Source organism: Lactuca serriola, chromosome 3, assembly GCF_051521515.1.
Source record: "Lactuca serriola cultivar US96UC23 chromosome 3, Lser_US96UC23_V15, whole genome shotgun sequence".
In the NCBI taxonomy this organism is placed as follows: domain Eukaryota; kingdom Viridiplantae; phylum Streptophyta; class Magnoliopsida; order Asterales; family Asteraceae; genus Lactuca; species Lactuca serriola.
In genome coordinates, this window is record NC_136410.1 from 57823056 (window position 1) to 57895144 (window position 72089).

Genomic DNA, 72089 nt, shown 5'->3' on the forward strand with positions numbered 1-72089 from the left:
GAAACATGTTCCAGTACACTTAAAATTGAACTCATACAGATTGTCTGTAGATCTCGCTGCTCAATTTAGGTGGACAACAATATCCCTGGTCGTCGTTAGCTGAATGGTCCTTAAGATATAGTATTTAGGAACTTAGGATCAGATATAATATCTAGGAAATTAAGTTCACCTTGTCTTGTAACAAATAGTATATCCTAAATTTTTTAAAATTCTTTGTGTTTAAGTGGACAACAATACCGGCGATCGACCAGACAAAGACGTGAAGATAGAATGTACCGACAAGCGGATAAAGGCTGTCTAAAAACTTTGATCCCAAATCAATCTTAAAGATTAGATATCATTTTTATTTTTGTTAAATTTGTCATAGTTTCTTCTAATTTAAATATTAGGGGAGAACTAAAAATTAAAAATAATAAAAAAAAATCAAAAATCAAAGAAAAATCAGAAAAATTAAAAATCCAAAAATAGTGTTATTTCTGTTTTATTTCTTGTTCAGAAAAATCAAAAATCCAAAAATATTTTTGTTTCTGTTTTAATTTGTGTGCTAAGTTTTCTTTTAGTTTTGTTTTGTCTTGAAAAGTGATTTCAGGTATAGATAAGACTCATGGAGTTTGTGTTGAAGATTTCTGAGCCAAAGCCTCGTCCGTGAGCATCGAAGAATTCGCATTTGAAGGAGCAAGAAATGAAGATTATTCTTTTGACATTCAATCTTTCAACCCCAGAAGCAAGGTGAAGCTGAAATTGAAGAATATGTGACGGATTGCATTGAACCCTCCTCAATCAGTCTGCTGCTATCTTAAACCTGTTGAAGTGATCCAGAAGATTTGTTCTCTCTGAAGATTCTCAAGCTGAAAGCGCTATTTATCAAGAATCAGTACGTCAAGCCTCCTCACCCAACGTGCGTTCAATGTCAAATTCTGAAGAAATTCCCAACTGCTCAAGATGAAGTCATTTATTGAAGATTCATCAAGTTCATCCTGAAGCTGTGAAGTCATCGAAGATTAAAGCTGAAGCCAAAGCTCCAATTGAAGATTAACAAGAAAAGTCAGCTACTTTTTAGGGGGAGCTTGTTGGGTCAATTAAGAAAAGAAAGCTATAAACCAAGGGGTAGATTGTTGGGTCAAAATATGGTTTATACTTTGCTTTTCTGGGAAATTATATTTTTCTGTAATATTTCTGGAGTTTACGGCCCATGTTTACGGTTGAGTTTACGGTCGTAAACACCTTACGGCCGTAAACCCATTTACGGCCCATGTTCTCCGGCCGATATCCAACATGTATATATATAGGTGTTAGGGTGAGGAGTAGAGATTGATGAACACGAAGGAGTTTACGGCTAGAGAGGAGAGAAACGGGAGCTTTTATGTGTTGTGAATCTTTTGTATCTGGAACTTTAATTCTAATCAATTCATACAGAGATTCATATTATTCTTCTTCTCCTTGTCTTCTATTTGATCTGACATCATCCGTTTGATTGGGATTCCACACCATCAAACGGATCTGATTGATACACAGGCAGATTAGGGACTTACACTTGCCAACTTCTTCTTTTCCTCTTCTAAGCTTACACCACCCAAAATGAGCTTCTTGAAGTCAAAATCACCCAAAGATGAAGAAGTGAGGTGTTTTAGGGTTTCTCTGCGGTTGGGTTGGCTGATAAGGAGGCTAGGGTTTGAACCATAATGTTCTTTATATAGTGGTTAGCCCCAAAATTAGGTTTTAGGGTCTCTGGGAGTACGATGGGCATACTCCTCCTACACCCGCGATTATTTAAACTTCTATGCTAGGCTTACTCGCCCAGTGCCAACTTTTAATGCTTGGTCCTTTTGTGCCACTTCCTTCCAACCCAAAGGCCAAAAAGTGACATAATTCAAATCTGAGGGATGAATATGAAGCTACTTGAAAAATGGGATGTTACACCTCTCCCCCACTTAAATTTGATTTCATCCTCGAAATCATTCCTTACCATCCCCGACAACCTAACATCCCGAGGGCATCTCATACCCATGACATCTGACGATTTCTACAGGAGACTAAATCTAATGGAAATCTTTTCGTTCTAGAGAAGACGAATCCATAAACCCATGCCACACACAACTTTACTCTGCCTAAACCCGTATTCTGGAAACCTGAATTCGGTTTGGCTCCCTGACAGAGCACTCATACTAACCATCGCTAGTTCTCTTCCCAACACTACTAACAGTTGATTCAACCCTGGAATCCTGAGGTTCCTACCCGAAAATAGAACCATGGATCATTTGCTGCTGCACCCTTGAGCCTACGAGTTACCGTCGGCCCACACCGGGTATCTTGGCCTACTACATAGAGCAGGACCGCCTCTGTCCGATCAAGCACAACATGCCACCTAATATACCATCCGAATAAGATGTCCACATAATACTGACGATAATCTTCGATGGCGCTTCTCGTCACCCACCACATCCATAGAATACAGACCCGCAAGAGATTACCACCAACAACATACCTACCACTACTGGCCAACCAGACAAATCCTGATGATCCAAAATATTGGAAACCCAACTTTCCCTTTTCCTGAAGCAAACCCCTTTTGTGCTGGCAGGATAATGTGCCCTTCAACTCCCAAGGTATCATACAAAATCAATCCACTAATAAACACGAACACTCATGCCTGGTCCAATCAGCCTCGGGCTGGAATATCAGGCATGCCTACGACAGGTATAGTCATCCCTAGGATGGAATACCCTCGTATCCCACACAAGTTTGGCCCAATCAACCCTAAGGTTGAAATACTAAACATATCAGGTCCAATCAATCATAGGGTCCGGTCATCCTCGGGATGGAATACCCTAGATTGGAATACCTCTATGAACATAACTCGGTCTACTCACAACTTGAGATCCAAGGATATATCCTTGCGTCTCATCCATCATCCTCTGATTCATCACAACCGAGTGTAACTCCCCCAAATCTCAACAATACATCCAATCCGAACGCGCTCCTACAAGAGACATAACCAACATAATCTCTATGCGCACAACCTATTAATGGAATACCCTTACATGGTCCTCAACGTAGGTCTGGATTGCCTCTGAGCCCACAACATGAGTCTGATATCCCCTCTCCGGCCCTCAACTTATAATTGGGATGCTCCCGATAACCTATCAACACTGTTGTCATCGTTTTAGTTGTTCAGCACTTCCATCCTGGAGGTTCCCACCTCCTCCATTGCCCAAGAAGGCCTAATAAATGTCCTTCATAACACCAACAAGTGTCACAGTGTTGAAACATCACCCTATACTATCCACTTGTAGAACAAGTTACTATCCCATAACACAAATCATGTATCTCCATAGACGACCAGGAGAAGGATCTAACCCGGTTTCCAGAACCTGAATGATAGGACATTCCAAAGCCAAACCTACCTAAAGCTGATGAATACCCATTCGGATGTACTCCCAGTCTCCAACTGGAGTATTACCCGATCCAAGAAGATTAGTCCTTTGAGACACTTCGATCTAATGATATCACTAAGATCCTCAGTAGTACATCCGATCTCTAATAACAACTTCTGATCCAACCAAAATACATCGGAGTCTTCAACCTACTCCATCAGCATGTTCAATACTTGGGGACAGATCTTCTGATTGCTATAGCATACCAGCATACTCAATACCTGAAATAGGTCTACAAACAAATATAGAGTCTTCAACATGACTGGACCGCCTCACCAGGCCTTCAGTCTATTCGGACCGCTCTAAACAGTTGAGCATCTCCTTGGACCACCCCTCCCGGTGATCTTTCCCATGCAGACTGTTCTCACCCATTTGGGGTTCAAAACTCTTGATCCAATCCGTGGATTCCAACCCCGGCCCAACCCTAGGTCTCATGTTGATCGTTCACCCTCTCAGAAATCCGTAGTCTATTCCCTGACCCGCGTATCTAACAAATACGCTACATAACCCGCACACCCGTGTTGAATGTGCTGTCGAGCCCTGGCAGCTAACAAAACCTTCAATCAATCAATCCAAAAACCCTCAGATTCGAGCACACCGTTGACCGAATACTTGAACTAAACTCAAATCATGACCAAAACTCCAACCTAATTCTCCAAATTTTGTTATCAACTACCGAGAAGACGTGATACACATGCTGGGAAGTTGTAACGACCCAAAAATCATGACTAAAAAATTCGTTTGAAAAGTGTTACTTAAAACACATTTTTCAATCCATAACATAATTCATAACATAAAATCAGAGTATTAATTCAAAACATATTCTTAATATCAGAGTAAAACATCCCATGCTGACTAAACAATGGTGTATGCCATGCGATCACCCCGAGCTCTTCCTTCCGCTACCGAAAGTACCTGAAACCGAAAATGAAAACTGTAAGCACGAAGCTTAGTGAGTTACCCAACCTACCACATACCATACATAATCACATACTGCAAGCATTGGGCCATGACCACTACTTTGGGCTTTTCCTGCTACATCGGGCCCCCCGATCCTAGGCCCCGCCTGTCTCTGGGCCTCGGCCGCTAAATGCATGCAAACATATAACCATAACACCTAACACATAAATTGAACATACCTTACTGCATAACTGCCCTAAGGCCTCACCTGTCTTGGACATTGCCCATGTCCTGCTACTAGTGAGTCATCGAACCCCGTCCACATTCCTACTGATAATGAGATACAGGCCCTCGCCCACACTCATTACTTCCTAACTCGGGCCTCGCCCACATTCACCTCCCTACCAGGCACATATAGGTATCACACAGACAACGGGTATAATCTAACATGCAACTTTCCTCAGGCTTACCCCGACATCGGATCTTGCTCCAGAATACCTAACACATAAATCTTCCTCAGGCACCCTCCTGACATCGGACCTCGGTCCGGAATAACATACTAGCATACAGTGCCTAGGGTTAACCCCTGGGTCTTCCTACTCATCACTACATGGGCTGGCATTGTGGCTGTAGACTCATTCACACAAAGGGACAACTCACCTCGCACTGCTGAACTCTGCTGATACTCCTCTGGCTGCTGACTGGCAACTCCTGAACTGCTGACCCTTCGACTTCCCGACTACCAAAACAAACATCACTTAGTCCAATACAATAACCCTTTGGGGGGGGGGGGGTAAAATGACCATTCTACCCCTAAACCAACTTGGTCCATATCAAAGGCCCAAGATTAAGGCTCAACACTATGTAGGCTTCCCAAGCCCACTAGTGGCCCATTAATGGCCCAATTTGCTAAATTGGGCCCAATCCCTTAATGGGCCTTACCCTAAGCCCAATTATATATTCCTTGACCCATATTAACTGACTCCTAATGGCCCACTATGGACCAAAGGCCCAAAATCCAAAACACAGCCCACACTGAGGCCCAATACGCACAAAGCCCAACTCTGTTGAGTACGTTGGGCGTACTCCAATGTACGCTAAGCGTACTGGCCTGCTAGTGAGTATGTTGGGTGTACCTGGACGTACGCTCAGCATAACCCCCTGTTAAGCCCTTTTCTCACTACGTGCTTAATACTCCGATCTAGAAGCTACAATCTCAGATCCAAGTCCTTTTCCATGTCTTAATCCATAAAGTCACTGACTTGGTGACTTTTCATGCCCCAAACTAGACCAAACTCAAAAATGACTTTCTACTTCCATGGAAATGGTCTTAACTCATGCATGAACTCATTAAGACCTCAAAGATGGCAACTTTACTGCTTAAGGGACCCTTTTAGCTCTGAGGGTGGCAACCTTAAGCTCAGAAACAGGATTTCCACACAAAGATCCATCCTTTGGACTAAAAGAGTCCATAAACCCAACCTAAAGAGATCTAAAATATTAATCATCAAGCTCATGCCTTTATACCTTAAAAAGGTCTGAAGTGAAGCAACAATCCCAGATCTGAACCTTCTCCCTTGCACCAACACCTTCCCTTGACCTTTGCTTCTTTGAAGAGTGGATCCAAACCACCAAAATGCTCTCACAAAGCCTTCCAAGCTCCAAGAACACTCAAAAAGGATTAGGGTTTCGTGGGGGCTATATGAACATTAGAGGGAGGCTGATAACCAGGGTGTTATGTTCTTTTATATAGTGGCTCAACCCTAAAAATTAGGGTTTTGAGACTCTGAGCGTCCCCTGGGTGTACGCCTCTCCGCACCCACAATCCTTCACCCCTCTACGTTGTGCATACTCATGCTGGCCACCCTCCTTGCCACTTTTTCCATTAAGGGACCATTTCTACCAATAGCTTCAAAGTGTCATAGCTCCTTCGTTCCAAGTCCATTTCCGACGAACTTTATATCTACGAAAAGGCTGCGAGAAGCCCTACGCTTCTAGCAACACACCCAACTCGAAACTTTCTTGAATAAAACTCAAAACCCATAAATGACCAAAATGCCCCTAACCTTGACTTCTGGATCCATAAATGAATGCGTTTCCGAACAGGGTGTTACAGGAGTTTTACCGAACTCCCAACTCACACAATCCTGAAACCAAACAACCAATTGGGTTGTCTTCCTTCATGACAACGATGCGAGACATATCCCATTTTCAACACCGCTCCTGCTTTTGTAGCCCGGGATGATTCTCCCTCACATAGATTCGACTAAGTCTTCACATTACATGGAAATTGGAGAATTCCCAACCCTTCTCACTTCCCAACGATCGATCCGATGACAACCAACTCTTTTCCAACTGACCACACACTTCTAATAACCAGATGAACACTTCCTAAATCCCAGTGAAACCGACAGTCACTAATGCTTGAATGACCCCACACACATGTCCTGAAGACCAAAAGATAAATGCTCCAACTAATAGCTTTGTGACGAATCACTTCCTTTGGCGCTTTCATTCGTCAATCACTTACGGTTGCTAAACCGATTCCTGACAATGATGGATAATCCTTCTGTGGGACCGCATCCGCAGACCTCCCACATAATACCCCTTTTCCCAAAGGTGCTCCAAACAAGTTTCCCGCTCTCGGGCTCTAGAATCATTCAATTCAGGGTTCGCACCCTGACGCACTTACCCGCTCAAACGTCCACAACTGAAGCAACCTCTTCCCTAACCCAGACTACAAACTACTTCTCAAGACCTAGTCTACAATCCCAAAAGTGCAATACGTCGCACAATCAATCCTTACCGCCCGATACAAGAGATCCAAGGCAAACCGATCCTCACAAAATACTTATGCCACATCGACCCACATGCGCTCACTGGAGCTGAAATGATGTTGCCCATCCCTGCAACCAAATGACCCCGAGCTGGAATACAACCTGATCCTGGGGTCACAAGCCTGCTCACTCCTTCGAGCTCGAAAAAACTAAAAGGGCACAATCGTTGCCCTATAAAACGACAGTCCAATCCATCAATTAACCATTCCACTTCCAACTACAAAACCCAGTTGAACATAATCATCACCCCTTTGCGGAGTCCCCGTGACTCACATTACGGCCTCGAGCAAACCCCCGAGCCTCAAATCTAGAAACTCATGTGCCAGCCACTCCCGCTCAACCTGCGGAATGCAACGAGTAGAGAACATGTCCCTGATCTCAAGTAACTACAGTCCTCTACTCATCAGAATTGTCCCAACAATGAGTCCCGATACTGGAAAGCTCAACCAGCTCCTCCCCCTGCCATCGTTACAACTGCTGCGGAAGCCGACTCCGCAAGGTTGAATAGCGTTCGACAAAATACTTAACCATGACGGTCTTAAATGACCCAATCATCTCCGGAATCTGTCCCCGAATTAATGTCGATCACCTACTCCTGGATGATCCCCCTGATATGATCCTCTGACAATACTAGCCTATCCTGGCTGCCAACTCTCGATCTTGATCTGGATCCGGTCTCAAAACGTCTCGAATTATCCATACCGTAATTATGGGACCAACTTCCAACTAAACCCCAAGGGTTGTGACTTCCTTGCTACGCATATAGGTCCTGTGCTTTCAGTAGTATGGGCCCATACTACCTTCCACACCTACCCATATTTGTCTCAAGTATCATCACAACACCCTAACAATATACATAATCATAGCGAGCGCTCAATCGTCACTCCTAGGGGAATGCTAATATATCTCATAACAGGCCTCCCGGCCTCACACAACCTACCCATCCATGAAACTTTCACCAACCCTGCAGCACTAAAATATGCTAGCCATACATAACGCTGGACCCTATAGACTTTCGAATATCTGATCCTACCCTAAGCCCCTAATCAACAAGAACAGAACATAAGGCCAAATCAAACATTCTCAGGCTATAAGATCTTAGTTATGTACAACCGTGATACATACATAAGTAACTACAGTAATGATGTCAATCTCATATAAGGAAAACCCTAGGTTAGTAGACATCATGTAGTCATGCAATTCCTGAAGATCCCTAGCCTAGTACTAACATGTTGTTCTAACATATCACATATTCAAATAACTGCATGGTATTTTAGGGTCAACTTACTGGCTCCGGCTGATCGTACACTTCGCAACCTCTTTTCTTATTTTGAAAACCATTCAAAATCATTTTGAAAACATTTTCCTTAGTTTGAGACTGGATTCACACGAGTGTTCCTCCAATTCACTCAAACCAAGGCTCTGATACCAACTTGTAACATCCATAAAATTCGAGAAAAAATAAAACTTTTTAAATAATATAAACCATTCAGTTATTACATTTTTTTTCAAAATAGTTTAAACATTAGAGTTCCCAGAATCATAATCATCAATAGAGGAAGTGTACAGTCATGCCTTCGCCTTCCCGCGGTCATCCGCTAAACCTGAAACAATAAACTGAAACTGTAAGCCTGAATTGTAACACCCCAATTTTTCAAAAATTTCAAACTTTAATATGCTATGGTTTTAAAAACATTCGGGTGTTAACCCACATTAACCAAAAAGAAACCGGTCCCATAAAAACATTTACAAATTAAAAATAGTGGGTGTAACCATTAAGCATCATTACAACCATAACAAGCAAATAAGAATTACATCAATACAATTAATAAGGAACTTAACAAGTTCCACTCCATTCTCTATCACTTGACTTCTAACTTCCATCTATCATTCTCTCTCCTTAAGTGTAACCTGAGATACATGGCATTAAAAAGAGGTACATAAGACAATAATGTCTCGTGAGCTACGTGGGTTTGAGACCCAAAACATTTATCACATTTTCATCAGAAATATTTCATATTTGCAAAACATAGTTTTAGACCATAAAACATTTTCAAGCATTTTCAAGGAAAACTCATTTCATACATGTCATAAATTTCAATTTATATCTTATTATTTCATTTCCTTTCATTTCATTTCAAGAGCCATATTTCCATATTTCATTTTCTTTTATCATTAAGGGCTAATTCCGGTATTAAACCGTTGCCATTTTTATACTTAGGGTCTGCCTCCAATAAAGGAACCAGTCCCAAGTCTAGACCAAGGTGGAATGAACAAATCAATCCACCAAGGCATCATTTCCAAGGCCAAGGTGGAAAGAGCAAATCAATCCACCAAGGCATCATTTCCAAGGCCAAAGTGGAAAGAGCAAATCAATCCACCAAGGTATCATAATAGGACATCTATCTCACGAAAGGGAGGCGCCACCCCGATAGATTCCTCCAGTGCCTCTTATGAGGTATCATGGCCCGGGCAGTTTTCATTTCATTACTTTCCAATTCCTTTCATTACTTTCCATTTCTTTTCATTACTTTACATTTCTTTTCATTACTTCCATGCTTTACACATTTCATACATTAGTATCATAAAATCATTTCAAAAGTAAAGCATCTATATTTCAAAACATTTCAATCATATTTTCAAAACATTCAATCTTCTAAAACGTTCTTTTCTTTCAAAAACATTCTTGCCTTTCAGCACACTTTCAAAATACACTTTTCAAAAACATTTGACGCTTTTGTTCCAAAACATTTCAGATATCAAAGCATTTCATTTAATTATCATAAAATCATTTTTCCATGTACCCCAAAGTGGGAAAAATGCCAACACATACTCACCTCAATCACACATAGGTCAGCTAGTGCTCTGCTAGTTCCTTTTTCCCTATACCGATCCTCTTCAAACACTACCTACACCATATATGGACACAATTCATTAAAATGACCAAAATACCCCTCAAAAGTTCAAATACTAAATTTTATTGCTTCATATCATTCCTCATCCAAAAATATGAATGTAGGCGAAAACCATGCGTAAATCCGAGTTCGTATGCAAAAGTTATGAAGAAAACAAGATAGTCTCCAAGTCAAGGATTTACACGGGCCGTGTAAATTAAAGCATGAATTTACACGGGTCGTGTTTTCATGTCTGGGCACACCCAAAACTCAATTTTTCTCAAAATAACACCCTGCTTTGCATAGTTCTTGAAGACCCTTTCCCATTCACTTTGTACCATTTATTTAGGTTCTCACACATGTTTAGGAGGTGTTTTATCATCTTAAAACACTCCACTTAATCCAATAGGTGTTCATTGAAACCTTTAGATCATGATGATCCTTAAGTGTTTAAAAGAAGGGTAAACTAGTCCATTTTTCACTTCAACATTCCAAAGCTCATAAGGCTTATTGAACACTCGAATAAGTTGGGAATAAATGTTGTCAAGCATATAAAACCTTAATTAATCTCATTGTAAGTACAAAAACTAACCATGAAAATCCTCAATTCTATTCCATGTTTCCCAAATTGCCCTTTAGGCTAAAACAATCACTAGAACCACTTATAGGAAGAGAGATCCTTCATGTTTATGTTCCAATTCCATCTCTAAAGTGTCAATTCATGTTCATGAATATCATTCACTTCTTATATGAGATTCATTATGAAATTATCAATAGGTTTCCCAAAATGCCCTTATGGCTAGTTATTCCATAAATTTAACTATAGACCACTCAATCCTTCATGTTCTTGCATTCAAATCATGTTGTTAGTATCAAATCATGATTATGAGTATCATATACTCATCAAATTCTCATATTCAAGGGATTCTATTGCTTCATCATAATTTCCCAAAATCATCTAAATTCCTTGTTTATGCAACATTCACCCATGATAGATGTGTTTGAGCATTCCAACATGATTTATTGCTTCTAAACATCATCTAGGTCATTGAATCCGTTCCAATCTAACATATAAACATGAAATCCCCAATTTGAATTTCTAGGGTTCATGAGGGTTTGCACCCAAATCCTCAAATCCATCAATAGGATGATTGGATTGAGATTGGGATCATCAAAACAACTTAAGGGATGTTAGAAAACCAAACCATAACCATCAAATGGGATAAAAGTCGTACATAACACCTAATCCATAGATGAAACTCGAATTCTACACTCAGAGAGAAATAAAATATACCTTAAATCACTTGATTTCTTCACAACTTGCACCAAATGGACCAAGAAAGATTGAGATCGACCCTTAGGGTTTCTATTGAGCTTGAATCGCTATCCAACCTCCTCTCTTTTCCTCTCATCGTTCTTATTTGGCTGAAATGAAGAGGAATCATTCTTATTTTCGAATTTGTCATATTTGGTCCTTCTACTTTACATCTTTTGCCAAATTTACCATTTGTCCATTCATTTTCACATCTGATTAAAAGGTTGACATAATGAGTCCTGAAGCATCCAATTCTTAACATTCCTCATCCATGTAACCTTGGTGAGTCAATTGTTGGTCAAACATACTTTTCCAAATTGACACTTTCGGTCCCTTAACTTTGAAACGTTAACATCTCAGCCTTTAACTTTACAAGCTTCATATCGACTAATGATATGATTATCCCTTGATTATTTTTTTAAATAATTCACCTATTATTTAATTATCCATATTAATTTAAGAACCTGGTCTTAAATTTTAGGATGTTACACGAAAGCTTAGTGAGTTACCCCAAAATACCCATACCCACAACAATACACATATAACCATAAACAACATACTATAGGTCCAGTCAACCATCGAGTTAGAATACCCCAGGCCCACAACCATTAGGTTGGAATGCCCACATATATGAGTCCAATCATCCTCGGGATAGAATACTCACGGCCCACAACCAACAGGTTGGAATGCCCAGGTCTATTGGCTTTCACACAAAGAAGATAAGCCTCAACCGCCAAACAACATGTGCACCTATATCAGATAATAGTCTATAGATAGACAAACCGATCTAGCAGGTCATAACAGCATAACAACATCCTATCTACCAGGATACTGATCTAGCGGATCATAGCAACATAACATCCTGTCTACTTAGATACTAATCTAATGGATCATAACAACATATATCATCCTATCTATTAGGATACCAATCTAACATATCATAACATCATGTAGCAGCCTATCTACAAGGATACTGATCTAACAGATCATACTAGCATATCACATAATACCATCCTCTAACCAAGATACCGAACTAACTAGGTCACTACGCATAAACATAACCTCATTCTAACTACCAGGATGCAAACCAATAAACATATCATGCCATAACCGGATACAATCCAATAAGGGTCGACTTTGGTGCCTTAGACCCTATTGATATAGTGAGGATAACTCACCTCACACTGCCGGTCTGAACCGACGAATCGAACTCCTGAATCGCTGCCTCACCAAAATCTCGAACAGCTGATCTCTCAACTCCCAAATCTATCAATACCAAAATATCACTTAGTTCAACACAATAATCCTCCTTAGGGTAAAATGACCATTTTACCCCTAGACCAACTTGGTCTATATCTAAGGCTCAAAATCATAATATAAAAAGCCTAACACTGGATGGTCTTCCCAAACCCACTAGTAGCCCACTAATGGCCCAATTTGCTATATTGGGCCCAATCCCCTTAATGGGCCTTATCCTAAGCTCAAACATATCCTTGAACCATAACAAATGTCTCCTGATGGCCTATCAAAGCCCAAATACCCAAGCATGGCCCAAATCGTGGCCCAATAACACAAAGTCCATACTGACAGATTACGCGGGGCGTACATATATGTACGCTAAGCATACAGGCTAGAAGGTATGTACGTTGGGCGTACCTGCATGTACGCTCAACGTAAATCCCCTAATAAGTCCTTTTCCCATCAAGGGCTTAATACTCCACTTCAGAAGCTGTAATCACAGATCCTGATCCTTTTCCACATCTTAATCCATAAAGTCACTGACTTGGTGACTTTACTTGACCCAAACAAGCCCAAACTCCAAAAATGATGTATTATTTCTATGAAGAGGGCTAGATCTCATGCATGAACCCATTAAGACATTCAAGATGGAGACTTTACTGCTTATGGGACCCTTTTAGCTCTGAGGGTGGGAACCCTAAGCTCAAAAATGAGATTTCATCATAAAGGTCCATTCTTGGGACCAAAATGACTCCAAAACCAAACTACACTAGATCTAAGTATTCTTAGGTAAAGTTATGAACTTTATACCTCCAAAGGTTTCCAAATGATGATGCTATTCCAGATCTATGAGCTCCAACTTCCCAAGTTCTTCCTTGCCAAGTTCTTCTTTTCCTCTTCTAAGCTTACACCACCCAAAGTGAGCTTCTTGAAGTCAAAATCACCCAAAGATGAAGAAGTGAGGTGTTTTAGGGTTTCTTTGAGGTTGGTTTGGCTGATAAGGAGGCTAGGGTTTGAGCCATAATGTTTTTTATATAGTGGTTAGCCCCAAAATTAGGGTTTAGGGTCTCTTGGAGTACATTGGGCGTACTTCTAGTACGCTAGGCATACTCCTCCTACACCCGCGATCATTTCAACTTCTACGCTGGGCTTACCACAGCCTACGCTGGGCATACTCGCCCAGTGCAAACTTTTCATGCTTGTTCCTTTCTTGCCACTTCTTTCCAACCCAAAGGCCAAAAAGTGACATAATTCAAATCTGAGGGATGAATATGAAGCTACTTGAAAAATGGGATGTTACATGATCCAACCATTTTACGTTCAAGAACACATAACTTCCTTATTCTCAATTATGTACCTTCATAAGTATGATCTTCTCTTCGAGATTTCAGCTTACTCTGATTAGCTTTCACTCTTCATTTCGATTTCCTTGGTTTGTGTCTCTTCTTCATTTTGATTTCCATGGATGTAAAAGTCGATGACGCAACAAAAAATCCTAACATGGATGTTTTTTAGTTTCTTCTTCATTTTTGTATTTCCTTGGTATGAATCTTATTCTTTAATTCAAGTCACTAACTAACATTGAAAATCAAAATCTGCATTAAATTGGCTCTTGTTCGTGGAAGGGGGAAACAGTTAACCTACTTTGAAGATGAATAGAAGTGCATATTTCACTTGTTTTTTATTTTGTTCGTTGACAATCTTGCTTGGAAACCATCTGGAATCGCTTTTCACAAACCTTGATTTGCTTTTGTTCAAGATGCCATTGTTCTTATTTCGTTACCATCAATTGAAGAAAGGAGTGAGAGACACACACAACAGCAAGGGAAGTGGTAGTGAAGATGACAGATCGATAGAAAGTGATGACACTAGAGGTTGATAGGTTGATGGTAAGGCCTTCGACGGTGGTTATTAGCGAAAAATGGTTGTAAATTAAGGCTTTCCGGGGGCAATCCCGTGATGGTTAACGTACTAGTGAGGGAGTGAGGGAGCAATGGAAGATACTTTGGCTCTTGCATTTCTGGAATGGGAGGAAAAAACCAACGTCTTAATTGATGAAGGGGATGTGGTATCTTACTTGATGAGGTGGACTTATGATTTAATGACATGGCTTTTTAGCCTGTGTTGACTATCCTTCTAAGTTATGTTGACTAGACTCTTAGTAGGTAGTAAGTCAAGGATTTCAAAAATAGTGACCTTTTAAAACACTACTAGAAAACTAAGTAATTAACTACAGCAAAATTGGTAGGAAATCTGTAGGAAAAAGGTGTTACCTACAGATTTCCTACAAAAAACGGGTTGTAGGGAAAACCCTCGTGGGTAACTTTTTCCTACAAATTAGCTACAAACCTTCCTACGCATTTCCTACGGAGTATTCTGTTACAAATTTTACTACGGAATACCTACGAAACACGTTAACTACGGAGTACCTACAGATTATCTACGGGCTATTTACCTACGAAACACCTACAAAATACATACGAATTATTTTTCTACAGAATACCTACAAACTGGTTTTCCTACAAAATACCTACCAACTACTTTTCCTACAGATTACCTACCAACATCTTTTCCTACGGAATACCTACCAACTGCTTTTGCTACAGATTAACTACAGTCTTTATTGGATTTTATTTCCTACAGAATACCTACAAAATATGTATTTCCCACAAATTTTCTATGATTTTTTTACCACTTTTTATTGTTATATTAAATTTATAATTTCTACATAATATTTATTTCCTACAACTTAGTCAAAAATCTATTGCTATATTAAATTTATAAGTTAAAAAATATCCAAATTTTATGCTAAAAAAACCAAATAAATAATTAAAATAATAGTCAAATACCATTACATTCATTACCATTAAAATAGTCATTAGCATACCATTTATACATTCAAATACTTAAAATACCATTACAATACAATGACAAAAGCTAAGAACCGGTCAATAACATAACATTTATTTAGTGTTCTAAAACAAAAACTAAGAAATACTTTGTCGATAACCGGACGAATTGATTTGTTTCATAAAGGCCGCCAATTGTCGTTGCACTTGCAATCACATTTCATTTCACATTTGTTACATTTGCGAATCCATTTGACTTTGCTTTTCATCAATGGCTTGTTGCATGTTTGACACTTTTTGTCGCAACTCATTAACCTAAAAATAGCAAGACAAACACATAAAGTTAGTAAATGTAATTCAACTTTAAACCATGATAGCAATGTACTTTACTTTTAATATGCATAATAATAACATACTATATTTTTATCCATTATACCATTATACTTTACATCCTAGTGAATCTCTTTGCATACATTCATTCTCTAGTGAATCTCTTTGCATACATTCATTCTTTATTTGATGTCGTTTCGATCTATATGCAACATTTAACCTATCATTCTAATTAATTAAACCTTCACTACAAATAAAATTACCTTTAGTGGCATATTACTTATTGTGCCATTGTATTGTGCTTTTAGTGGCACTTATTTTTTTTTTGTTCCTCTACATCTTGAAAATTTTGTTGCTGCTTCAAATTTTTCTGTGGCGCTCATCTTAAATCGTTTTAAGTTTTAACTTGTCGAAATTCAACATATTCTCCCATAAAACAGATTGTCATTTTGTGTAAATATGTTCTCTATGGTTTATAATATTATCTAAAATTTCAAAACATGAAATCCAAATGGGAAAGCTATAGTGTAAATATGTCCTTTGGCTGTCTAAAATAACATCAAATGTAGAGGAAATAAAATCTAATACAATAAAAGAAAGAAAGCACATAAAGTTGCTCTGTTAGAAGAGCTACATAAAACCAAAGGATGAACAGTTTAGCATATACACAATATGCAACCAAAATTTAAGATATATACAACCACAAACAATTTATTTAACTTAGAATGTACCAAAAGCAAGATTTAGAGATAATGCCATACGTAAACTACAGTTCTGAAAAATTGGAGTCTTGTACAAGTGTGAGCAAACTGAAATCGAAATACATACCTGAAGGTGTCGACGATGAGGGTGTAGGACAGCGACGGTGGTGGTGGTTCGGGACAACGCTGGTGGTGGTGTGCGACAGCGACGGTTGGAGGGCAAACTTGCAACTGATGGTAATGGGATATCGGAGACAGAGCTCGGTACAATATCTAACCGTGGTAGATGAGATATGAAGAAATCGGAGATGACGGCGGCCACAAGGCTTTCCAACAAGGCGGAGGTTTAATTGTTGGCGGTGGCGGATGTCGGAGACGGTGACTGTGGTAGTGGGATATCGGAGACGGATATCAGAGATGGAGCTCAATCGTTGGCGGTAGCGGCAAAAAGGCATTCAAACAAAGCGGATGTTCAATCAATCGGTGGCTGCAAGTTGGACCGGTGGTAGATGTATATGTGATGGCGATGGCAGAGGAAGATGAAGGAGAAGGAGGGGCGACGTGTGAGAGATCAGGAAACTAAGATAAAGGGGGATTAACCTAAAAAATTTCATTGAAGCGGGATATTTAATTTTTTCATTCGGTTGGTATTCCGTAGGAGATTTCCTACGGATTTCCTACTGAATTTAATAAAATACTTTTTATTTATTTGTGTCCTTAATGGTAAATTAAATAAGATTTAAAAAAAAAAAAAAAAAACAAACAATACAACTCTAATTAACTAAAGCATCGTCTTTTAACTTCTTTTCTTTTCATTTTATGTATTATTATTATTATTATTATTATTATTATTATTATTATTATTATTATTATTATTATTATTATTATTATCAGGTCAACTTGTAAACATTTTTTTATATATATCAAAATTTTAAACCAATGCATTATAATTAAATATGATTCGAAAATATCTATATCCTGTTTTTTTAAGATACTTAATACAATGTACAAATATTATAATTTTTTATTAAATTATATATTTCACCTTTTTTATTCATTAAAAAATATAATTTTAATCAATTAACTTTTTGAATAGATATGTGCACTCATATAAAAAAAGAATAATAAAGTTGTAAATCAGTAATGGATTCCAACGATGCATACCTTTGTATGTAAGTTTATCTTATGTATAAGTTGGTGAAAATAAATAAATCAAAGTATAATGATGTTGTGAAAAAAATGAAATTGAAAAAAAAAATTCCCTTAAAAGTAGAAAATAAAAAAACCCGTAGTTAATCCGTAAGCAAATACCTACAGATTAGCTACGGATAAAGGTAATCCGTAGACATTTACCTACGGATTACCTACGAGTTTTTTTTTATTTTCTATTTTTAAGCGTATAATGACGTTTTTCTCATTTCAATTTTTTCACAAATCATTATACTTTGATTGCTTTGTTTTCACAAAGTTATATATCATATAAACGTATGTAGAAGAATGTGCATCATTACAACTCACTACTATATATGATACAAAAAGTTATTTATCTTTGTTATAGAGAAACAATTAACCTTATTAAACAAACACGTAATATACTAAACATAATACATACATATGGTTTGTATGTAAATATGTGTATTTATTTGTATTTGTGTATAAAAATAATTGTCATTTATAATATATAAAAAAAGAATAATAAAGTTGTGAATCAGTAATGGGTTCCAACGATACATACCTTTGTATGTAAGTTTACGTTATATATAAGTTGGTGAAAACAAATAACTCGAAGTATAATTATGTTGTGAAAAAAAATGAAATTGAAAAAACAATATTTTCCCTTAAAAAATAGAAAATAAAAAAAAACCCGTAGATAATCCGTAGGCAAATACCTACGGATTAGCTACGGATAAAGGTAATCCGTAGTTTTTTACCTACAGATTACCTACGGGTTTTTTTTATTTTCTATTTTTTAAGGGTATAATGTCGTTTTTTTAATTTCATTTTTTTTCACAAATCATTATACTTTGATTGCTTTGTTTTTACAAAGTTATACATCATATAAACGTATGTAGAAGGATATGCATCATTACAACTCACTACTATATATGATACAAAAAGCTATTTATCTTTGTTATAGAGCAACAATTAACCTTATTAAACAAATACATAATATGCTAAACATAATACATACATATGGTTTGTATGTAAATATGTGAATTTATTTGTATTTGTGTATAAAAATAATTTTCATTTATACTATATAAAAAAAGAATAATAAAGTTGTGAATCAGTAATGGGTTCCAACGATGCATACTTTTGTATGTAAGTTTATGTTATGTATAAGTTGGTGAAAACAAATAAATCAAGGTATAATTATGTTGTGAAAAAAAATGAAATTGAAAAAACAATATTACACCCTTAAAAAATAGAAAATAAAAAAAACCGTAGGTAATCCGTAGGCAAATACCTACGGATTAGCTACGGATAAAGGTAATCCGTAGATATTTACCTACAGATTACCTACGGGGTTTTTTTATTTTCTATTTTTTAAGGGTGTAATGTCGTTTTTTTAATTTCATTTTTTTTCACAAATCATTATACTTTGATTGCTTTGTTTTTACAAAGTTATACATCATATAAACGTATGTAGAAGGATATGCATCATTACAACTCACTACTATATATGATACAAAAAGCTATTTATCTTTGTTATAGAGCAACAATTAACCTTATTAAACAAATACATAATATGCTAAACATAATACATACATATGGTTTGTATGTAAATATGTGTATTTATTTGTATTTGTGTATAAAAATAATTTTCATTTATATTATATAAAAAAAGATTAATAAAGTTGTGAATCAGTAATGGGTTCCAACGATGCATACTTTTGTATGTAAGTTTATGTTATGTATAAGTTGGTGAAAACAAATAAATCAAAGTATAATGATGTTGTGAAAAAAAAATGAAATTGAAAAAACAATATTTTCCCGTAAAAAATAGAAAACAAAAAAAAACCCGTAGGTAATCCGTAGGCAAATACCTACGGATTAGCTACGGATAAAGGTAATCCGTAGGTATTTACCTATGGATTACCTACGGGTTTTTTTTTTTTTTTCTATTTTTTAAGGGTATAATGTCGTTTTTTTAATTTCATTTTTTTTCACAAATCATTATACTTTGATTGCTTTGTTTTCACAAAGTTATACATCATATAAACGTATGTAGAAGGATATGTATCATTACAACTCACTACTATATATGATACAAAAAGTTATTTATCTTTGTTATAGAGCAACAATTAACCTTATTAAACAAATATGTAATATGCTAAACATAATACATACATATGGTTTGTATGTAAATATGTGTATTTATTTGTATTTGTGTATAAAAATAATTTTCATTTATAATATATAAAAAAAGAATAATAAAGTTGTGAATTAGTAATGGGTTCCAACGATGCATACCTTTGTATGTAAGTTTACGTTATGTATAAGTTGGTGAAAACAAATAAATCAAGGTATAATTATGTTGTGAAAAAAAAATGAAATTGAAAAAACAATATTACACCCTTAAAAAATAGAAAAAAAAACCATAGGTAATCCGTAGGCAAATACCTACGGATTAGCTACGGATAAAGGTAATCCGTAGGTATTTACCTACGGATTACCTACGGGTTTTTTTTATTTTCTATTTTTTAAGGGTATAATGTCGTTTTTTTAATTTCATTTTTTTTCACAAATCATTATATTTTGATTGCTTTGTTTTCACAAAGTTATACATCATATAAACGTATGTAGAAGGATATGCATCATTACAACTCACTACTATATATGATACAAAAAGCTATTTATCTTTGTTATAGAGCAACAATTAACCTTATTAAACAAATATGTAATATGCTAAACATAATACATACATATGGTTTGTATGTAAATATGTGTATTTATTTGTATTTGTGTATAAAAATAATTTTCATTTATACTATATAAAAAAAGATTAATAAAGTTGTGAATCAGTAATGGGTTCCAACGATGCATACTTTTGTATGTAAGTTTATGTTATGTATAAGTTGGTGAAAACAAATAAATCAAGGTATAATTATGTTGTGAAAAAAAAATGAAATTGAAAAAACAATATTTTCCCGTAAAAAATAGAAAATAAAAAAAAACCCGTAGATAATCCGTAGGCAAATACCTACGGATTAGCTACGGATAAAGGTAATCCGTAGATATTTATCTACAGATTACCTACGGGTTTTTTTTTTTATTTTCTATTTTTTAAGGGTGTAATGTCGTTTTTTTAATTTCATTTTTTTTCACAAATCATTATACTTTGATTGCTTTGTTTTCACAAAGTTATACATCATATAAACGTATGTAGAAGGATATGCATCATTACAACTCACTACTATATATGATACAAAAAGCTATTTATCTTTGTTATAGAGCAACAATTAACCTTATTAAACAAATACATAATATGCTAAACGTAATACATACATATGGTTTGTATGTAAATATGTGTATTTATTTGTATTTGTGTATAAAAATAATTTTCATTTATACTATATAAAAAAAGAATAATAAAGTTGTGAATCAGTAATGGGTTCCAACGATGCATACTTTTGTATGTAAGTTTATGTTATGTATAAGTTGGTGAAAACAAATAAATCAAGGTATAATTATGTTGTGAAAAAAAATGAAATTGAAAAAACAATATTTTCCCGTAAAAAATAGAAAATAAAAAAAAACCCGTAGGTAATCCGTAGGCAAATACCTACGGATTAGCTACGGATAAAGGTAATCCGTAGATATTTACCTACGGATTATCTACGGGGTTTTTTTATTTTCTATTTTTTAAGGGTGTAATGTCGTTTTTTTAATTTCATTTTTTTTCACAAATCATTATACTTTGATTGCTTTGTTTTCACAAAGTTATACATCATATAAACGTATGTAGAAGGATATGCATCATTACAACTCACTACTATATATGATACAAAAAGCTATTTATCTTTGTTATAGAGCAACAATTAACCTTATTAAACAAATACATAATATGCTAAACATAATACATACATATGGTTTGTATGTAAATATGTGTATTTATTTGTATTTGTGTATAAAAATAATTTTCATTTATATTATATAAAAAAAGATTAATAAAGTTGTGAATCAGTAATGGGTTCCAACGATGCATACTTTTGTATGTAAGTTTATGTTATGTATAAGTTGGTGAAAACAAATAAATCAAAGTATAATGATGTTGTGAAAAAAAAAATGAAATTGAAAAAACAATATTTTCCCGTAAAAAATAGAAAACAAAAAAAAACCCGTAGGTAATCCGTAGGCAAATACCTACGGATTAGCTACGGATAAAGGTAATCCGTAGGTATTTACCTATGGATTACCTACGGGTTTTTTTTTTATTTTCTATTTTTTAAGGGTATAATGTCGTTTTTTTAATTTCATTTTTTTTCACAAATCATTATACTTTGATTGCTTTGTTTTCACAAAGTTATACATCATATAAACGTATGTAGAAGGATATGCATCATTACAACTCACTACTATATATGATACAAAAAGCTATTTATCTTTGTTATAGAGCAACAATTAACCTTATTAAACAAATATGTAATATGCTAAACATAATACATACATATGGTTTGTATGTAAATATGTGTATTTATTTGTATTTGTGTATAAAAATAATTTTCATTTATAATATATAAAAAAAGAATAATAAAGTTGTGAATTAGTAATGGGTTCCAACGATGCATACCTTTGTATGTAAGTTTACGTTATGTATAAGTTGGTGAAAACAAATAAATCAAGGTATAATTATGTTGTGAAAAAAAAATGAAATTGAAAAAACAATATTACACCCTTAAAAAATAGAAAAAAAAAAACCATAGGTAATCCGTAGGCAAATACCTACGAATTAGCTACGGATAAAGGTAATCCGTAGGTATTTACCTACGGATTACCTACGGGTTTTTTTTATTTTCTATTTTTTAAGGGTATAATGTCGTTTTTTTAATTTCATTTTTTTTTCACAAATCATTATATTTTGATTGCTTTGTTTTCACAAAGTTATACATCATATAAACGTATGTAGAAGGATATGCATCATTACAACTCACTACTATATATGATACAAAAAGCTATTTATCTTTGTTATAGAGCAACAATTAACCTTATTAAACAAATATGTAATATGCTAAACATAATACATACATATGGTTTGTATGTAAATATGTGTATTTATTTGTATTTGTGTACAAAAATAATTTTCATTTATACTATATAAAAAAAGATTAATAAAGTTGTGAATCAGTAATGGGTTCCAACGATGCATACTTTTGTATGTAAGTTTATGTTATGTATAAGTTGGTGAAAACAAATAAATCAAGGTATAATTATGTTGTGAAAAAAAAATGAAATTGAAAAAACAATATTTTCCCGTAAAAAATAGAAAATAAAAAAAAAACCCGTAGGTAATCCGTAGGCAAATACCTACGGATTAGCTACGGATAAAGGTAATCCGTAGATGTTTACCTACAGATTACCTACGAGTTTTTTTTTTTTATTTTCTATTTTTTAAGGGTGTAATGTCGTTTTTTTAATTTCATTTTTTTTCACAAATCATTATACTTTGATTGCTTTGTTTTCCCAAAGTTATACATCATATAAACGTATGTAGAAGGATATGCATCATTACAACTCACTACTATATATGATACAAAAAGCTATTTATCTTTGTTATAGAGCAACAATTAACCTTATTAAACAAATACATAATATGCTAAACGTAATACATACATATGGTTTGTATGTAAATATGTGTATTTATTTGTATTTGTGTATAAAAATAATTTTCATTTATACTATATAAAAAAAGAATAATAAAGTTGTGAATCAGTAATGGGTTCCAACGATGCATACTTTTGTATGTAAGTTTATGTTATGTATAAGTTGGTGAAAACAAATAAATCAAGGTATAATTATGTTGTGAAAAAAAAATGAAATTGAAAAAACAATATTTTCCCGTAAAAAATCGATAATAAAAAAAAACCCGTAGGTGATCCGTAGGCAAATACCTACGGATTAGCTACGGATAAAGGTAATCCGTAGGTATTTACCTACGGATTACCTACGGGTTTTTTTTTTATTTTCTATTTTTTAAGGGTATAATGTCGTTTTTTTAATTTCATTTTTTTTCACAAATCATTATACTTTGATTGCTTTGTTTTCACAAAGTTATACATCATATAAACGTATGTAGAAGGATATGCATCATTACAACTCACTACTATATATGATACAAAAAGCTATTTATCTTTGTTATAGAGCAACAATTAACCTTATTAAACAAATATGTAATATGCTAAACATAATACATACATATGGTTTGTATGTAAATATGTGTATTTATTTGTATTTGTGTATAAAAATAATTTTCATTTATAATATATAAAAAAAGAATAATAAAGTTGTGAATTAGTAATGGGTTCCAACGATGCATACCTTTGTATGTAAGTTTACGTTATGTATAAGTTGGTGAAAACAAATAAATCAAGGTATAATTATGTTGTGAAAAAAAAAATGAAATTGAAAAAACAATATTTTCCCTTAAAAAATAGAAAATAAAAAATACCCGTAGGTAATCCGTAGGCAAATACGTACGGATTAGCTACGGATAAAGGTAATCCGTAGGTAATAGGTAGGTATTTACCTACCGATTACCTACGGTTTTTTTTTTATTTTCTATTTTTTAAGGGTTTAATGTCGTTTTTTTAATTTCATTTTTTTTCACAAATCATTATACTTTGATTGCTTTGTTTTTACAAAGTTATACATCATATAAACGTATGTAGAAGGATATGCATCATTACAACTCACTACTATATATGATACAAAAAGCTATTTATCTTTGTTATAGAGCAACAATTAACCTTATTAAACAAATACATAATATGCTAAACATAATACATACATATGGTTTGTATGTAAATATGTGTATTTATTTGTATTTGTGTATAAAAATAATTTTCATTTATACTATATAAAAAAAGAATAATAAAGTTGTGAATCAGTAATGGGTTCCAACGATGCATACTTTTGTATGTAAGTTTATGTTATGTATAAGTTGGTGAAAACAAATAAATTAAAGTATAATGATGTTGTGAAAAAAAAATGAAATTGAAAAAACAATATTTTCCCGTAAAAAATAGAAAATAAGAAAAAAACCCGTAGGTAATCCGTAGGCAAATACCTACGGATTAGCTACGGATAAAGGTAATCCGTAGGTATTTACCTACGGATTACCTACGAGTTTTTTTATTTTCTATTTTTTAAGGGTATGATGTCGTTTTTTTTCATTTCATTTTTTTTCACTAATCATTATACTTTGATTGCTTTGTTTTCACAAAGTTATACATCATATAAACGTATGTAGAAGAATGTGCATCATTACAACTCACTACTATATATGATACAAAAAGCTATTTATCTTTGTTATAGAGCAACAATTAACCTTATTAAACAAATACATAATATGCTAAACATAATACATACATATGGTTTGTATGTAAATATGTGTATTTATTTGTATTTGTGTATAAAAATAATTTTCATTTATAATATATAAAAAAAGAATAATAAAGTTGTGAATCAGTAATGGGTTCCAACGATGCATACCTTTGTATGTAAGTTTACGTTATGTATAAGTTGGTGAAAACAAATAAATGAAAATATAATTATGTTGTGAAAAAAAAAATGAAACTGAAAAAACAATATTTTCCCTTAAAAAAATAGAAAATAAAAAAATCTGAAGGTAATCCGTAGGCAAATACCTACGGATTAGCTACGGATAAAGGTAATCCGTAGGTATTTTACCTACAGATTACGTACGAGTTTTTTTTATTTTCTATTTTTTATGGGTATAATGTCGTTTTTTTTCATTTCATTTTTCATTTCATTTTTCTTCAACTCACTACTATATATGATACAAAAAGCTATTTATCTTTGTTATAGAGCAACAATTAACCTTATTAAACAAATACATAATATGCTAAACATAATACATACATATGGTTTGTATGTAAATATGTGTATTTATTTGTATTTGTGTATAAAAATAATTTTCATTTATAATATATAAAAAAAGAATAATAAAGTTGTGAATCAGTAATGGGTTCCAACGATGCATACCTTTGTATGTAAGTTTACGTTATGTATAAGTTGGTGAAAACAAATAAATCAAAGTATAATTATGTTGTGAAAAAAAAAAGAAACTGAAAAAACAATATTTTCCCTTAAAAAAATAGAAAATAAAAAAATCTGAAGGTAATCCGTAGGCAAATACCTACGGATTAGCTACGGATAAAGGTAATCCGTAGGTATTTACCTACAGATTACCTACGAGTTTTTTTTTATTTTCTATTTTTTATGGGTATAATGTCGTTTTTTTTCATTTCATTTTTCTTCACAAATACGTGATATATTGAACATACATATCCATAAGCACGCATATACACACATACTCATACATAAATATACATACATATACTAACATACATACATAAATAAATATATACATACACTTACTTATACAAATATATATATATATATATATATATATATATATATTTCCCTTAATTATCATAATTTTTCATTATTCATACATTAAATGTATATTATTTTACCTTATTGATGTGTTAAACATTATTATTTTTGTTTGTTCATTTGTTTGTGTGTTAAAAACATTCATTACAATTATGTTACAATTATTATATATCATCATTATGTTTATAATTATTATTATTATTAGTACTATTAGTATGGTTTTTAATTTTTTGTGTTTTAAATATTTAAAACAAAACGATCAAAAAAAATATAAGACCTGAATATTAAAAAATAATAATGGGAATAATAATAATAATAATAATAATAATAATAATAATAATAGTAATAAAAAAGTTGTTGGTATTTTGTAGTTATTTTGTAGCTATTTTTTTCTGTTGGTAGTATGTAAGTAATTACCTACGGAAATTTTCCGTAGTTATTTTTCTGTGGCAAAACTCTTTGTTTTCTAGTAGTGAAATGTAAATTGGTGATAGATTTATAATTTTCTATAAACTTATATAAATCAGAATTATGGTTTTATCTTTCCTAACCGATGACATATACTCATAAGATAGGGGATTATCATTTTCTCTCCAGAACACTATAATATCTCTTGTGCGTTGTTTGTAAGAGACACAAGAGACGTTTTATGTATGTTCATTGTTTATATGATATAACACACTAACGACAAAGGCAGTTAAACATATATTAGGTCGCACATAGTGCCAATTGTCCATAAATGGATACAAAGAATTGAAATAAACACAAACGTATTACACCGGTAGTAATTAACTAATTGGAAAACTAATTCATTAATTAATAGAAGCTTAAGGCGAACGTTCACTTGGTAGAGACTTTGCCTCTTAGATTGGAGGTCTCGGGTTCTAATATGGGCATAGACGAATTGTACAAACTTGAGGATACTAACTGTTAAACACTAAACAACCATTCAATTAAAAAAAAATAGAAGCTTAAGGAAGTTATTGGACCTCTTGAGCTAGTACAAGGGTGGCGTTCCCATGTCTTAGGCGAAGCCTAGGGATGGGAGTCTAGAGCTAATAGGTCCCTATGGATGGGAACCCAGGGCTAATAGATCCTAAGTGTAATGGGTATTTGAGATACATTTCCTTGTCAATTGATATGTTTATGTATTTTTGTTTAATTAGGATTTTGAGAGAAACAATTCTGGTGGGATCATGAACTCTAATTATGTCATCCCCTAAAATTGACCATTTTTTATAAATGGTTTATGCTAAAAATATAAAGTAAATTTTTATTCGGTAGCGGAAGTGCCTAATTTACTATTTTTTTTCAAAACATTATATGATGTCAACTGGTTATCAAATCATAAGTAAAACTATATACAACAATAACAAAAAAAAAAAAAAAAAGTATTACATGACTAGGTCGTGGAGTCTCCAAATCTCAAACCAAACCAAACCAAATTTGAGTGTAAAATAACAAAAATATATAAAATTTACTAAGCTATTTTGTGAGTATTCCATCACTATAGTTAAGATTTGTAAGTTTGCTTTTATTCTGACCAAATTTCGTCACAAATTTCCATAGGTATTTACCCAATTTTCGAGTAGTACACGAGGTGCTAAGTGCAAGTAAAAGTAACTTAGCAATGTTTGTCTTATTCCGACCATGATGTCCTATTGGAGACACTATTGAGATGGTTCCTCCCTAGTGAAGTAGATGTGTAAATATGTCCGATTAATCCTCCAGATCCTTAATGACATTGTAATGAGATCCTTTATGACGTTGTAATGGACTGATTTGTTCTTTCCATTATAAACCTGGAAGGAGGAATGATGTCTATATATTTAAGTGATCTTTGGTAACAAAGTGTAACAGTCGAAGATGTCAAGAAGTTTCCAATCTAGGGGTATTAATATTCAATCTTGCACTAGAATGAGATCATGCATTGGACACCAACCTAGTCTTTTTATTATTTTTTATTTTCTTGCTACGGTTTAAGTCTATATGAATTTGGTAACACCCACAGTTATATATAATTGCAAAAAATGTTTTTGTTGGACCATATTTTACAAAATACAACTTTATGTCATGAAATACTTTTAAACCATAACATTAAAAGACATAAAGAAAATGAGGTGCTACAGACTGAAAATTCATGTTCGGGTGCTTTAAATCCTTGTCCGTATATATGGTTTTAACTGGAAATTAAGATCTTGGTAATTAGAATATGAGGATCTATTTGTATAGTGTGTGATATATCTGTAGCCCCTACTTTGTTTCCCAACACTTTGCTAGCCTTGTCGTTTTCGTATAATTTCAGTCATTCAAAAAAATTGCGAGTCTCCCACTATAGGTTGAATAATCAGCTTTCCAAAATTATTGCATTTCGTTTGGTTATATTTTCTTCGTAACTCCGTTGGCATCTTTTGTCCGACCTACACCACATGGTTTCCAGTTTTTAGGCCGTCAATTTTCTACGAATGTTTATTACGGTTGTACTGCTCATTTCAAGAATGGACTAATTGTTTTGAATTAATAAGTTCAATTTTTACGATTTAAAGTGCACACATATATTATCACATATTAACTTTCTTGATATGATTTATTCAATTGTGCAGGTTGATAAATTATAATTTAAAGTGAGAATCAATATACATTTTACAACAATGAAAGAATATAGTACAAAAAATTTATGAATGGATAAGTATAGTACAAAAAATTATGAATGGAACGACATATAAGCCGGACCTACATCTAAACCAAGTTAAAAATAAATTTATCCATGAGTGAAATAAATATATAATTTAATTTTTTTTTTGTCATACAACCTAGCTTTCAAATTTGTTTTTTGACACATTTGTCAACAAGCAAGTCACCGTTGCTGTATATCATCACCACCACTCACTCTCACTCTCTTCTCACTTTGGGAATTGGGAGCGAGTAAGAAATGGAGAAATAGAATCTATAAACTACAAGAATTAAAGGTACCATCAATGGAGTGGCTATATCTTGTGTTGATTCTCTCGTTTTCTGTCTTACCTCTTTCTAAAAGTCAAAACACCATAACCGCAACCAACTCCATCACTAGCAACCAAACAATAATCTCAGCCGGAGGTACGTTTGCATTAGGGTTCTTCAGTCCTGGTAATTCTACGGGTAGCTACCTGGGGATATGGTACAACACAATCCCGAAACTAACAGTCATCTGGGTTGCGAATAGAGCAACTCCAATTCCAAAAGGTTCAGCATCAATTCTTAGGCTTTCTAAAGATGGGAATCTTGTGGTTTTAAGTGGAAAAGAGCAGATCTGGACATCAAACGTGTCTGTCATAAACGGCACAGATGCAGTATTACTTGATAATGGGAATCTGGTACTTAGACATGGTAAAGATGAACTGTGGCATAGTTTTGATCATCCAACCGACACGTTTCTGGCTGACATGAAGTTAAGCTCCAACAGAAATGGGCAACAAATGCGTCTAACATCGTGGGCAGATGATGAGAATCCTCGACCAGGTATATTCTCCCTAGGGATAGATCCAGATCGGCATCAGGTTTATATTTGGAAAGGGGATGAACCGTATTGGAGAAGCAATGTCTACGCAACTAATTTGACATTTGGTAGTGGTTTTATAGGAGATGGAAGCTGGTTTGGCCGGAGAGTTATGGATGGAGGATTTCCAGCATATATAAGTTATGTTATCGAAGATGATGAAGATTATATTTTGTATGATATTTCTACAAATTCAATGAGCATACGGTTTACCTTGGTTCCTCGTGGGCAAATTGAGCTACAGCTATGGATGCAAACTAAATGGAAAGCAGTATGGCAGTCATCTCGAGGTCCATGTGATTTTTATGGCTACTGTGGTCCATTTACAACCTGCAACAAGACAAATGAATCAATTCCAGCGTGCAAGTGTATGACTGGTTTCCAGCCTAAATCACACAATGAATGGATTGCAGGGAACTGGACTGGTGGATGTGTGAGAATTAAGACATTGAGCTGCGACAGGGGAGATATGTTTTCAGTATATGAAGGGGTGAAGCTACCAGATCATGCAGTCAGCATAGGGAAAATAAGTTTTAACGACTGTGAATCTGGATGCATCCGCAACTGCTCCTGTAATGCTTATGCATATGAGAATGTAACCAATGAACTAAAAATAGTTTGTCTGAATTGGTTCAGAGAGCTTGTGGATATCACAATAAGTAACTATACTACTGCTTATAAACTCTATGTCCGCATTCGTAGCTCCCAACTCGGTATGTCAACTTTACTTTATGAATAGCAGTGCTTCATTTGCATTCCAATATCCTGATCAAAACTTCTGTGTTCTTCCATGATCAACATGCAGTAGACAAGATACATGCAAATAATTTCACCCACAAAAGGAAATTCAGGAATGAAGCTGCAGTTACGGTTGCCATTGTTTCTGTAGGAATGCTTCTCATCAGCATTTTTGGTTACTTCTTGAGAAGGAGAAGGAGGAGGCTGATAAGGGAAGGTTAAAAGTTAAATAAAGTCAAGATTTCTTAAATCAATTCATTTTCAAGATTACCAGTTAGCAGTTGTGGCTTATGCTATGCAGAGAGAATAAGGAGGGAATTACTTGGATATGATTCTCTGAGCACATCCATTGGAGATGCACATAACAGCATAGAGCTTGTATCGTTTAGCTTAAGGAGCATACTCGAAGCAACAGGTTCCTTTTCAGTCGAAAACAAGGTTGGAGAGGGTGGGTTTGGTTCTGTTTACAAGGTATGATACCTTGCTAGCTAGTCCCCAAAACATCATTATTTATTATTTCATGACATATCATTTTAAATATATCTGTAATAAAGATGAGAAAGGTACAATGCAGGGTTCCTTGCCTGGAAATAGAGAAGTGGCAGTTAAAAGGTTATCAGCAAGATCATCACAAGGACGCGAGGAGTTTATGAATGAGTTGAGGATTATTGCAAAACTTCAGCATAAGAATCTTGTTAGGCTATTGGGATGTTGTGTGGAAGAAGATGAAAAGATTCTCCTGTATGAGTATATGCCTAATCGAAGCCTAGACAAATTCCTCTTTGGTAAACTTTTCTTCCTTTTCATCTGTTCTGATTATATTTCACGCTGCATGATATATTTTTTTTGTCTATCGTCATCCCTAGATCCATCGGAGAGTGTGAATCTTGATTGGAGCAAAAGATTCAATATAATAGAAGCGATAGCTCAAGGACTCCTTTATCTGCACAAGTATTCTAGACTGAGAGTTATCCATAGGGACTTAAAAGCAAGCAATGTTCTTCTGGATCAGATGATGACTCCTAAAATTTCAGATTTTGGATTGGCAAGGATTTTTGGGATGAACCAAACTCAAAACAAAACCAACAGAGTTGTTGGTACCTAGTAAGTCCACAAGTCATTCAATGCATCAAATTACATCTTAAATTAATTATATAGCTGATAATAAATTAGAGATGATGTGTTAATTAATGTCCTTGCTCTCTTGATTTCAGTGGATATATGGCACCTGAATACGCACTTCACGGGAGGTTTTCTGAGAAATCCGATGTATTTAGTTTCGGGGTCTTACTGCTGGAGATTGTGACTGGTAAAAGGAGTACTTCTAATTACATCGAAGGCTTTCTTACAATATTGGAATGGGTAAGTATATATGATGTGTTTTTTTTTTTTTTCAATTAATACATGATAACTACTTGCAAACAACTTCAGTTTGAGGGTTTAATTTGGATCATCTTTAGGCATGGAAAAGGTGGATGGAAGGCAGAGGCACTACTAGAAAAAGGTTAATAGAGTACGGTTGAAATTATGAATATAGTACGTACATAGCAGGCGTACTAGTAGAGGGGTGTATTAGATTACATGCATAATAAAGTACGGCTATTTAACCGCATTATATGTATCTTATACCATCCCATACAATCATTACATACAATCATCTAGTACACCATATATAAACATCTAATACACCAAAACAACCGTACTTGATGTCTCAAGTATCATCTAATACGCCATATATACACATCTAATACACCAATAAACAACTGTACTTGATGTCTTATTCATTCCTATTCCTAGCTTTGCATTCCAGACTTTTCAGCCCATTCTGGCTTTGCATTCCAGCCTTATTAATCAGCCAATTCCACTTCATGGATGCTGTGGAACACATGGATCACCATTCCAACTATTCTAACTAAAACAAACTCTTTAATTTCTGCAAAGCTTTTAGCATGTGAATTGTAACCAATTGATCAATCTCCATAAAATACAAACCTACTATATGATTCCATTCCAACCATAAGAAGTGGGGCATCACTGATCATGTTTTAATTTTAAAAAACAGAAAAAAAAATTACAATAACTATTTAGTTCATTAAACATAAAAACATTAATATTCTTTCATACTACAATCTATACAATCTAAAAGTTGTATACCTAGTTCATTAAACATAAAAACATTCTTAAATTTGTTAATGTCACACATCTGATCTCTCTTTCCCCTTTGTGGCTAATTCAGTGTATGCCTACAAAAACAAGAAAACTTAGGATTCAAAATCTCAAATAACTTTTAATGAAGAAAACTCAAATTATTGGACATTCCTGCCATTAACACCTTCATCTATAGCAATGTAAGGGTGAAAACTTCTCCACAACATAAAAAATATGAGCAAATACAACATGAAATACAAGGGATGTTTGTGTACCTCCATAACAGCAACCTCCTTAACTCGAAATCTGCAAACTTCCACAATAAAACACAAAATATAGCATCCTACTTTTATATATCACATTTTCCATAAAAAAAACTTTCGTCCAATTCCTCACTAGAAAATGGTTTTTTGAAAAACATAACCAATTATAACAATGTATATAGAACAACTAACCGTTAACTTGAAAAAGACTTCACTTTATCTCCAAAAGTTCTCATCCATGTTTTAACACGTTCATCCAATTCCTCACTAGAAAATGGTTTTTTGTCCTTCCAAATGTGCTACAAACAAATTAAGATAAAAAATTTGTTATTTAACAAAGGTGACCCACTAGTACAATAAACAAAAATGCAAAAAAATATCTAACAATATACTTACATTCGGAAATCCATGTTGTCGAAAAAGTACAAACTCATGCATCCAGTTCATAACGTAGTAACCACACTCCAATCAGACAATTGTTGATTGCACTAAAAGGATTATATACGTATGAGATTGGAATAGTCTCTGAATCTTTTGGTCCTGGACAGAAAATTTCGAAAGGATCAATGTGATTGAAGATTACACAGAAGATGAATTGAAATTGGAATCTTGTGCAAAGATATAGAAATCTTTTCTCCTATTCACTTTTCTTTTTTACTTACAGAAGGGTAAAATGGTCATTTACTCATTTACGCACATTAAGAAAGTTGATATTATATGATTATATCTTGTATTTGTAAATCAGTTACTTGAATATTTTTCTGAAAGAATGATATCTGAAGAGACATTAAGGAGAAATCATGTCATGCAAAGAAGATATGAAAAATAGATAGAAAGAGTTTACTAATTATCAAATAACATCAACCACTTGTTTTCTAGCCTCAGATAATCAAGAAAAACAATGCATGTTATGTGGAACTGAATTTTGACAAATATTACCTGAGGAAAACGTCGAAGAGCCAATCCTAAGTTCCTGCCCAAGTGAGGCTGCTGCTATAGGAGAAGTTGTGAGCTCTGAATAGATGTTTGGTGAAAGTGTATGATGAGATTATTTTGATGCAGTGCTCGGTGGATTCTCAATTGGAATTGATGATGTTCAACCTGGGGATAATTTGTATCACAACACAAACAGAATCATTTCACAAGGGAATAAAAAATGTGATAATTTCATACCCGATTTAATAAAGGAAACCTCAAGTGCCAACCTGGTTGCAGTGCTGCTCAAACTGACAGCCTAAACTACCAACATGGCATCATCAAATCTAACATCATAATAGCGAGACTAACAAGTTCCCTTTTGTTATCTGAGGTCCCTAATATGGTCATGCTAATCAATTTGTATTATAATGTACAGTGCAAAATGACTATTTTGCCCATTTGGTTGCCACCGGAAAAAGAGTTGATTTAGATCAACATCCTGAGCTTACAAAGGGTTGTGTCAATATATTCCGTTAAAAGCGGAATGCTTGAGGTAATGCCTGTTGTAATCTTGATGTGTTTATAACTATATACATATATATATATATATATATATATATAGTGTGTGTGTGTTTGGTGTCCTAAATAAGATCAGAGATGAAACTGGAAAGGTAATATTAAATATCTCCATCCATTTGTTTGTTTTCTATCAACTATTGATGCAATCAAGATTGTAAACCATATAAAATAAATTGGGATAAAACTATGCAAAAGTTTTGTTTCACTGATGGAAAACAAATACATTTTTGAAATTCATATTGACACATTTTTTTGTTTCTTTGACTTGTTGGCATCCATAGCTGACAAGTTATCACAGGAGAGTGAAAGTTCTACTTCAATCACCAGTCCAGAACAAAAAGACCAGATTACCCTCCATAAAGAATCACCACATTCTGATAATGATTCTAGTGTGGAACATGTTTCTGATGTGAAAACTAATGTGAAGTTTGAACCATGTAAAGGCAAGAATGTAGATAAAATGGAGGGAGATTTATGTAATTTTAAGTTGTTTAACAATATAGCTGAAATACAGACCGAGGGAGTAAATGTAAAGAAACAAAGTGGAGACTTTACTGCTAGTGACCCAATGGAATCATGTGTAAATACTCGTGTGCTTACTAAATCATACAGTAGTTTAAATCTACCCTCCAAAAGTAGGTTACTAGAAATTAATATGATTATGATATCATAGACCAGTTGAAATTGTCGATTACTAGAAATTTTACTGATTATGGTCTAATAAACCAACAACTGAGTAGCATTTATACTTTTACATAGTATAACCATTATCGACTCCTAGCCAACAAGCAGCATTGCATAAACACAACATTAATCAAAGAAGACATTGTCATAAACAGAACATTAATCAAAGAAGGCCGATCGTACCTGTAAACAACGTGAAAGGAGGAGGCGGAAGCAGCTGTAGGGCGGAGTAGGAGACTTCGTCTGTGTCTTCGACCGAAGACCGGAGGCAGAGGCGTCGTTGGCCAGAGGCGGATGCGGAGGCGTCGTCGGCTGAAGGCGAAGGCTTCGTCGTTCTCGTGATAAGCAAACAAGTACACGCAAAAGGGAACGTAATTGCAATTTTGACTTTTGGGTCAATTTTGTTAAGTTTGCAATTTTTACTTTTGACCGATGATGAATTGAATATGTGCTCATATGGGCTACTGATGGGCCCCTTCAATATACAAATCCATATAAAAGAAAAATGGGATTCACGTTCATATATATGTAAAAAGGACAAAAAAAATTCTATTTTTTTTTCTTTTGTTTCTTGTTTAATAAAAGGGAATGTAATTGCAATTTCAATATATTAATATCATGTGAAAAAAATTGATGCCGAACCAAAATGAACATATTAAAAATTAAAATGAACATATTAAAAAGTAAAATAATTAAATATATTTATCAAATAATTATATCAATATTATATTTTTCTCTTTGAATTCATAAAAGGAAGAAGGGGAAATGAAGGTGATGAGCAATTGAGCATTTAGTGATGAACAAAGATTAATGTTCATCACTAAAACATGACTTTGTATAATATAGAACATATTACATGTGACATAAACATCAAAAACTCAACATAGTTTTTATCCTCGCATCATGTTGATACTACACAAGTTTTTCATAATGCAATCATAGTAAATCTCCCCATGAAGAACCTCAACTGCAATTATCACTGTTATTGTCCTCCAGTGTCGTGTCGTCTGTGTTGCTGCAAACAAAAATGTATTAAATACATACATAATACTATCTTCATATGTTTCAAATTTACATTAAATTATATTTTTTATTTTTAGATCAAACAAAGGGTTTATTACCTTTCTTCAACATATGATCCTTCGTTATGGTCCGATCTTAAGTAAGCAGCGTCATTAATATCAACATTCATAGATGGAATACCGATAGAAAATGGAGGTAGGTTATCATGGATGTCATCCTCTGAATCATCTGTATCATCATAATTAGATTCGACATCAATTGTGTTGTGATCAATCAATAACTCGCCATGTTGTGATCAACACGTATATCGATTCATAAATCCTTCAAATATCATATATTCTTCTATTACATCCAAATCATAGACCTTTTTACAATTTTGGTACATTTTACAAGGACACCAAATGTAACATTCTCCTCTATGCACCCGACGATCCTCAACAACTTTAAGAAACTTCTTGAGGTTATGTACATATTCACTGCTAGCCCATGGTAGTCCATACATCCAAGTTTCATGATACACCTGTGTAATAAAATACCACAAAAAGAAAGGATTAGAGTCATCCCACAAAATAATAACAATGTAAAAGGTATAATATAATATAAAATATAAATATTAACTATCTGTTCTATCAATGGGTCGGTTGTTCTCAGTAACGTACAGCTCCAAGAGCGTGCAATACTCAAGGACTGTCAAGTAGTATTTTTCATTCCAATGTTCATGTTAATTACAATTGATTTTAACAAGAGGGTGTTTGAATTTTAAGATTCCAATAATTTTGTTTGGGGACAATAATTTTGGGGAGGGAGTAATACTTACTTCTAAATTAGTTCAGCTAGGTTTGATATTAATATCTAACACTTTTATTTTATTTTTTTTCATTTTCCTTTTCCTTTTTTTGATTAACTACTTTTTTTTAGATTCTTTTTAGCATAATTTCAGAGTGGAGGATATCTTTTTCAGGTATCATAAAAGCGGCCTTAATGCAGTTTTTGGTACATCAAAATATATTTCCGACAAGAACAGTTTTTGGTTTTGGAGAAATTAAGAAAACAAGTTACGGAAAATAAGGTGGGGAAGGGCTTTTCTGGAATTGGAATCAGAATTGGAATTGTTTGTGATTTCCGTGAACTAATGGCGGGAGTTGTCACATTGCAATCAAGTAAAAAATGCGTTTTTATTTTTTTATTTTGTCCAAATTTGAATTTTTGTTACACCTGTTTGCAGTTATTCATGGTGAAAATTCAAGAAGGAAGATATTTTAGCCATGTCTGCAGCTGGAAGATGTCTACAAAGGTAATTTTATTTTATTTTAGAAACTAAATATAATTATAATAACAAAATGGTTGTTTTTTTTGTATATAGGGTATGTTGCAAGATAAGCTTCCGATTATGCCCTCGGATGTTATAGAGCTGCAGAAGCTGATCATTAAGGGAGACATGTCCCTGACTCAAAAGGAGCAAGAAAATACAGCTTTGAGGGACCAAATTAAACAATTTGAAACACATTGGTCTAAACATGAAATTAAAATGAAGTCTGTGGAGGAAACTTGGCAAAAATAGATTGCTTCTTTACAGGTCACTTTACCATTTTACCCTTTTACAATTTGGAATTTTGTCTTGTGATTAACCTTAGTTGGTTTGGGCTAGTGACTTTACCCTTCTACAATTGAGTTTAATTTCTTACCCTTTTACCAATGAATTTACATTATTATCCTTTTTTTACAAGTGATTTTACCTTTATACCCTTTTACAAATAAGTGAGTTTACTTACCATATGGTTTGTTGTTGAATGGTGCAGAAGAGTTTGGTTGCAGCCAAGAAGAGTTTTGGGGGAGGGGATTCAGGGGGGGGGGGTGGCATTAGTAGCATTTCTTTAGGAACTCAAACTCTTGTGGAATACAATGGTGGTGGGGTGGTGGCGGATCATCTATCAAAGGAGTTGGATCAAAAAACACATGATTTTGATGATGATGCTAAAACCATTATTGGACAACAACAACAACAGATGCCTTATCTCAAACAAATGGAAAAGTTTAAGAAGGTCAAAGATAGATTTGAAATATGGAAGAAAGAGTACAAGAATCGATTAAAGGAGACAAGGGCAAAATTGGTAAAAGGTGTAAATGGGGAAGGAGGGACAAAACTGTCATGGTAGGGGAAGTTAAGCAAGAGATATTAACTAGTGTTTATAGGTTTGCTTGCTCATGTTGTTTAGAAAAAGAAAAAAAAAGGAAAATCTTATATCAAATGGTAAAGTGTTATTTTTTTCTTCTTATTTTATATTGTTAGGGTATTGGGTTTCAACTGTTATAGTGAACTGTGAAAATATATGAAAAGATAAATGTTTGTTTTTTTTTTCAATTGTGATAATTTGATTTGGTTTCTTGATTTGGTATTTTGATTTGGATGGGTGTCATGTGTTTAAGTTATATATTGTATCATATATGTTTAGATTCTGGTTTTTTCATTTGGATTGAATCATGTGGTTTTGCTCAATGTATGTTTAGTTCTTAACTTCAAACTAGATATTATGTTTAAGATAAGTCCTTAATTTTATATTTATGATTATAAGTACATTCTTTTCATTTATAGACGTAGGGTAAATTGGGTTTATTTTCATAAAAATAGAAACAAATTTTATGAATGTAGTGTTTTATTCATTTATTCAGATATTTTGACAGGCTTGATGAAAAAGGGAATGTGGTCTCTGTTAGTTACAATGTTCATGTTAATTACAATTGATTTTAACAAGTGGGTGTTTGAATTTTAGGATTCCAAAGTCATTTGGTTAAAATTAAACAATAAGTTTTCAAAATAGAGATCCTACCATTTGATTTTGCATCTCGATCACAGACGCTCCCTTATCCATCGTGAAATAGTTGTAGTTCCTTTGTATTTTTGCCTGTGTTTGTCTGTTGCAAAAACAGAAATCAAAGCTCTTGCCGTATGATGATGATGGTCCGGTGGTGGGTTGGTTGAATTATTGGAGGTGCGAGGCGAGGCTAGCCGGTGATGATGGTGTTGCGACAGGGGAGATAGAGATAAAGGACCGATTAGTGGTGTAGAGATGGAGGAAGGGTGGTGTTAAGGTGTTGGGTTGGGCGGAGAAGTGTAGGAGGAGGAAGCTGAGTACTAGATGTTGTAAGCTGAGGAAGCTGAGTACTTATTCAGCGTATTCAATTTAGGTATTGAGCCGTACTTTATTCCAAAATGTGGCGTATTTTATTTAGGTATTTGATCTTGTTTCTAGTACAGCACATTAACCGTATTAGATGTTGTAATTGGGCGTATTATATTTATTTAGCCCTTTCTAATACGGTTTTTATTTACAACCGTATTAGATGTGGGTGTACTGTATAGCCTGTTTTCCAGTAGTGAGGTTTGGAGTTGATTGATCCTTTAATCAGGGGCACCTGTAGCAATGCTGATCAACAGGCAGTAAAGTGCATAAATGTTGGACTGCTGTGTATTCAAGAAATAATGAGTGACAGACCAACAATGTCAGAAGTGGTTGTCATGTTGATAAATGAAAACGCAACTGTTCCATCGCCCAAAAAGCCTGCTTTTACATTACATAGAAGTGCCCCTGCGTCAAGTAGATTCTCCAACAACGAAGTTACAGTAACCAATCTAGGGCCTCGATAAAGGGGGGATTTCAAATGCACCATGTATATTCTCATATGCACCCTAGGCTGAGTTTTTTTTTACTCTGTCTACTTCTCATGTCTTTTCTGTTGAGCACCCTTTTATTCTTTAAAATATTTTCATACAAATTACTTATCATACATATAAAGCTAGAATTTTTTCTTGAATCTCATGCATTTAAAATCCCCTTTTTTTTAACTTCCTTTCACCACATTCATTTGAAACTCCCATTACTTTTCAATTTCTTTACAATAATATTATAAATAAGTTAAATAATGTTCTATAAACAAGAAAGAGTGTTTTATTATAATGTCTTCATCCCACATTGATGATGAGAGTAAACAAGAGAATGTTTCATTTTCTATAAATAGAAAATGTTGTGAAATGTTTCAAAGGGACCAAACCATGAGAACTTCCTTATGCCTACCTTTGTAGGATTTTGAAGGTATTATTTGGTGAGATTGTTTATATTGGCAAGTGTCCAGTTAACTTTAGAATTCCAAAAATGGTTTTGAACCGAATTTTTTTAGGTTTAAACTGTGTTTCAGTTAGAAAAAATTATGTAGTTGGGTATATTGAGTTGAACCGGAGCTGGATCAATTTGGAACGATAAATGAATCATTTTCCTTTCAGAACAAACATTTGAAACTCCCATGATTTTTCAAATTATTTCTAATAATATTATAAATAAGTTACATAATTTTATATAAATATAAAAAAGTATCTACCTAAACCTAAAATTATAACTGTTTGAAGAATCACTTTGATTCAAAAGCAGGAAAAATATACAAACCGGGTTTCACTAGAAAAAAAAATATGTAGTTTTGTATATTTAGTTGAATCGGTCCGAGTTTGATCTATTTGGACCATAAAAGAAGCATTTTCCTTTCACTACATAAATTTGAAACTCCCATGATTTTCAAATTGTTTCCAATGATATTTTAAAAAAGTTACATAATGTTATATAAATATAAAAAAAAAACATCTACCTAAAAATAAAATTATGATTGTTTGAAAATTTGATTTGATCAAAAGCACGAAATATATACGCAGATTATATTTTGTAAATGAATTCTTTTTATAATGAACTTTTGAATCTTGAAAATACATATAAACAAGCTTTCTATATTAAGTACCTAACTGAATTTATGATTTTAGAATTGAACAAAAAGTTATTCAATAAGAAATTACTTTTTTGGATAGCAACTTACGAGATTATAGAAAAATGGAACTATTAAACAATAAAGAAAGGGTAAACAAGACAAATGGTGTTTTACTAAATAAGTTGAATAATGTTTTATTAACAAGAAAGTGTGTTTTATTACAATGTCTTCATCCCACATCGATGGTGAAAGTAAACAAGAGAACGTTTTCTCTTCTATAAATAGGAAAGGTTGTGAAATGTTTCAAAGGGATCAAACTATGAGAACTTCTTTATGCCTACAATTTATCGGATGTTGAGGGTATTCTTTGGTGAGATTGTCTTTATTGGCAACTATCCATTTAAGTTTTAGAATCCCGAAAATGGTTTTGAACAATATTTTTTTAGGTTCAAATAGAGTTTCAGTTGAAAAACCGTTATGTAGTTTGGTATATTGAGTTGAATCGATCTGAGTTTGATCAATTTGGACCGATAAAGGAATCATTTTCCTTTCAGCACATACATTTGAAACTCCCATGATTTTTCAAATTGTTTCTAATAATATTATAACTAAGTTACCTAAACATAAAATTATAATTGTTTGAAAAATAAATTTCATTCAAAAACAAAAAATATATACAAATCGGGTTTCAATAGAAACAACGTTATGTAGTTTGGTATATTAAGTTGAATCGGTTCGAGTTTGATCAATTTGGACCGATAAATGAAGCATTTTCCTTTCACCACGTACATTTGAAACTCCCATGATTATTCAAATTGTTTATAATAATATTATAAGTTACATAATGTTATATAAATACAAAAAAATCTACCTAAACATAAAATTATAATTGTTTGAAAAATCACTTTGATTCAAAAGCACGAAATATATACTCGATTATATTTTATAAATGAATTTATTTTATAATGACATTTTGAATCATGAAAATACATATAAACAAACTTTCTATATTAAGTACCTAACCGAATTTAATATTTTAGGATTTAACAAAAAGTTATTAAATAAAAACTTGATTTTTTTATAGCAAATTACGAGATTACTGAAAAATGAAATTATTGAAAAATAAATTTTCTGGATAACGTTTTATATTTAATATTTTATTTAACAAAATGAAATTATTGGCAAATAAAGAAATGAGTTTAATTAAAATGTCTTCATCCCACATTGATCGTGAGAGTAAACAAGAAAATATATTTTCCTCTATAAATAACAAAGATTGTGAAATATTAAGGGACTAAGCCATGAGATCTTCCTTGCATCTAACTTTGTAGACGTTGAGTGTATTCTTTGGTAAGATTGTCTTTGTCGACAAGTGACCAATTAAATTTCAGAATTTCGAAAATGATTTTAAACCATATCTTTTAGATTTGGATCGAGTTTAATAAGGTTCCGAGTGTCTTCTGGCTAAGTTAGGCAAACTCGCTTCCATTGGAGGCCGAGTTTAAGTAAGATGCCGAGTATTTGGTTGTGTTAGCCAAGTTTTACAACCCTGTACGTAATACAATTTAAAGTTTTAACCTTATAAAAGATGTCACTATTATCATATCATATGTTCTACATAATTATGATAATATTTATGATACAAAACATTTTTTTTTTTTTTTTTACTTTTTAAGATAAAAAGTTGTCTCTATTATCATATGTTGTACACAATGATAAAATTTAAGATAGATAAAAAGATTCCTCTATTATCGTATTTTCTACATAATGATAATATTTAATATAAACGTTTTAATTTAATATGAAGTTATTATTTAATAGATAACAATAACGATTTATTTATTTTTAAAAATTAATTTTTTTCTATTTTAATCATATAACTTTTTATATGCAAAACAACTTCAAGTTCCAACCTTATCTCTTATAATATAGTTCAACATAATAACAATACTAAAAATCATTTTTTATATTTTTTATGAAATTATTATTTAATTGTTAATAACAATGATTTAGTTATTTTTAAGATACATTTCCTTGTCAGTTGACATGCTTCAATTAGGATTTTGAGAGAAACGGTTCTCTAATGGGATCATGAACCCTAATCATCTTGTATGCTTATCCTTTTCAGAGTTAGTACTTATTTATTGCTTGTTACTCTGTTCGTCTGTGGATGCCATCAGAGACATGTATCTTGTTGGTCCATGTGTATCATTTGTGGATGTCATCGGAGACATGTATCTTTGGTCCTATGTATCAAGGAATTCTACTATACATTAGATGGAGTGCACCTCAAGGTATGATAAATTTAAAGTCTAAACCCCTATGGTTGAGATCACCCTCGGATCTTTGCTACATGGTGATCTGGACCAGGGATCAAAATGATTTTATTTCACTAAGACCCGATCCTTTGTCTTGAATCCAAACAACTCATGTTTGTGAATATCTTGATATCACTTGCATAATCGGTCTGATAGACAAGTATCAATCTAAACTTGTCCTAGATCTTTGGAAGGATGATAAGAAAATATTACATCTTCAATAAACTAAGGATTACAAACTAATTTATAAAAAAAAGGTAATAATTTATAAGTGACTAGCTTTTCCGACTCTCAATTTGCTAAAAGTATTGATTGTAGGATATGATGCACATTGAGATCTCTATGGAAGATAGGATTGGTGGAAAGATAACTTGCACCGAAATTGCCACACGATAAAATGGTAGCTGAGGCTATATGGGCACCAAGTTCATAAGAAGAGCTTGGATCCAAGTAAGTTCAGCTCCTGTATTGGTAACTATTTTGTAATAGTGCGGAAATATACCTTCCAAAATTCACAAGTTATGCTTAGTTCTAGGGCTATATTGTCTTTCTAGCAATGTAGGTCTAATTTGGTTGCATTGGGCCTAAAAAGGCATCAATTCTAAAATGGGTGTTTCAGGTCTAAAAAGGACTCATTCCTGAAGTGCATTTGCATCATTGTAGAATGTCAATTTTGCCAAAGTGACAAAACTTTACCATTTTAGCCTAAATTGAACGCAAGATTTTTATGAGACTTTTGAAGAAAAAATCAAGAGAGTTCTTTTCTCCACGTTTGGATCGACATTGTCTACGGTTTCAACCCTTTATCACTAAAATCATTATTGCTCATTGTAATCTATTTAATAAAGCTCTATCTATTTGATAAAGCTCTGTAAATACTACAACATTTTAGTGGATCGATTATCGACTTTCTTTGGCCATGGTTTTTTCCCGATTTGGGTTTTCCACATAAATATCTGTCTCTCTGATTTGCTATTTTGCTTCGTATTTTTCATTGCTTGTGGTTGATTCTAGTTTGATACATTAGTCCTATTCCGCTTGAACTAATATTGTTTTTGTGATACAGATTTTTGGGTTGTTTGATGAATTAGAAAATTTTCATTTTAGTGTATTTTCCCTCTTTGTTTACTACAATTGGTATCCTTCTAGATTTAATATTAGTTTGTTGGGATTATTTTATCAACTGATTGATCATGTCTTCGATAAAATATGATAGTCCATTGTTGGATTGGAACAGTAGGTTTCCACTATGACATAATAATGATATCCATCGTAGAATAAACGGGTGACAGATCTCAAAGGTCACAATGAATCATATCCAAAATATATGACACCTGTTTGGGATTTTCCACAAACGGCAGTCAATGAGACTTTGCTAATTGGCACGGAGAACATGTATTAGGTTTTGGTAAAATGGATGAAACCGATAAATGTCCCAATTTATATAATGGTGTAATTGTATTAAAAGAAATATTCCCCAATCTCAAGTGTCAATGTTCATAAGAGTCTCGTGGCCTAGACTTCTCAAAAAACGTATACGATGGTCGTAAGGAAAGAAGAATATAAAGACCATTGTCACGTTGTTCTTGAGCTAGTGTTTCTTGATGCGATCCTCAATAGAAAACGAAGATTTGGAAAATACCACATCCACATCATTATCATGATTTAGATTACTAATAGGCAACAAATTTTTAGTAAGTCTGGGAACCACCAACACGTCACGTAAATGAAGACCATTAGCGACCAAGGATGGCCCAATAGAAGAGATGAGTAAGGAATTGCCATTACCAAACATAACAGATGTGCACTGAACCAGTAGATGAGACCATGTGATCGGTACCAATCGAGTGAACATACCAATCAGGACGTGAAGGATGAAGAGAAAATTTAGCATTGAAAGCCTTAGCTAGATCAGTGCCGTTGGGCGGTGGAGAGGTAGAAAATGAGGCAAGCCGAGGGCGTGAAGATGCATAATGAACATTATTGTGACATAACTGGCAATGTGGTGGGCGACAACCACGCCCATTCCCTCCACGAGAACCACGATAACCAATTCCATGATATCTAGAGGGAGCCGCATATTGTTGAACCATAATAGGGAAATGGGTCGAATAGCTTTGTTTAGCCGAAAAGGCGACCGGAGGCTGGGCACCAACACTATGTATAGTACGTAAGAATAACTCATGACCTTTGGCCTGTGCAAGAAGATCGCAAAAAAACAAAAGGCACCCGGGAGGCACGAATAACAGTATAAAAAGTTTCAAACGAAGAACTAAGACCACATAAGAACCAATGAGTCTTGTCAACAGGATGGCCGATGGCGGTGAGTTGATTACATGTTGCTTAAAATTTTCCGCCAAAATCTAAAACAGTGAATGAACCTTTTGATTGTTAGATTAAGTGATCTATATTTATAATAAGTAGAGGGTATTTAGATATAACATTCTATTCTTTATATAGAGATCTTTTGGAATATTCTATTATTCAATAAAGCTTCGGTACGAGAACGAGGATCAGGAACGCGGTTCACTAGGGTGGACGTATCGGGTACGGTGGGGGTTGGTTCATTTCGATACATTCATTACTTCTTGGTACGGTGTACCTTAGAATCTGGTATGGTGTACCCATTTTGAAAACATAATTACAACAACAATTAACTTAGTTCGTAACACACTAATACTTCAACGCAAATTGTAACATTCCAGTAACTAAAACTTCAAATTAGATTGTAACACACTAACTTTGAAACAATAACATATTTTCAAAAACTAAAAGTAAAATCAGCAACAAGAACATTTACACCATAACAAGAATAGTAAAAGAAAGATTGTGTGCTAAACAATAAAATTCAGCCATGTATTCCTTTAACCAATGAATTAATTATTTCTAATCAGTTACGGATGTGAAATCGTCTAATGGCCATGAATTGATTGTTTGAAATCAATTAAGTGATTCATTAACTAATGTGAAGTTATGAACCGATTCAAGTCAATAAATTGAGTATAATCAATAAATTCAATCATATCGGTTGCTTCAATCAAATCCTAATATATAAGAAAAATAAAAAATCAATAGCAAATATTGGTAGATTTTGAGACCAATTAGACAAAACGGTGGTAACAGGAAACCAAATTGACATTCCAAAAACGCAAAATTGGCGACCCAAAAAACAAAATTGGCGATCCCAATCATGTATTGGACAAATTCTGATCGCTAAAAAGACGTTCCAGCAATCGATTTTTCCATTCAATGGGATCGCTGAGTTTCTGTACGTTTCCGCCAACAATCGGAACGATAACATACCACGATTGGGAACGAAACGTTCAGAATGTGGACTGTGGCTGATAGAGCAATCCCTGTGACTATTGTTTTGACTTAGTGTCAGAGCCAGGAACATTTTTCCGCCTCCAACCTTAGTTCAGCCGATCATCTAAAATTATCTTACACCTTCTCTATCTTTTCTGGTCAACAAGAAATCGATCAAACATGGCTGTTATAGTTGCTTTTACTGTTGCAGAGAAAACAACTCACAACACCCACAAATATCGCCGTCACCATCTGTCACACCCCGAAACCGATGGCGGAAACGTTCCGGGGCGGAGGACGTCATTTAAAGTATCACAACCAATGTACATAGTATGCATAGTAAACACAAACATTACATTACATAGGAATATTTACATTTGTTTGAAAGCAAAACAATACATGTTTTATATATACATTCGTATAACAAAAGTAAAGACGAGACTTCTATACTCTCCGTCTTCTCCAAAAGAATGAGGGATACATGTCTAACATGAACCTGAGAATACAAGCAGTTTTAAAAATATCAGCATAAAGCTGGTGAGTTGATAAGCATGTTTTGTAAGAAAAAAAAACGGTTATTTAATCTCCTGATAAATATTTCATTTCCTTTGTTATTGATTGCTGTAACATCAAAAACCATAATTTATGATTCTGGAATTACCCTCCAGCATGAAAGTAGGTAGTTTTAATACATAAAACTATAGATTAAGATCCCTGGAATACCCTCCAGTACGAAAGTAAGTAGTTTTAATACATAAAACTATAGATTAAGATCCCTGGAATACCCTCCAGTACAAAAGTAGGTAGTTTTAATACATAAAACTATAGAAGAAAGAAAAGAATATGTGAATAAAGTTAATTAGTTTAATATGTATTGTGAGTCATATAACCATACTAATTTGACTTGTGACCTCCTAGACGTTCTTCAGGCATCGACCGATTTACAAAATTTGTCACCCCAGGCGTGCCCGCCTAACTGTACCTAGCAGTTAAGGTGTGGGATTGTCAGTCCCGAATAGATCTATCCACAAATTTCACGTTCTCCCTCCAGGAGACTCTGGTTATACATCCGGAGAGGATTTACTGGTACCCCGAAGGGTATAACGAAGACAAGTCTCACAAGCTAGTATTAACTGATACACGGAATAATAGACCATTCTCAAGTTTCGAAATCATTTGAAATAAAGTAGAGTATAAGTAATCAAATACAAGCTAATTATTTAAGAAGATACTCTAGATTAAACATGGATAAACTAAATCAGACATAGTTTATATTGACTTTGCATGAATCTGAATCCGTAAAACAAGTAATAAAGATACCAAATTATTCCCATAATAATTTAAATGATTTGATAAGTTCCCACACTGTTTTGAAATCTATGTAATTATATTCAGAAAACGTCCCTTATGCTCCGCATATTACAAAAGGGATAAAATATCTAAAGTGTGTCAGAAATTCGTATAATTACATCAGTTTTAAGTTTCGAAAACCTTTATGATTTGCTTGTATTACCCCCTGAAAACATGAAAAACTCGAAAAAGCGTAGGGGTATGAACTCACCAGACGAGAAATGTGTTGGGTAAGATGCTAAGTATCAGTTTAAGGCTTGAACACACGCGAGGATCCTATGTAACATGAGGAGATACATAATTGTATCTAATTAGACTTTGAACTACTAAATAAGTAAGATAAAACACTCCGAGGCACGGAAACACTTTATCTCAGGTGTTAGGAATGATCCGGGTTGCATCTAAGGGGGTGTAAGGCCTAGATATGGAGTTTGCTCTTCAAGGGTAAACTCTTAGGGGAGATTACGGCCCATAGACCATATCCCCATGAGTTTACGGCCGTAAACTCATGGGTGGTGTGTTCTTGGATGTTTAAAGGTCTTACAACACTTGAGGAATTAGGCTAGGTTCAGTTCTAGGGCATAGGAAGTGATTGAATCAACAAATGGACCATTTTAAGGAGTTTACGGCTGTAAACAAGGATTTTACGGCTATAAACTCTTACATACCCTTTCCTTTTTTGTTTTGATGGTCTTAGGTTAAGCACAAATGATTCTAGTCCAATGTACAAGCCATGGAAGGAAGTTAGGGCACGATTTGACCACTTTATAGGAGTTTACGGCCAAGGAACCATTCCTTGGGGGTTTACGGCCCTAATCTCCTAAGGACATGGTTTCCTTCAAGTTTAAGGTCCCTAATGCAATGGTGATTGGTTCTAGACATTATTCCAAGCCATATGAGGTGTTTAAGGGGCGTTTTAACACCTTATATGGTGTTTATGGCCTATGAAGGAGGGTTTACGGTCCAAGAATGATCTTGGGCCGTAAACTCATGTTTACTCCCCAAATATCAAGTTATTGGTGTTCTAAGCTCGTACATGTAAGCCCCTATGTCATATTTAAGCACTAGAAGTGGTTTGGAAGGGTTTTGGGGCTTCAAAACCCCATTTATGGGTGTTTGCGGTTTGGGATTGTTCTTGGGCCGTAAACACAAGTCTTTGGTACTTTTGGATGATTTAGACATGGATATGTAAACTAAACAATCTAAAGTATAAGCTAGAAAGGATTACTTACCGATTTGGAGCATGAAATGGTTGATTTTGGATCAAGATTTGGATTGTAGAGAGAGAGAGTAGTGAGAGAGAGTGAAAAGGATTCAAATGAAGTTCTTTAACCTTTATATAGGGTTAGATTTTGAGGCTTGGTGGAAATCTACCCGATACTGACGTTAAACGAGGCTGATGGTGGTACCCGATTAAGTTGTCATAACCCGACGTGGTCGTAACTAAAAATCTTTCAAATGAACATCGAGGGTGTTTTCGCGTGTTTCTAATGTGTTTGGACACTCATGAAGTCATAATACAGGTCTCAATTTAATTAACTTAATCCAAAATGTTAACGGAACAATTCGATAAAGATGAGTTTTATTGACAGAAACGGGTTACAGTGACGAAATAAATTTCAGGTTGTCACATTATCCCCCGTTAGAGGGAATTTCGTCCCGAAATTAAAAATTAAGATACAAATTATGGAGTCGGAAAGAGATGCAGATATTTCTGCTTCATCGAGTCTTCACGCTCCCAAGTGAATTCGGGTCCCCGCTTGGCATTCCAGCGAACCTTCACTATCGGGATGCAACTTTGTTTCGTACGTTTGATCTCACGATCCATAATTTCGATTGGTTCTTCCACAAGGTTCAGGTTTTCGTTGATCTCGATCTCATGAAGAGGGATTACGAGGGTTTCATTGGATAGACACTTTTTAAGATTAGAGACGTGGAACACATGATGGATGTTGCTAACCTCTTGAGGTAGTCGGAGTTTGTAGGCTACGGGACCGATCCTAGCGAGGATCTCGAAAGGTCCTATGTACCTCGGGTTAAGTTTTTCGCGCTTTCCAAAGCGTATCATGCCTTTCCAGGGCGAGACCTTTAATAGGACATGATCTCCAACTTGGAATTCCAAGGGTTTTTGTCGTTTATCGGCGTAACTCTTCTGTCTGTCTCGTGAAGCTTTCAATCGTTCTCGGATTTGAATGATCTTTTCGGTGGTTTCGCGGATGATTTCAGGACCAGTGAGAGCACTATTGGGGACTCGACTCTTAGCTAGCTGTGTGTCCCCTACCTCGGCCCAGCACAGAGGGGATCTGCACTTGCGACCGTAGAGGGCTTCGAACGGGGCAGACTTGATGCTGGTGTGGTAGTTGTTGTTATACAAGAACTCGATCAAGGGTAAATGGGTGTCCCACGAAATTCCAAAATCGATGACACATGCTCTCAACATGTCTTCTAGGGTTTGGATAGTTCTCTCACTCTGCCCATCTGTCTGAGGATGATAAGCAGTACTCATATCTAGTTGAGTTCCAAGAGCTTTCTGAAGGGACTGCCAAAACCTTGAGGTAAACCTGCTATCTCGATCGGAGATAATGGACATAGGCACACCGTGCAGTCAGACTATCTCTTGGATGTAGATTCGCGTAAATCTTTCCATCTTGAATGATTCTTTAATCGGAAGGAAGTGAGTGGATTTTGTCAATCGATCGACAACTACCCAAATGCTATCATACCCACTCGAAGATTTGGGTAACTTGGTGATGAAATCCATAGTAATCACCTCCCATTTCCATTCAGGTATCTCAGGCTGCTGGAGTAGACCCGAGGGTTTCTGGTACTCGACCTTTACCTTGGCACAAGTCAGACACTTGCCCACGAAGGTAGCGATTTCAGCCTTCATGTTTGGCCACCAGTATTGTTTCTTGAGATCTAGGTACATCTTATCTGAACCCTGGTGCACAGAGTATCTGGTCTTGTGAGCTTCGTTCATAACAACCTCCCTGAACCTCCAAACTTTGGGGTCCAGATTGGATCCATGAAACAATAGACCCCGTCACCTCTGATCTCAAGATTCTTATCCATTTCCCTTAGAGCTTCGTTCGACACGTTCTCTGGTTTTAGGGCTTCCAACTGAGCTTCTTGGATTTGCACGGATGAGTAGGAATGGATGGTTATTGACAATTTCTTCGCCTTGTTGCTTGAGCTTTCCTTTCGGCTAAGGGCATCTGCTACCACATTGGCCTTGCCGGAATGGTAGCGAATTTCGCACTCATAGTCACTGAGCAATTCTACACATCGCCGTTGTCTCATGTTTAAGTCTTTCTGGTCGAAGATGTGTTGCAGGCTTTTATGATCAGTGAAGATCGTGCATTTGGTTCCGTAGAGATAATGTCTCCAAATCTTCAGTGCGAAGACTAGGGATGAGCGTGGTGCGGTTCGGTGCGGTTATTAGCCAAAACCTCACCACTTACCGCAAATGCGGTTAATCCATTTTCAAAACCGCATGGTGCGGTTATTTTTGCGGTGCGGTTAGATGGTTATTTTTGCGGTGTGGTTTTGTTTTTTCTGTGTTGCGGTTATTAACCGCATGAATTTGGTGTGGTTATTTTGTGTGGTTTTTAACCACAGTTTAGAGCTCAAATAGTTTTAAAAGTTTAAACATATTACTTGTAATAATAAAAAAAACCGTAAGGTATAAGACAATTAACTATTTAACTTAAACCACAAACAACTAATATCTTAAAAACGTCAAATCAATAGTAATTAACAATAAATATCTTAAAATTGGCTAATTTCATCCTTTTTTCAAAGTTAAATATAAGAAAAAACCAACACTTTTGTCTTCTATTATTTTATCCGTCTTTCATTCATGAAACTTATTTTATTTTTAATATTTAATAAACTAATAATTGATAAAAAAAATTTATATAATATATGCGGTGCGGTGCGGTTTTTTTGCGGTTTTTAGAAACTAATAACCGCACCGCACCGCAAATTTGCGGTTTTTGAAAAACAGAAAACCTTACCATCGGTTTTTTGGTTGCGGTTTTTTGGTTGTGGTTTTTGCGGTTAATTTTAGTTGCGGTGCGGTTTTTGCTCACCCCTAGCAAAGACCACTGCTCTTAACTCCAGGTCGTGAGTCGTGTAGTTAACTTCGTGTGCTTTCAGCTATCTCTAGGCATAAGCGATAACTTTTCCTCTCTGCATAAGCACACAGCCTAAGCCCTGATTGGACGCATCGCAATAGACAACGAAATCCTCTGTCCCTTCGGGCAGGGACAGGATAGGTGCGCTGCACAAGGCTTGCTTCAACGTTTGGAATGCAGTGTCTTGCTTTTCACTCCAACAAGATGGCACACCTTTCTGTGTCAGAGTGGTTAGGGGTTTGGCAATTTTGGAAAAATTATGAATGAATCTACGATAATAGCCGACGAGACCCAAGAATTGACGGATTTCTGTGGGTGTCTTCGGTGCCGACCAATTCTCTATCGCCTTGATTTTAGACGGGTCCACGTGTATACCCTCCTCACTTACCACGTGACCAAGGAAAGCTATCTTCCGAATCCAGAATTCGCACTTGGACAATTTCGCGTATAGCTTTTCCGATCTAAGAGTTTCCAACACTATCCTCAAGTGTTGTTTGTGAACTTCTTCGCTTCTGGAATAGACAAGTATGTCGTCAATGAAAACTATGACGAACTTGTCCAGAAAGGGGCGACACACCCGGTTCATCAGTTCCATGAACACTGTCGGTACGTTGGTTAGACCGAAGGGCATCACTACGAACTCATAGTGACCATAGTGAGTCCTGAATGTTGTCTTAGAAACATCATTCTCGTGAAATCGTAGTTGATGGTACCCTGATCTAAGGTCTATCTTCGAGAAGTAACTGGCTCCTTGAAGTTGATCGAAGAGGTCATCTATTCGAGGAAGAGGATACGGTTTTTTATGGTCAACTTGTTCAGCTCACGGTAGTCTATACACATTCGAAAGGATCCATCTTTCTTCTTTACAAACAATATCGGGGCTCCCCAGGGTGAGGAAATCGGTCTGATGAATCCTTTACTAAGTAGCTCATTGAGCTGACTGGATAACTCCTGCATTTCTGTCGACGCTAAACGATAAGGAGATTTGGCTACAGGGTTTGCTCCAGGAATTAGGTCGATGTGAAACTCGACTTGGCGTTCGGGAGGAATTCCTGGAAGCTCTTCGGGAAAGACATCAGGAAAGTTGCAGACTTCGGGGATGTTCTCGTGGTCTTTAACTTCCTGTTTCTCGTTGATCACATGAGCTAGGAATGCGTAACATTCCTTTCGCAGAAGTTTTTGAGCTTTGATGCACGAAATGATGTGAAGGTTGGAACTGAGTTTATTGTCGTAGATCATGAGAGTCTGGCCAGAGGGGAGATTGAGACGGATGGCTTTCTCGTAACAAAGGATATCAGCATAATTGGGACTCAGCCAATCCATGCCAATAATAACATCAAAGCTCTTTATGGAAACTGGCATTAGGTCGATGGGAAAGGAATGATCGTTCAGGGTAAGGGTACAGCCTATGAATATATCATTAGCGTTCTCTTTCTCACCGTTAGCCATCTCGACGGTAAATGTTTCGGTTAATGGTTGGGATTTATGTCTAAGAAAATGCTTGAATGCATGAGTAACAAAACTTCTTTCAGCACCAGAATCGAACACGATGCATGCGTATGAGTTGTCGAGAAGGAACATACCCGAGACAACGGTGGGATCGGCGACTGCCTCATCTCGTCCCATAGATATAACTCTCCTAGTGTTACCAGTTGTTGCTGCTTTGGGGCAGTTTCGCTTGAAATGCCCGACTTCACCGCAACCGTAGTAGGCCTGACCAACACCCGTTCCGGAAGCTTGACTGGTTGATTGGGTTGGGTTTCTGCAGTTTCGAGCAATGTGGCCCTTCTTTCCACAGTTGTTGCAGAGCTTTTCACGACAAGGCCTAGGAGTACGATGGTGGTAACTGCACTTGCTGCACCAGGGGAGGGTACCAGTGTATCCACTGGTAGGAGTTTGAGTTGTAGGAGCAGCAACAGGAGTTGTAGCAGCATGAACTACCATAATTTGTTGTTTCTTCGAGGATCCTTGCGAACCCTGACCCTTCCGTTTGTTCCATAATTTCTTTTTATTTTCTCTGCTCCCTTTAGCTAGTTCAGGAGCGGTGGCCACTTCCTCGAGATTGTCACCATGATCAATCAGAGTTTGCGCTAAACATTTAGCGCTGTCGAATGTGTTTGGCTTCGCAGCCAAAACATTTCCCTTGGTTAGTTGGGTCAGCCCCCAGATGAATCTCTCAATCTTTTTGCTTTCCGGGGTAACCATTCCCGGACAGAGAAGCGCTAGGTCATCAAATCTGGAGGTGTAAGCGGCGATATTAGAACCCTTCATCTTTAGGTTCCATAGTTCGTGTTCCAGCTTCTGCATTTCGCCCCGGGGCCAGTACTCTACAAGCAGAAGCTCCTTCATGCTCTCCCAACCCATAGCATTGGCTATAGGTAGGGTTATGGATTTGACTCGGCCGTTCCACCAAGTCAAGGCTTTATCGGTGAAAGTGCAGGCAGCAAACTTCACCTTATTAGATTCTAAACAGGCACAAATTTCGAAAATAGATTCGATTTTCTTGAACCATCGAGTTTGGGCAATGACACCTCCGGTGCCATTGAAGGGTGTGGGTTTTGCATTCATAAAGTCTTTGTAGGAACATTCTTTTCGGTGTCCCTGACTACCTTCCTGGTTTTGGGGTTGAGTACCACCTCCTGGCCCGCCTGAACCACCGGGGTTCATTTGCGACATGGCAGCTGCCACAGCAGCAGTAACAGCTTCTTGGAACATGGCGGGATCAAATGGAGAAGGAGGTGGTGGTGGAGGAGGATTGTTGTTCTTTGAGCTGGGTCTTTTCCTTGGAGGCATCTTGATCTAAAATGATCAGGAAAGAGAGGATGGTAAATCCTCTGAATTGAATCAAGAGATATGGAACAAGAGATATCTCATTATGACAGATAGAGTGTTCTACTATGCGATAATATATAGAAAAGCTACCAAAGCAAGGGAATTTATCGCTAAGGGGAATGAGTACCAATACTTGAACGAGGATTTCTATAACGAAGTTGGCTCTAGAAAATACTCCCACAGTATTTTATGTTTCGTTGCGACGATGACTCATTGTTTGGATATTTGGTAAGTTTTAGGCATGATGCACACCACAGTCACTCCCAAGCACATGTTGGCCTTGTCTCGAATGAATATAGTTGATCAGGCTATATTGACCCTAGACACGACTACATAACTGCCCAGGTTTAACCACAGTGCACAACACCCAATTACTTATGTTTTGTTCTATTCGGGGTTACGGTTTCCGGCGTTTGGGTATTATTGTATACTTGGAGTAAAAATACGTATATTTTTAAAGTATACTTTTAGTTCAGAGCGCTTCGGCCCCTTAGTGTTTATAGTTATATACCATGTAAGGTTCGGTATACTTAGTTCACTATAAACAAGGGCTCTGATACCAATCTGTCACACCCCGAAACCGATGGCGGAAACGTTCCGGGGCGGAGGACGTCATGTAAAGTATCACAACCAATGTACATAGTAAGCATGGTAAACACAAACATTACATTACATAGGAATATTTACATTTATTTGAAAGCAAAACAATACATGTTTTATATATACATCTATATAAAAAAAAGTAAAGACGAGACTTCTATACGCTCCGTCTTCTCCAAAAGAACGAGGGATACATGTCTAACGTGAACCTGAGAATACAAGCAGTTTTAAAAATATCAGCATAAAGCTGGTGAGTTCATAAGCATGTTTTGTAAGAAAAAAATGGTTATTTAATCTCATGACAAATATTTCATTTCCTTTGTTATTGATAGTTGTAACATCAAAAACCATTGTTACCGAGTTATAAAATACATATGCATGTTTTCCCAGAAAGTCCCATATTTTCTAACATGTAAGTCGATTTCCATAAGATAACAAAAACCCTGACTAATCACCAGTAGATTAAGAAAAAATATTATTTATGATTCTGGAATTACCCTCCAGCATGAAAGTAGGTGGTTTTAATACATAAAAATATAGATTAAGATCCCTGGAATACCCTCCAGTACGAAAGTAAGTAGTTTTAATACATAAAACTATAGATTAAGATCCCTGGAATACCCTCCAGTAAGAAAGTAGGTAGTTTTAATACACAAACTATAGAAGAAAGAAAAGAATCTGTGAATAAAGTTAATTAGTTTAATACGTATTTTGAGTTATATAACCATACTAATTTGACCTGTGACCTCCTAGACGTTCTTCAGGCATCGACCAATTTACAAACTTTGTCACCCCTGGCGTGCCCGCCTAACTGTAGCTAGCAATTAAGGTGTGGGATTGTTAGTCCCGAATAGATCTATCCACAAATTTCACGTTCTCTCTCCAGGAGACTCTGGTTATACTTCCGGAGAGGATTTACTGGTACCCCGAAGGGTATAACGAAGACAAGTCTCACAAGCTAGTATTAACTGATACACGGAATAATAGACCGTTCTCGAGTTTCGAAATCATTTGAAACAAAGTAGAGTATAAGTAATCAAATACGAGATAATTATTTAACAAGATACTCTAGATTAAACATGGATAAACTAAATCAGACATAGTTTATATTGACTTTGCATGAATCTGAATCCGTAAAACAAGTAATAAAGATACCAAATTATTCCCATAATAATTTAAATGATTTGATAAGTTCCCACAATGTTTTGAAAACTATGTAATTATATTCAGAAAACGTCCCTTATGCTCCGCATATTACGAAAGGGATAAAATATCTAAAGTTTGTCAGAAATTCGTATAATTACATCAGTTTTAAGTTTCGAACACCTTTATGATTTGCTTGTATGCCCCCCCCCTGAAAACATGAAAAACTTGGAAAAGCGTAGGGGTATGAACTCACCAGACGAGAAATGTGCCGGGTAAGATGCTAAGTATCAGTTTAAGGCTTGAACACACGCGAGGATCCTATGTAACATGAGGAGATACATAATTGTATCTAATTAGACTTGGAACTACTAAATAAGTAAGATAAAACACTCTGAGGCATGAAAACACTTTATCTCAAGTGTTAGGAATGATCCGGGTTGCATCTAAGGGGGTGTAAGGCCTAGATATGGCGTTTGCTCTTCAAGGGTAAACTCTTAGGGGAGATTACGGCCCATAGACCATATCCCCATATTTTATGGCCGTAAACTCATGGGTGGTGTGTTCTTGGATGTTTAAAGGTCTTATAACACTTGAGGACTTAGGCTAGGTTCAGTTCTAGGGCATAGGAAGTGATTGAATCAACAAATGGACCATTTTAAGAAGTTTACGGCTATAAAAAAGGAGTTTACGGCCATAAACTCTTACATACCCTTTCCTTTTGTGTTTTGATGGTCTTAGGTTAAGCACAAATGATTCTAGTCCAATGTACAAGCCATGGAAGGAAGTTAGGGCACCATTTGACCACTTTATAGGAGTTTACGGCCAAGGAACCATTCCTTGGGGGTTTACGGCCCTAATCTCCTAAGGACATGGTTTCCTTCAAGTTTAAGGTCCCTAATGCAATGGTGATTGGTTCTAGACATTATTCCAAGCCATATGAGGTGTTTAAGGGGCGTTTTAACACCTTATATGGTGTTTATGGCCTATGAAGGAGGGTTTACGGTCCAAGAATGATCTTGGGCCGTAAAATCATTTTTACTCCCCAAATATCAAGTTCTTGGTGTTCTAAGCTCGTACATGTAAGCCCCTATATCATATTTAAGCACTAGAAGTGGTTTAGAAGGGTTTTGGGGCTTCAAAACCCCATTTATGGGTGTTTGCGGTTTGGGATTGTTCCTGGGCCGTAAACACAAGTCTTTGGTACTTTTGGATGATTTAGACACGGATTTGTAAGCTAAACAATCTAAACTATAAACTAGAATGGATTACTTACCGATTTGGAGCTTGAAATGGTTGATTTTGGATCAAGATTTAGATTGTAGAGAGAGAGAGTAGTAAGAGAGAGTGAAAAAGCTTCAAATGAAGTTCTTTCACTTTTATATAGGGTTAGATTTTGAGGCTCGATGGAAATCTACACGATACTGACGTTAAACGAGGCTTATGGTCGTACCCGATTAAGTTGTCGTAACCCGACGTGGTCGTAACTAAAAATCTTTCAAATGAACATCGAGGGTGTTTTCGCGTGTTTCTAATGTGTTTGGACACTCACAAAGTCATAATACAGGTCTCAATTTAATTAACTTAGTCCAAAATGTTAACGGAACAATTCGATAAAGATGAGTTTTATTGACAGAAACGGGTTACAGTGACGGAATAAATTTCAGGTTGTCACACCATCTCTCCTACCAACTACGAGTTCTCGAAGGAGATGCGTGAACCATTCCTAATGACCAACCATTTGATCGGCTATGTATACTGTATAATCAAGTGCCTTGAATCAAAGATTACAACAAAGAAATGCAGTAACCCTAGTCATCCTCGTTGGGTTGCAAACAATGCACATGTCTGAATGTTAATCCTTTCTACCATCTCTGAAGCATCCTTCAAACACATTCAAGGTAAGACTTCAAGAGACCTATGGCTTTTGTTAGAACATGCTTATGCACCAAGTACTAACTCTCGTGAATACACATTAAAAACCCAGTTACTTCTTCGAATAGAGATGAAAGGTAACGAAACTCTGCTCAATTGTCTCAGACATGCAACGAAATACAGATATGCTCTGGCCAATATTGGTGAATCTATGAAGGATAAGGATCTGGTTATGCTTACCATTGTTGAATTTCAATTCAACACCAAGTCAAAAAATGTACAAACTGACCCGGGAGGGGAATTTTGCTCTCTCACTCCCTTCTTCACAATACATGGCATCATTCACCAATGCTTTTGTCCTCATACCAGTGAACAAAATGGGATTGTTAAGCGTCATCACCATCATGTTTTGGAAGCTAGTCTTGCTCTTCTTGCCCAATCCTACCTTCCACAACATTTCTGGTAATTTGCCTTTGAAACTTCTTTTTATCTCATATATCGTTTACCATTAAGTATTTCATCAAACAAATCTTCTTTTCAAGAAGTCTACAACCACTAACCTGATTATTTATTTCGACATGTTTTTAGTTGTGAACGTTTTCTTCACCTTCGTCCCTATAATCATCACAAGCTTGATTTTCGATCTACACCATGTGTTTTCCTTGGTTATAGTCCTGTCCACCATGGTTATAGATGTTTTGATCCTAAAACTGAACGAATATACATAGCTCGGCATGTCCGTTTCAATGAACATATTTTCTCATTTCACTATCCTCCACTACAATTGCCTACCCTCTCTTCTAATGCTTATATATTTGTATTTCCTACACCACCGCCAAATGTCGTTCCTGATCCCATCCCCACAAATCACCCCAACCTCCTATTACCTCACAACTACCCTTATCTCCGACCATTTCTCCCAACACTAACCAACGTTCACCTTCTATCCCACCTCCTTCACCCCCACCTCCTCTTCTCCTCGGTCCTAACCCCTAACCTTCCTCAAAACCAACGTACCTCCAAATTTCATCCATCTGCTTACACACCCACTTGTGATAACACCTCTCAAATCGAACCCACTTCAATTTACCGTTGCCAACAAAACTCTCTAGTGACATCTTGCCATGAATGAGGAGTTTCAAGTGCTTCAAAAGAATGCAACATGGTCCTTAGTTCCTTATGTTAACAAGATTAATCTCATTAATTGTAAGTAGGTGTACATGTAAAAGAAGGATCCACATGGTAATGTTACTCGCTATAAGGCACGTCTTGTCGCAAAAGGATTTAATCAAAAACTGGGTGTCGACTACCATGAAACATTCATTCCTGTGATCAAATCAACCACCATTCGGGTCATTTTTTCTCTTGTCGTGACCATTAATTGGGCTCTATGACAATTAGACGTTAAAAACACATTTTTACATGGTGACTTGAAAGAAAAGTTTACATGAACCAGCCTCCTGGTTTTGTTGATCCAACTAAACCGAGCCATGTTTGTCTTATGCATAAGTCTCTTTATGGGATTAAGCAAGCTCCACGGGCATGGTTCAATCTGTTGTCTACAATTCTACTTCAGCTTGGTTTTTCAGGATTCAAAATTGATCCTTCAATGTTTATTCTCAACTTTGGTGCACTCTTGCTTATGTTCTTGTTTATGTGGACCATATTATCATCACAGGAAACAACCATGTAGTTATTGAACGCATTATAAATCGTCTAAGTTCTACTTTTGCCATAAAAGATCTCGGTCAGCTTCACTATTTATTAGGAATCGAGGTTGTTCATCATCAAAAGAATCTTGTGTTATATATACGGAAATATATCCTTGAGATCCTTCAGCAGTCAGGCCTCTCTAACTACAAGCTAAGTTGTTCTCCACGCGTTTTTCTCACCTCTTGAATATTGGTGATAGTCCCCCTCTTTCAAATCTAAACATATATTGTCAAACCGTTGGAGCATTGCTATATGTAACTTTATCATGCCTATATATTTGCCTTTGCTATGAACAAAGTATGTCAGTTTATGCATGCTCCAACAAAAAATCATTGGTCTGATGTTAAACGCATCTTGAGTTATTTAAAAGGAACCAATAATCTTGGTATCTTGATTCGCCACTAGTCCGGTTCTTCTCTACAGGCTTTCACAGATGAATATTGGCAAGATTCTCCCTCCTCACCAATTTTGGCCTATTACGACGATCCACGGGGGGATTTGCCATCTACATGGGATCAAATCTTGTCTCTTCGACTACCCGTAAACAAAAATTGGTTTCAAGGTCCTCAACTGAATCAGATTACAAAGTTCTTGCTGATACAGTTACAAAATTAATTTTCTTGAAAGCTCTTTTTCATGAGCTTGGCATATCGGTTACATTTCCACCTACTCTTTGGTGAGACAATCTAGGAGCAGCCTATCTCTCAGCCAATCCAGTGTTTCATGCTAGTACTAAACATGTTGAAGTAGATTTCCACTTTGTTCGTGAGCAAGTAGCGAGAGGTTAACTAAATGTCCAATTCATATCTACGAGTGATCAGATCCCGGATGTCTTCACAAAGCCTTTACCCTCCCAGAGATTTTAGTTCTTACAATCGAAGTTGCAGGTCGTTCCCCGTCCTCAACTTGCGGGGGAATGTTAGACTATGTAATTTATATTTATAATAAGTATAAGGTATTAAAATGTAACATTCTATTCTTTATATAAAGATCTTTTGTAATATTCTATATTTCTATTATTCAATAAATATACAAGGTTTTGACTTTGATAAATGACATAATTGATTACGTAGATTTTCTACATGTTCCATAGATAAGTTGTCGTATGCACATTCAAGTGCAAGCCAAATCTCTGTTACGGTGGAAAGTCCCACAATCCCCGAGAAGGCCTCCTCAGTTAGCGAGGCCAGCGAAGCTTGAATGTGGATTATGACTCGTTGATCAGCCGACATTCATGCTAAATAATCAGGATTGGGAGCCATCTTGTCTTCAGCCATGATTACAGGGGTGGGAGTAGTAGATGGACCATCAACATAATCAAACAAATTCTTGTAGGAAAGAAGATAGATTTGACTCTTCCACAATAGATAATTAGTGGATGATAGTTTGATAGTGAGGAGATGAAGGATGCAATTCATGGTGATAGAGGAATTAGAACAAGATGAAGACATGGAAGGAGAAGAGATTAAACTAAAAAACAGGGAGGAAAGGGAGAGATTAGGAGCAGCAGAAGAGGAAGGTGAAAATGGAGGATTAGGCTCTAGATACCATGTGAACGATTAAACTCACTGCCAACATAGGTAGGAGATCCAAGAATTAGATTGATAAAAAAAGTTACAAAATGGACCCTATACAAGACATGCATGTACACCATATATACAAAATCACATCTATCTAATAAGGAGTTATAAGAAAAAACTAATGACGACCTCAACTATCATGGCGGAGTATGTTTTCCATTTATGATTCAACATGTCATGGAATGCTATTAAAGAATAACAATAGTTCGAGTGAGGTAGAATTGTATCTCGATACAAAGTAATGATTTATAGAGGAAGGAGTGGAGGAAAATGACATTTGTATCTAGTAAATCGGCACTCATGATGTGCTATAGGAGTGGATGACGAAATGTATTCCTCCCAAAGTTTCCTAAAAGATGTTATCAAGATGGGGTTTAAAACAAAAACTTATACAAATTTCCAGCATGGTGCTTTATTATACCTATTATGATTTTCCCATAACTTTCAAATTTGTCTAATAATTAAGACTTACATGCACTTATGTTAATTCTATTGTCAAATGTCTGTTATTTACCATATTGTAATGCTCATTGTGGCTTAACGTAATGTTCATACATTAATGAATGCCTTAATTGTAATGCTCATTGTGGCTTAATGTAATCTTTATACATTAATGAATGCCTTAGTAGAATCGATAAGGTGTCATGTCAATAGTGACACATACAGTTGTATCTTTTTGCTATGTTGTGAGTGCAAGTAATAAGCTCATAATTGGCCAAACTTATAATATATAATCAGTTGGTCAAGTGGAGAATGTTATAATATACCCACATTAATGTGTCCTTAGGACAACTTCTATACAATATTTTCTAGTAAGTGGTATATTTATCATTTATACCATATAGCATGTGATGATGATATAACTGGTCCTGCAACTAATGTAGTATATTACCTGATGGAAGAAACTTACATAAAATTAGGAATGTTAATTTATCTTTCCTATTAGATGCCATATATGAAGAGATGAAATAAACACACATGACATAGGCTTTTTTTTTCTTTTCCATAACAATAGAATTGCTCGTGTGTGATCTCAGCATCAAAATTATTGACATGTAATCCAAAGTTAGCAAAGGATTACACATCATTGAATCATCATCATCTAATCATCCTATGCAAATTGGATTCCCTCCAATTAAGTTTCTAGTGTTATTCATGATTTTATGTGAAATTAGTATTGAATTCATTGAGATACGATTGCTTTACTTGTGTATCTATGAGACTGTTGGACTTTAATCCAAACTTGCAACAGAAGACTTGGTCATTTATTTTTCCTAGTCTGTTGGTTTTATTTGATTTAGTCATCAGTATTTTTAGGAGTCAATAAGTAACCCGTTGGTTTTTGAAATAGTGGTAGTCGTGGTCCTAGTTTATTGGAAGTCTTTTATTATTTAAAGAGTTGTATGTTGCAGTCTTTTTATATGTTGAATACAGCATAAACTTGCCCCAAAATACCCTTGCAGTTAATCCCCTGTTCTACTCTGTTCTTCCTTTCTTTTCACGGCAATCACAACACCTATTTTGCTTACACGTGGTATCAAAGCTAACCAGGTTGCTCTCCAGTTAGAAGCTGGTATATGCCAAAATACATGCCTTGTAATACCCCTATGGATGGAAAGAAGCAAGATGGTCAGATTACTCTTCATTACCCGATGTTAGCCAAGAACAACTACACCGCATGGGCCCTAAAAATGAAGGTCTTCATGCAAGCCCAAGGAGTTTGAGATGTGGTAGAGCCCTCATATCCGAAAGCAACTTTGGAAGAGAGGAAGGATAAGATGGCAATGGCTGCCATTTATCAAGGTATCCCAGAAGAGATGTTGTTATCATTAGCGGAAAAGAAATCGGCAAAGAAGGCATGAGAGACATTGAGAACAATGTATTTAGGTGCTGATCGTGTGAAGAATGCTAAGATTCAGACATTGAAGGCAGAATTCGAGTGTCTAATGATGAAGGAGACTGAGTGTATTGATGATTTTGCAATGAAGTTGAACAACATTGTAATCAACATCAGGGCATTGGGAGAAACAATAGAATAGTCATATGTGGTTAAGAAATTCCTAAGAGCAGTCCATGCGAAGTTCTTACACATAGCTTCTACTATTGAGAAATTTGGTGATCTCGACACGATGTTGGTCGAAGAGGTGGTAGGAAGACTTAAAGCTCATGAGGAGTGTGTTCGCGGGCAAGTTGATAACGTCTCTACCCAGCTACTCCTGACTCAAGAGGAATGGAAATCAAGAACTAAGAAAAAGGAAGAAGGAGAGTCATCTTCTAGTGGTAAATCCTACCGTCAATAACAAAATAGGAACTTTAACAAAGGATGAGGTAAGGGCCGAGGAAGAACAAGTAGCGGAAGAGGTGGCCGACATAACAGTTCACATCAGCAAAATCGTGAGCATAACAGTTCACATCAACAAAATCGTGAAAAATGACGAGGTGTTGGTGGGAGTTGTGACCATAGCACACTTAGATGCTACAACTGTGATGATATCGGGCATTTCGCATCATAATGTCGTAAGCCTCGACGTGAGAGAAATCTACAGGAAGCACTCTTGGCACATACTCATGAAGATGAACCCGCTCTTCTCATGGCAGCTTGCATGGAAGAGGTTTCTGATGTAGTGTTGCTACATCAAAAGTATGTGAACCAAAGCTCCGGCCACAAGAAGATAAGTCTGTCAAATCCAATTTGTGGTGCTTGGATAATGGTGCTAGCAATCACATGATGGTTCAGAGAACAAAGTTTAGAGATTTGGATACAAGCATCAAGGGCTGAGTGAAGTTTGGTGATGATTCTGTGGTTTGTATCGAGGGCAAGGGTTCAATTCTATTCCAGTGTAAAAATGGAGAACAAAGGTTGTTGCTGTTGGATTAGTGTCTAAGTCCATAACTATTTTGGTATGTACTTGACCCGATGGTGCATGGTCCTTTTGGGTTGCCTTCACCAAAGCAACTTGATAGGATGAATAATGGAGAGAAAGGATTAAATATGATTTATTAATATATTATGAGGATAATATATTAAAGGAGAAATCATATAGTTTAATTAATATTAGTCAAGAATTAGTTGGTAATTAGTTTTGTGACTAAAAGAGATTAATTAAACTTAAGGGACTAGAACTGTCAATTGTATGATAGTTGAATATTGAGCTAATGGACTCCATATTAAAGGAGTGGATGAATTCTATGGGGAAACCCATTAGAAATCGTCCAAGGCTTTTAAGGAAGGAGCCCATGGGTTGCTTAGGGATTAAGCATCCAAATTAAGGTTTTCTTGTTAGATAACCCTAATAGCCTCACTATTTAAAGAACCCTTACGCCCCAAAAACGTGGAGAACTTGTCTTCTAGGGTTTTGGGCGATTTTGGGCAGCCTCCTTCTCTTCTCATCTTCATCCTCTTGCTCTTGGTGTTTGTGAACCATTAGAGGAGTGACATTTGTGACTCTAATCTTTCTAAAGTCAATACAAGAAGGATTTGTGATTGTTATTGCTACATAACAATCAAGGTATGATCTAAACCCTAATTTATATGTTATATTGATTATCATATGCTAGATCTAGGGTTTATAGTCTTGGATGAATTGCATGTACAATAGAGAAACCTAGATCCAAGCATTAGGGTTTGTATGAGCACATAGGATGTTCTTAAGGCTAAAACCCATCAGTGGTATCAGAGCCTTGATTGGTTTCTATTGTATTGATGCCTTATGTGTTTATTCAAGTTGCAAAATTGTTTTTGGACATTCTGCCTGATGAACTCGGCGAGTACCACAGTGTACTCGGCGAGTAGGCCTCAACTCAGCGAGTCCAGTGTGGTACTCGGCGAGTTCGAGCGTCAGAAAGAGGGGATTCCGGGATTTCTTGCTGTTTTTCTCATGGATACTTGCCTTATCTGTTTTAGATCATTAAAATCCGATTTTATACATATTTATGAGTATATCCTTGATTAAACAAAAGATAATTACCAATTGATTAGATAATAACTTCCTTATATGATAAAGTTTGATTATTTTTATTAATTGGGTAACTTATTTTGCAAGAAATCGAAATTAGGTCAAATATAGATAATAATGAAATTAATTGCTTAATTTATATTATTTGTTATTTGATCCTTATGTTATGAAAAGTTTCAATGTTCCCCTTTAGGTTTTATAGTTTAAATTTGAACTCAAAAGTTTTGTTTTGAAATTTAAATAGTTGAAACCCTAATGTTTTGAAAAGGTTTCAAAACATGCCCTCAAGTTTTGGAATTTAAATTTTGATTAAAAGTTTAATTTTGATGTATATTTAAATTCTAAACCCAAATGTTTTGAAATGTTTCAAAACTTGCCCTCAAGTTTTGGAATTTAAAAGTCGATTAAAAGTTTAATTTAGGAATGTTAAATTCTAAAACCCTAGTATTGTTTTGAAAAGTTCAAATCACACCCTTATGGTTTTATTAATTAATTAAGGTGTATAAATAAAAGAGATTTAATAAATCCATATAGTTTTAGGTTTACATTTAATTGAGTTAAAGGTATAATCTTTAAATTAAACCACCTAGTATTTTAAAAGTGTAAAATACACCCTATACTATATATAACATTAAAAGTATAACATTATATATATGAGTAAAAGCCAGTCTTACCGTTAGTAGGCCTCATTCACGAAGCTGATCTATAAGGGGTGTTTAAGAAAATTGTCTATAAAATGGCGATTGAATGGGTATCCACTCTTACCCACCGCACTCTTGACTAGTGGAGGGTCGTTAGCCGAACGGGTAAGATGGGACAGAAACTTTCCATTATAAGTATAATGAAGTACAAAAGTAACTAAATGTTTCACAAATTCCCAATCTTAGTTACTTAGGCAAAAGTGAATTGATGCAATTCCATGAAATTACACTTTGTGCCCTTGCGAAGAAGTTAGTGGAGGGTGTGTGGTTTACCGGCACACTAAATGGTTCCAAGAAAAGGTAGCAAAGGGTGACTCAATGTTTGTCATAGTTCGGTGGAGCGTGTGTGGTTTACCGGCACATCGAATAGGTGACTGTAACATGTGGGGGCACCATGTAAGTTTGCATGGTTATTCACACGCGCTTTGTGATCCTCGGCATCCCAGTCATAAACTAGAGGGGCATATTGAGATTTAAACATGCCGTTGAAATGTTCAATGAATCTTAAAGGATCTAGGAGTTTTCATAGATTTAAAACTTAAATTTCTTTTTCGTTTTTCGTTGGTGGAAATTAGTGAATCGTCATTCACTTACCTTCAAATATTCTGCAACTAGATTACGACATCCCTTTTCTAGGTTGTAGCGTATTGTGTTGGGTCCTAGCCTTAATATCTCGTTTGGGTGATTTATTAAGGACTCAATCAATCAACTAACTTGAATTTATGTTCTCCCGTTTTGTAGATTTCAAAGTACGACAACTATGGTCTTCCCAAATCTCGTGGAACAAGCATTCCACATGAAGATGATATTCCACGATTCAATCGAGGAACAAGAAATCATGCTTCAGTTCCTCCACCTCCTCCAATTATTCTCCCTAACCCACAAGATTGAAGAATTGAAAGGCTCAATGTCACTAAAGCCCTATTGGAAATGAAACATGAAGATGGTAAACCCGTGTGTGCTCACGTTCTAGGAATGAAATCACACATCAATAGGTTGATAATGTTGGGTGCGTCATTCCCTGATAAGTTGACTGTGAACTGGGTTCTGCAGTCACTTCCTGAATCATATAATGAGTTCAAAAGAAAGTATTATATGATGGATCATGACGAAAACCTCATTGACCTAACTTACATGCTCATTGCTGCTGAATCAGAAATGATTTGGCAAAGCAATGGAGCGTATTTGTTGGGAAAGTCAACAAACCATGCTTCCGAGGACGTTCTAGGAGAACCGACCTGCGTTTGCTGCCAAGTGAAAGGGCGTTGGATACAAGTCTGCCCTAAGAGCCTGAAGAGACCAAAGATGGGAGAGTCAAAGAGTATGGTTGCGTTTCAGGTAAAATCCACTATCTAACTCCGTTAAGTTCCTATTCGTTGATTCTTAATACATAATGTGATAAGATTGCATTTGAATGTTTTGCAGGATCAGTGAAAAGAGAGGAAGCTTGATGGAAGAGCAAGATGAATCTAATCACAAAGAAATGGATCTCGATCACATGGACTTGAAGATTAGATTTTGAGCTTAGAAAGTTATGATAGAGTTGTTAGGAATATTTGATTACATAGTTTTCAGTTGATTTTGCATTGTAAGGACAAATGTTTTCGGCTACTTTTATGAATAAAATAAATTTTGTTTTGACTCATTTATTTATTTATTTATTTCCTTGCAATGAAATCATTATGAAAAATTGATATTCGCATATTTCTACAACAAATGGATGTGATTCTCAATTATGTAAATGTCAAGAAATCACCAAATAAGGAGAGTTTCTCATCGCCCAGGTTTCAAGTGGACAGAAACTTGGAATCATGCAACTTGGTTGCACGATGAATGAGAAATTTCATATTTGGAAATTAGACTAATTCATTGACAAAGTGTCAAGTGAAAGACTAGAAGATCGAGTACACAAAGTTGTGTGTTGATCAAATCCACCACAAGAGTAACAAAGATATTCGTCATGATTTACTAAAGGTTTAGTAAATATGATTATACTTATAAGATTAAGTGTAATTTTGAATTGATTGAAAAGTCTAAATCAATAGCAGAACGAATAAGAAGAATCAAGTAGGCAGAAAGATAAAAGTTTCTCTATTCTAAGAAGAAGGGAGAGTACCTTTTATGCTTTATGATATGTCTTAATGATTAAGAACCATATCTCAATTGATCCTCTAAGTAAATCTTAGTACAATTGTATGTCTAAGAAGAGGAATAAAAAAAATTGAAGAAATGGTTAAATCAAGAAGTCAATCATACTTCGTTCCAAAAACAAGTCTTAGAGTTAAGATTGTGATATTGAGTGACAAGTCTTAATAAGGTTTATAACATTCATCAAATGTAGAATTTGGAAAAAGGTTTTCTTATTCTCGCACATTTGAAATTGGAAAGTTGTGATGTCTTGGATAGGACAAAGACCAACTAGGACCAGTTTTATGAATTGTTTTGTCTTGGTAAAAGCTACACTACCTCTTGAATATTTGTTTGTCGAGAAATGTTTATTGACAAGAGAATCTTATATGTCAAGGAGTCAGTAGGAGTCTTAATGGTCTTGAAAAGCTTAAGAACTAATTAAAATAAACCCTATCGATCATCACTAGCACACGAGTAGAGGTTTACAACATATCGTGTTGACATTAGTCTGTTTCTGTGCCGTTCCAATCGAGTTAATTATGCATGTGAGTCCTATAAGTTCTCATTTGAATGCATAAAAGGAAAACATCTTGATCAATGGAAAGTACATTGATAGGAAAGGGTGAGCTGCTTAACTACTTGAAAGACATGGTGGGCAGCCGTGTTACCATAAGGTAAGAAATCAAGATTGAAAAAGTTTGGTCCATATGAGTTTGTATTTGTCGCAAACTTTGGTTTTGACAAATTCACATGGATAGGAACAAATACACCATTAAAATCTAAGTGTCATAAGATTCCCTCCTTCATGAAAATGACTGTGAGGAAATGCTTTCACTAAAAGAGATTTTAAGAAGATAGTGATTGTAAAAAAAAATGGATTCTCGAATTCGATTATGGTTACGGTATCCCTTTCCATGATTCGAATTGTGAGATTTGGCAATTAGTCTAAACTGTTTTAGACACACATATGAGCTATCTAAGGGAAAGGTGTATAAGCTTAGATAAAGGATTATCAAAGCATTAGGTATTAGAAACATGAATTTAAGAAATTCAATAGGTATTGTTTTTCTAAAAATTAAGCTGTTTCTGAATACATGTCAAAGCTAGTGGGAGCATAAGTGTTATGTTTATAATAATCATCGTGATAGTGGGAGCATAAATGTTATGATTGCATGATTATTAAGGCAAGTATTGCAAGTTAGCAATATTAATTATAGAAAACAAGAGTCATACTTTGCAAAGTTGTAAGGGTTGAATAGTTGTTTTGCTATAATTAAGGGAGAGAATATTATGCTTCATTTCAAATCTAAAGGCTTAGGTTGTGGAATGTTAATAAATATAGTCAAGGATACATAGTGTGTTCTTAAATTTCGATTATGATTACGGTATTCCTCTTCATAATTCGAATTATAAGGACGTAGCACATAAAATATTATGACAGAAGATTGATAAAGTATCAAATCTTTATGTAAGACATTATGCATTGTGTCCCACACGCTTCGGGTATAGGATCGATTGCAAATGCTATAATATTTGACCATTCTAAAATTTTCCAAATGTCTAGCGTATTTAGAGGGAAAAGGACAAGAATCATTTTTGACTAAGACAATTAAACAACTATCAAAGGACAATCCAAAGTTCGCCGAGGATTGGTCGCTTGTGAGTAGTTGGAAGTATAGTATTGGATGGACCATATTGACATTATTATGAATAGAAAAGGTTCTATTAAGATTGAGTTGTCATATGGAAAATATGGAAACGTTTCCACATTGGGAGTTGGATATTGAAAGTCTGTGTCTAGGTTAAAAATTTTATGCAAAATGATGTTCAAGGAATGTACTTTGAGTAAGATACATCACATGTATGGAATTGTCTTGTAACAATCTCCGATAGAGGACTTTGTAATTTCATTGGCAATAGTCATTATGACTTTAGTGCAGTGACATTATGAAAGGATCATTGCATAAAATGTTAGAATCTAACATATTCTATAAGTGGCAAGAATTTGATATTATTTCACTTATGAAAAGGATTAGGAGTTGTGAAATGAGTATGATTGGAAATGTGTTCATTTGATCTATTTCACAAAGTAAGAACCGTAGGTAAGCATTGTGTGCATGCTAAGAGCATGGGACAAGTATAGTAATAATTCAAGTAAGAAGTTGATTACCCGAAACAACAAATAATGAGAAATCGATATGGTGATAAATAAAAGGTGTTTTATTTATACTCAAAGGTTTGAGGCCATATGAGATTAGTATTATTCTTGTGTTTCACTTAGCATGTTTTGACTTCCTAAATAATTTAATTGGTTCAGAACAGTCAAATTATTCAAACGGGCCACATTCGTTCATATGTTGGAAGTAGGTATGAATGAAGACTGTCGTGAATTGGCGTGTGGATTGTCTAAAGAGCATTAGACATAAGCAAATGTTTGCTGCAACGTTCATGACTGCTTATGAATATGATTTGAGCAAACCCACGCTCACTTGGATCACTTCATGGATTTTATCACGAGTGATTGGTGAGATGATAATATCTTATATTCTTGAAACCGAGATGTGTGAGTTGTATCTTGTGAGTCGGTTGCACATTTATAATATGTAAACGCACCAGTAACTTGGTGTTATAAAACATACTGTTGTGTGTGATTCGGTGAGTGAGTACAAGCGAGCATTGAGTCAAAGTTTATCCGTTCCTTTTATCCAAAGTAGGATAAAAGCAATATATGTGGGCCCCTCGATGATTTAGTGATGGCACCTAAGCGCTTGGCCAAGCCGGGACTAAATTGATGTGTTCAATTGTAGTCTGTTGTCAGTCGTCATAAATCTGAATTCGGGAAACAACACATAGACAGAGAGAATGATTTAGATCCATGTCTCAGTCTATACGATATCTAGAATGGAGGAATATATGATCCCTTATCTAAAGGACATGCGTATCTGATAAGATCAGAGTTGACAACGGCTTTGGAAAGCTACGATTGTAGATCAGGATCTGAAGTCATACGCAGAATAGTTATTAGACTTATCCAAGTGGAAGACTGTTGGATTAGTGTCTAAGTCCATAACTATTTTAGTATGTACTTGACCGGATAGTGCATGGTCCTTTTGGGTTGCCTTCACCAAAGCAACTTGATAGGATGAATAATGGAGAGAAAGGATTAAATATGATTTATTAATATATTATGAGGATAATATATTAAAGGAGAAATCATATAGTTTAATTAATATTAGTCAAGAATTAGTTGGTAATTAGTTTTGTGACTAAAAGAGATGAATTAAACTTAAGGGACTAGAACTGTCAATTGTATGATAGTTGAATATTGAGCTAATGGACTCCATATTAAAGGAGTGGACGAATTCTATGGGGAAACCCATTAGAAATCGTCCAAGGCTTTTAAGGAAGGAGCCCATGGGTTGCTTAGGGCTTAAGCATCCAAATTAGGGTTTCCTTGTTAGATAACCCTAATAGCCTCACTATTTAACGAACCCTTATGCCCCAAAAACGTGGAGAACTTGTCTTCTAGGGTTTTGGACGATTTTGGCTAGCCTCCTTCTCTTCTCTTCTTCATCCTCTTGCTCTTGGTGTTTGTGAACCATTAGAGGAATGACATTTGTGACTCTCAGCTTTCTAAAGTCAATACAAGAAGGATTTGTGATTGTTATTGC

The 72089-nt window shown here is 35.2% G+C and overlaps 1 protein-coding gene and 3 long non-coding RNA genes across 9 annotated transcripts; 1 reads left to right on the plus strand and 3 right to left on the minus strand.

Annotated features, from left to right (window-relative positions):
• Nucleotides 1-15454: 15454 nt before the first annotated feature.
• LOC145092365 (uncharacterized) lies at nucleotides 15455-17142 on the minus strand. Its single transcript, XR_013702500.1, has 2 exons — nucleotides 16627-17142; nucleotides 15455-15783 (listed from the first exon to the last, which is right to left on the minus strand). It is a non-coding gene; the product is annotated as an uncharacterized LOC145092365 (long non-coding RNA).
• Nucleotides 17143-28984: 11842 nt separating this feature from the next.
• On the plus strand, nucleotides 28985-39689 carry LOC145092362 (receptor-like serine/threonine-protein kinase SD1-7). Of its 6 annotated transcripts, XM_079030291.1 has the most exons (9): nucleotides 28985-29639; nucleotides 29760-30389; nucleotides 30482-30631; nucleotides 30716-30885; nucleotides 30989-31199; nucleotides 31281-31518; nucleotides 31629-31776; nucleotides 31875-31902; nucleotides 39410-39689. In XM_079030291.1, the coding sequence occupies exons 1-9, from the start codon at nucleotides 29117-29119 to the stop codon at nucleotides 39673-39675; spliced, it is 2364 nt and encodes a 787-aa protein (XP_078886417.1). In that variant the 5' UTR covers nucleotides 28985-29116; the 3' UTR covers nucleotides 39676-39689. The 6 variants fall into 6 exon arrangements, with proteins under 6 accessions (XP_078886417.1, XP_078886415.1, XP_078886416.1 ...); XM_079030289.1 differs by having other exon boundaries at nucleotides 28985-30389; XM_079030290.1 differs by having other exon boundaries at nucleotides 28985-30389; nucleotides 30485-30631.
• On the minus strand, nucleotides 33027-35289 carry LOC145092367 (uncharacterized). Its single transcript, XR_013702502.1, has 4 exons — nucleotides 35190-35289; nucleotides 33765-33926; nucleotides 33222-33365; nucleotides 33027-33124 (listed from the first exon to the last, which is right to left on the minus strand). It is a non-coding gene; the product is annotated as an uncharacterized LOC145092367 (long non-coding RNA).
• LOC145092366 (uncharacterized) lies at nucleotides 35745-39401 on the minus strand. The gene is made up of 3 exons (XR_013702501.1): nucleotides 38858-39401; nucleotides 36128-36549; nucleotides 35745-36021 (listed from the first exon to the last, which is right to left on the minus strand). It is a non-coding gene; the product is annotated as an uncharacterized LOC145092366 (long non-coding RNA).
• Nucleotides 39690-72089: the final 32400 nt, after the last annotated feature.

Bases quoted from the DNA above. Each gene is read 5' to 3' on its own strand.
- LOC145092362 (XM_079030289.1), top strand. From the start codon at position 29,117: ATGGAGTGGCTATATCTTGTGTTGATTCTCTCGTTTTCTGTCTTACCT. The intron at 30,390-30,481 runs GTATGTCAACTT...ATCAACATGCAG, and splicing joins CATTCGTAGCTCCCAACTCG to TAGACAAGATACATGCAAAT. The intron at 30,886-30,988 runs GTATGATACCTT...GGTACAATGCAG, and splicing joins GGTTTGGTTCTGTTTACAAG to GGTTCCTTGCCTGGAAATAG.